At 41.2% G+C, this 72,089-nt stretch overlaps 1 protein-coding gene across 4 annotated transcripts; it reads right to left on the minus strand.

The window, feature by feature from the left end:
- Positions 1–5,297: 5,297 nt before the first annotated feature.
- Positions 5,298–47,056, minus strand: C7H12orf75 (chromosome 7 C12orf75 homolog). Of its 4 annotated transcripts, XM_057743493.1 has the most exons (7): positions 46,779–46,857; positions 35,581–35,793; positions 31,173–31,197; positions 10,706–10,741; positions 9,801–9,880; positions 8,800–8,837; positions 5,298–6,156 (listed from the first exon to the last, which is right to left on the minus strand). In XM_057743493.1, the coding sequence occupies exons 2-6, from the start codon at positions 35,681–35,683 to the stop codon at positions 8,833–8,835; spliced, it is 249 nt and encodes an 82-aa protein (XP_057599476.1). In that variant the 5' UTR covers positions 35,684–35,793; positions 46,779–46,857; the 3' UTR covers positions 5,298–6,156; positions 8,800–8,832. The 4 variants fall into 4 exon arrangements, with proteins under 4 accessions (XP_057599476.1, XP_057599478.1, XP_057599475.1 ...); XM_057743495.1 differs by lacking the exon at positions 35,581–35,793 and having other exon boundaries at positions 46,779–47,056; XM_057743492.1 differs by lacking the exons at positions 5,298–6,156; positions 8,800–8,837 and adding an exon at positions 9,616–9,691.
- Positions 47,057–72,089: the final 25,033 nt, after the last annotated feature.

A 72,089-nucleotide genomic window follows, 5' to 3' on the forward strand; every position in this document is an offset into this window, starting at 1 on the left:
ACCCAATCACTAAGCACCTGGTTATACACGGTGCTAGGATAGGCATGGCTCTGCCCTATGGAATGTTTCTGACCTTCCTAATGGAATGTTTTGTTTGGATGTACACTTCTGTTTCTTCATTTTCCTTGACTCTCTGTGTTGGTTTCTATGCATTAGATTAAACAGCCAGCCACCTCTCCCAGTCTGGAAGGAGTGTCTCGTATAAGCGATGAAACTTTTTGTTTAACAAACCTTTCTACAAATTGCATTGTGTCTGAAAACTGCAAGTCTTTTGTATTATGGATTAAATGGGAAAGGCCCGCCTTCACAAACTAGAATTGCAAGTATCAGTCATGCCTCCTACACAGAGAGACTCACAAACCAGAAGTTGGATGAGACCATAAGACGAAGCCTTCTCGTGGCCCCCAGGTGACAGGTGAATGGGGGGACCCAGCAGGTAAACCCCACAATTGCTTCCCTCCCCAGTGGCTTCCCACAGGTTTCAGGAGAAGCTGCAGCACAGCCCGTGAAGCTCCCCACGGCTCACCTCGCCCACCTCTCCCACCCCATGCCCACCCCCCACCCCCCCAGCCAGGATGAGCTCCCAGCAGTCCCAGGACATGCCCAGTGTCTTCAGGACTCTGCCTGTGGTTCTCCGCCCCAGCTTTTCTTCTCCTCGGGTCTGTAGTTGGCTACCTGGTGCTTCTCCTTATGGCTCTGCAGCAGACTGCTCTCAGGGGTCTTTCCTAAGCCATGAGTCTGACATGGGTGCCCCTGCACCGGGCTTCCAAAGTCATCATGGTCCCCTGGGCATTGCTCTGTGTTTATTGCAGGTTACCCAGTGTACCCTTACGATTCTAAAGAGCCCCGAGTGCAGGGGTTGGGTCTTCCAGCAGTGCCCTCGGTAACTAGTATCCATCTGGGGCATAGCAAGAACTCAACTGGTGATGGTCAATATGCAGCTAAAAATCAGAATGGGGTATCAGAACCCAATCTACAAAAAGCACATCATTTTGTACTGCTTGGATTTATCATGTGCATTAAATAAAAGTAATGTAAAGAAAATGTAAAATAAGTGTTAAGAAAATGTAAACTATCTTCCTGGGAATGAGTTCCTTACACAGCTTTTCACTCCTGAAATTCTTCACAACTTTGGGCATAGATACAGTACAACTACATAAGGCTCCTATTTGCAAAACAGAGCCTGTTTCCTCTTCCTCTTCAAGCTCTTCCCAGTTCAAAAGCCCAAAGAAATAATTTCCCAGTTGTGCTAACTTAGCCCCTTCTATCATTCTGTTCCCCTCCCCAGAGCCTACTCCAGATCACTTGTGAGAACTCATTTCATCAAGACAGCCGCTCTTCCATAAAACCCCGGAAGTTAGTGGTACTCGCCAAAACCAGATTCCTACATTCCAGAGATTGAAACGGTTCTTCCAAAACTAAATTCTAGCAGTCTCCTTTAACCAAGTCTAGGAATAAATACCTTCTAACTTACAAGATTTCTTAAGAAAACCTTTTCTAATCAAAACAAACAATTTTATTAATCAGAAATTCTCTGAAACTCATCTCTCCAGTATACATACATTTTGATAACAATCTTACAAAGAACCAGAATGTAGTTTGAAAAGCTATTAACTCTTAAATTTCAGGCATTTTAAAGGCTTCTCCAATCTCTCACTTTTCTTTTGAAAGCTCTTAATGTTAGTAATTAAGACATTCACTCAAGATCCTTGGAATACTTAATAAAAATTATAATCATTAGCCTTAAGACATAGGGAAGTGGGTGGTAAGTACTAGTAACAGGTAAGAACCACGAGGTTCTAAATTTAAATAATGTCTAGTTGAAGGAAAATGGTAAGACTTGTCATAATATGGAAAACACTATTCATTTATAATACAATTTGATGAAGTTTTAGGAACGTGTTTTAACTAACTTTTGAATTGGATTTTTATTCTGCTTGCTATTAAAAGTCAACCTAAGAAGAAAAAAAGGATGGGTTTTGTCAAGAACCAACAGGAAAAAACTACCAATGGGCAAAGCTTGAACAATTTGAGCAATGAAACAGTTATCACTATAGCACTGGATTATAACCTAAAGAAGATATTAATATCTGTGAGTCCATGTGGGTACAAATAAATGACTGAATAAGAAGTAAACAGATGACAGATATTCCTTAGAGAAGAATTCCAAGTCACACACGTGAAGGGACAAGGGAAGTAGAGAATCAGCATTGGAACACCAGAGTATACACTGCAGGCAAAGTCCAAGGATGGATGCTAAAATTAGTGGGCAAATCTTTAAGGAGGAACAGGACATGTGCAGAGTTTCAAAGTATCTCCCCCAAAAGACAATAATTACTGTGGTGCTTGGTTTTTCCCCTTTTCCTTTCACTTTACTTTTTTTAATTAAAGTATAATTGACCCATAACATTTTGTTAATTCCAGGTGTACAACACAGTGACTTGATATTTCTCTTTTTTTACCTTCAGATCTTTATTGGAGTATAATTGCTTTATAATGTTGTTAGCTTCTGCTGTACAACAAAGTGAGGCAGCTGTATTTACACATATATCCCCATATCCCCTCCCTCTTGAGCCTCCCTCTCACCCTCCCTGTCCCACCCCTCTAGGTCATCACCAAGCATCGAGCTGATCTCCCTGTGCTATGCAGCAGCTTCCCAGTAGCCTTCCATTTTACATTTGGTAGTGTATATATGTCAATGTTACTCTCTCACTTCTTCCCAGCTTTCCCTCCCCAGCTCACCCCGTGCCCTCAAGTCCGTTCTCTACATCTGCATCTTCATTCTTGCCCTGTCACTGGGTTCATCAGTACCAGTTTTTTTAGATTCCACATATATGCGTTAGCATACAGTATTTGTTTTTCTCTTTCTTACTTCACTCTGCATGACAGTCCATCTACCTCACTACAAATAATTCAATTTTGTTTCTTTTTACAGCTGAGTAATATTCCATTGTATATATGTGCCACATCTTTTTTATCCATTCATCTGTTGATAGACATTTAGGTTGCTTCCATATCCGAGCTATTGTAAATAATGCTGCAGTGAACATTGGGATACATGTACCTTTTTGAATTATGGTTTTCTCAGGGTATATGCCCAGTAGTGGGATTGCTGGGTCATATGGTAATTCTATTTTTAGTTTTTTAAGGAACCTCCATACGGTTCTCCACAGTGGCTGTACCAATTTACATTTACACCAACAGTGCAAGACGGTTCCCTTTTCTCCACACCCTCTCCAGCATTTATTGTTTCTAGATTTTTTGATGATGCTCATTCTGACCGGTGTGAGGTGATACCTCACTGTGGCTTTGATTTGCACTTCTCTAATGATTAGTGATGTTGAGCATCTTTTCATGTGTTTGTTGGCCATCTGTATGTCTTCTTTGCAATAATGAGTGACTTGATATCTCTATACATTTGGAAATGATCACCACATAAGTCCAGTTACCATCTGTCACCAAAGATGCTACATTATTACTGACTCTATTCCCCACACTGTACATTTCATCTCCAAGACTCATTTATTTTGTAGCTGGAAGTTTGTACCTCTTAATCTCCTTCAGCCATTTCACTCACCCACACCCCCCCGCCCCCACCGCTGGCAAACAGCTGTTTATATCTATGACTATGTTTCTGTTTTGCTAGGTTTGTTCATTTGGTTTTCAGATTCCACATAGAAGTGAAATCCTACAGTATTTGTCTTTCTTTGTCTGACTTATTTCACTTAGCACAATATCCTCTAAGTCCACCCATGTTGTCACAAATGGCAAGATTTTCATTCTTTTTTACGGCTGAATAATATTTCATTATATATAATATATAGGGCTTATATAAAAAAGCACATACACACACACACATACACAGGAATTTTTAACAAATTCCAAAAATTCCTTGATACTCTTTCCTCCTGGAGGTTGAGCTTAATTCCCCTCTCTTTTGAGTGTGGTCTAAAGTTATGACTCACTTAAAAGGAACAGAGGATGGAAACAGAAAGCAAGAAACCCACGGTGGAGAGCCCTGACAGATGCCCCTATCCAAGTGATCATGGCAAATATCACCAATAACAAGGTATGCTGAAATCATGAGATGTTACGATATGATGTGATGAGGGGGGCACTTCACCTCTGTGGTATTCTTCCCCCCAAATTTATAACCCCTGTCCGGAAGAAAACATCAGACAAATCCAGATGGAGGGAAATACTGTAAAATATCTACCATAGGCTTCAAAAGTCTCAAGTCATGAAAAACAAGGAAAGACAGAAAGTGCCAGGAAGCGGAGACTCAGGAGACAGGAGAGCTAAAAGCCACAGAACGCAGTGGAGTCTCGAGCTGGATCCCAGAACAGAAAAGGAGTGTTAATAGAAAAACTAATGGAATCCAAGGAGAGGCTGCGTTGTACCAATGTTTAATTTCTCAGTTTTGACAAATGTGCTATGTTTATATAAGATGTTAACATTAGGGGAAGCTGGTCAGACACAGAAAGACAGAGAAGGTCACACAGAGAAAGACAAATAACAGATGATATCCGCTTATATGTGGAATCTAAAAGAAGGGTACCAATGAACCTGCTTACAAAACACAAATAGAGTCACAGATGCACAAAACAAACTATGGTTACCATGGGGGAAGGAGAGAGAAGGTTAAGTTGGGAGATTGGGATTGACATATACACACTACTATATATAAAATAAGTAACTAATAAGAACCTACTGTATAGCATAGGGAACTCTACTCGATACTCTGTAATGACCTATAGGGGGAAAGAATCTAAAAAAGAGCAGATATATATGTATATGTATAACTGATTCACTTTGCTATACAGCAGAAACTAACACAACAACATTGTAAATCAACTATACTCCAATAAAAATTAATTTTTTAAAAAATGAAGAGTGTATAGGATCTCTATGTATCACCCTCATACTCCTCTGTAAATCTAAAGTTATTCCAAAATTAACAGTTTTCAAAAAGTTAATCTGTTACCTCTAATGGGATACACTGCTGATGTTTCACCTAAATTTCATTATGGATGTGTGGATATGGGACAGAGGAGTAGGTATCATAATCATTTCTCAGTGATTCTCATCTTCAGTTTTATTTTTCAAATTAGTTTGATGTCCCTATGATAATTGCATGGACCAAATATATAAGATAATGCTCTTGTGAAAATTTTTGGTTTTTCACAGTAATCTACTCCTACATTATTATTATTTTTATACTGATGAATTGTATCTATATATCACAATGTGTGACTTACTTGAAAGTGCTCTTCCGAAAAATAATGAAGAAATGCAGGTAAAGAGGGATAAAAATGTTTTAGTGGTTGAAATACACTGGGAAATGGAGTGATTTACATTGCAGTACTAAGCGGATACACACAATCACTATCAGATTAAGACCTTTCCAAATATCCAACCAACCATCAGTGACAAGTCCTTGAAAACAGTGTAGAGTTAACATGATGAGATGCTCTGATCACACACAGGAAGAATGGGAGACTCAATGGCTATGAAGTATTTGTAGTTACATAAGCCTTTGACGAAAGAAAATAGGAAATGAATTGAAAGGTACATATAGCATGCAAATCTCAGCAGTTTAAGTATTGCCACGTAATACCTGGTTCCCAATAAAGAAACGCCTCTGACATTTAAATAAAGCTAAAAATCAAATAGTAAAAAAGGGGAAGAGATAAGAGTAGGAATCAATTTAACCACGTTACAGCTAAAAATTAACATGAAGTAGAAATCGTGAAAGATAACAGACAAATATATTACTTTGGGTAATTCACTGATAGTGCCTTATTATTTTCAGGTATAAATAGATGAAGGATTTTGTTATACAAAAACTATCAAAAAAGTATCAGTGAAAAGACATGATCTTCATGAGCTGTGGGGATGGCCAGGGTGAGAACCCAGCTGGGGCACAGCAGCCAGCTGGGCGAGAACCCTTTGTAAGCTTGTCTTCCGCAGGTGGAGCACAGAAAGTTCCATACACATGTTTAACCAATTCCTTTCTAGCATCACAACACTCAATACGTACCCATGGTTTTAACTATAAACTAAGAATTTGGGGGTGTTTAGAGTTTCCTTGGAAATGTCTGTGCATGTTACAAAATCCCACGAAGCAGAAATTCCATCCAGATCTTGATGAGCAGGCTATGAAGGCAACAAACAAAAAAGGGGAAAGAGTTAGCAAGCGTGAAAAGGCACCACTTAGATAAAAGCATATCAGCGTTAAGCCTGCAAATTATTGACTGATTTTCCTTTCAGTAAAACACACGTTCAACATCCGTTCGATATTGATTTGAGATTGACTATGTGGCCAGCACAGTGTGAAGCACTGATGACACTTACATAAAGAGACAAAGTCAGGTGGAGAGAGAGACTTCTCAGCTTATAATTCAAATACAACAGGATGATACCTGAACGTAGCTACACGGCAACATCACAAAGATATGGACTGCTCAGCCACAAGCCCTCCCTCCCTTGTTAGGTCAGACCCTCCTGGGAGGGGCAAGCCATCCACTTTATCTGGAGCTCCCCCGGGGGATCTGATGCAGTGAGCCCATCCACTGGCACTTGAGAAGCAACACTGTACTGGCAGCACTCCGTACATCTAAATGCGCATAACTTTCACCCATGAGTCATCTATGGAAGAAACTACACATTTGTATCGTGATATAAGTAACTTTAAGAGATTCTGAAATCATTCCTTGATTTGCTTCAAAAAGTAACCAAGTCAACTCTGAACTTGGGTCACTGAGTGAGTTCAGTGGCTTTATTTCTAGAGAGGTTTTATATGTTAGGTCCAAAAAACAGTGTCTCCAATCTTTTCCATAAAATGTCTCTTCTCATCAGGGTTTCTGCCCAATAATTTAAGCCCAGATGCTACACATTCAGATGCCTCACAGAGAAGTACCACAATAGATGCTTAGCAATTGAGTAAATGGATAGCCTATCAACTTAGAAGGCTTTTCAGATAATTCAAAAGAGGCAAATTGATTGTTTAGCAATAGAGTTAAAGAATACAGAAAATTGAGAGGAGAGAACAATGGCAATAAAATATTTTTTATTTTTATATTGATAGCCTTAAGCAGTACCTAGCCATCTAATGTCATGCGGGCTGACTCACCAGCAGTGTTGCTCAACTGTTATCAGGAAATTTTAGACCCATATACAAAGCTGGACAATCAGCTTGTCTAACTCTGTCATGTAAAAACTGAAAGCGGGTGAGGCTGGGAGAAGGTAAGGGACTCATCTAAGGTCTCGTGTTAATAGCAGAGCTACTGAGTCTCCTCATCTCTATCTACAGAGCACTTCTTCCCACTATTCAGTTGCTTCTTGAAACATACTCATTTGCAGGAGGGTAAACACTAACATATGCTTACTTTCAACTAAATTATCTTTTCTATTTGAGGCAAATAGTAAAAACTGCTGCATCAGGGAAAACTGACAGGGAACTCAGAAATCTACATGAGAGTTAGAACTCTGTTAAAAACACTAGAAACAGAAAATCTCCAGCAAGTTCCTGAAGAGAAGCCCAACACCCTCCTGTGGTTATGGGCACTAGGGAATAAAGCTCCATAATGCTGTAGCCTTGCTGAGAGAGTATCTGATGGTCTTGATTGCCCAAGATTGTTGTATTTCTTGTCCAGAAGAAACCAGATACAGCTTCCGTGTCCCTTTTCCCCAGTAGGAAAGCTTATCTGTCTCCACCTGTGAGCTTATTCTGCAACCCATCCCATCCCAGACACCAGCACCTGTACTCGCCCTGAGCATGAAGTTGGTTCAATATCAAATCAGTCTTGCTTCTGATCTACCAATGGCTGGATTCCAGTTACAGAAAAGGATGCCGGTACGATGATGATGAAGTAGTAAGCAGAAGCTACCATTTACTTCATATTTAACCCTAACAAGAACCTTTCGAGATAAGCATCAGGGGAAGTGACTTGCTCAGCTAGTAAGTGAAAGAGTCTGAATTCTAATCCAAGGTTGTTTGACTCCCAAAAGAGAATGTGCTCTCTCAGGACACAGAGCATTCCTGATCACTGGATGTCCAAAAGAGGTGGGATGTCATTCAGCAAGACTGAGAGACAGTGGGGATCTAAGCATCGCATGCATTTTGGTCCAGGTAAACTGAAACTCTTTTTCTTTATGGAAATGCTGCTCACTATCTTTTACAGACTGGTACCCAGAGGGTAGTTAATCAATGAAAGCTATTTTTCTTCTGTCCTTTTTCTTGTTTGTCTTATCATTCTAACTCCAAGCTCTCCACCAGGTCCACAGTGCTTCATCTTTTAAACTTGGCCTACGATTTTACTATCCCTTCCTGTAAAACTGCATCTTTGTACACTGATGACTGCCTATCTCTAGTGGGGTTTTGGTACTGGTACATCTTCTCTCCGTATATCAACTACCCCTGGCTATTGCCAAACATTTAATATTGACCCTAATCTAATTCCCAGCCTCTCTAGTCTCTCCTTTTCTGTCATTTCCAAGGTCCTAGCCCCTCAGAGATCTTGGCAATGAAGAGTGAAACCCCAGTAAGTCGAAGCAAACAGCTTGTTCTTATTAAATGAATTAAGTTACATTTGAAAAAAAATGAAATGAGAAAAAAAGTAACTGCAAAGAAAATAGATCTAATCATTAAAGACACATACTGGGTTCCACAGATCTAACTGCAAGTGGAGACCCCTCCTAATCTCCAGTTCAAGACGTCTCAGAAAGAGAGAGCATTACTGTCTACAGCTAATTCATCAAGGCTAAATATATAGAATTATTTAGAAAAATATACAGTACCTCTCGATTATTGAGTCATGATATTATTTTCTTCTAATCTTAAAAAAGAGAAAATTAAGAAAAGTTAAATGTTCAGTTATAAAGAACATATTCTAGTTTCCTATAAAACTACAAATAGTTGTGACATATATGTACTTGCGAGTCTAAATCATCACGTAGAGAGAAAGCAATGAGGAACAAATAACCATAGTATGTTAAAAAGTAATGTAACAAAGGCTTGTGTACCAATTAAATTACATATCACATATGTAATTATATGTGTACATATTAATAGTTCTTTAAAACCATATATCAGACAACGGTACAGTGATTAGTAAATCAGCATTCTTTACCACGAGCCACACTTAGAAATTTACTGAAGCAGGAAGCTATCCACAAGGCTGCAGTCGTACCTATTATCAAAAGAACTGCATTAGCCCCGCAATTACTATTAAAACTCAGAAAAAGCAGCCTCTACTTCATTTCATTGTACAAAAGGCAGTTAATATTCTTCTAATCACCAGACTACGTATCAGTCAGTCACTTTTATAGTATAGGAATTTACCTTTATGTTCTACAAAAACCCCCATAAACTTACTGAAATATTTGCTTTCATTTTCACACTGATCATCACTGAAATTAACAAGAAATTTAAAATATCCATGGACCATAACCACAAAGAGAAGCTAAATTTTGCTCTGGAATTACTCTCATCATGTGGGCAGCAATTTCAAACAAACGATTACAATGAGCAGATGTGGTTTTTTTTTTTTCTTTAGGCTGCACCCTGTGGCATGTGAAATCTTAGTTCCCCGACCAGGGATCAAACCTGTCCACCCCTGCAATGGAAACGTAGAGTCTTAACCACTGGACCACCAGGGAAGTCCAGGATATGGTTCTTACACACGGTTCGCTGCAAGTCAGTAATATGTAGGGTGAGTCAGGCAAGCTGAAATATACATTTCATATGTTTTTCACAAAACAAAAAAATAAACTTGTAAATAGCACGTGGTTTTACTTACTTTTTTGCACAGTCTTTGTTTGATTGGACACCATATTGACAGCTTCAGATGGTAGACCAACATACACCCCTCCATAGTTTCTTGATGAAAAGAAGCAGACAGAGAAAAATCAGACCAAACTACATGGTTACTATACATTTGCAGAAAGTGATGAAAGCATGGGGCCCTTCAAACAATTACAGAATTATTAAAATATCTCATGACTTTTCAAAAGTAGCATTCAGAATATTACTGTCCTTGGAGAGAGAATTGTTTTTCTATGTTTTGTTTTGTTTTTAAAAAGAAGCTATATCTGAAAAAAAGAAAGCTGTGTAGTAGAATTTTTAGATATTTTACTTGCAATGAGAAAGAAGTTGGGGTTTTTAGAATTTAGTAGAGTAATAAATATCAGTAGTGCAACATATTACAGCTAATCAGTCAACATGTACCAAGAATTCAGAGTGGTCAATGTGGTATTAGGTGTTATGGACACACAAAAACACTTTACCTGTAGGTAGATAGAAAGTGAGGAGAAAGAGAGAGGTAAGGAGTAATGAGAGTGGAGTGTAGCTAATCAGAGGATGGAAGGTCGGAGAAGGCAGAGGGAAGGAAGAGATGTCATCCAATTTGAGAGAACAGCACATCCAAAGGCCACAAGATGGAAACTAGTACAGGCTGAGTGCACAGGACAAACCAAGCTTGTTTGGAAGAAGCAAAGATTATGGTACCTGGGCGAGATCTTTATCACATTGCATGCTCCTACCTGTATGCTCTGTGCCAAAAGTTCTCCTGTGGAACCTGTATTATTGGCAACGTGCTACAGTGGTCAATTAAACACGTGAATTAAATTAATTCACATTAAATTAAAACCCATGAGGTGTGGCCGAAATTATTTAAATTAAAGATAGCTTCAACATCAAACATACCTCCTCTTGTCATCTTCTGTTATTGATTCTTCTGTTCTAAAAGGTCAAAAACATTTGCTATGAGCCATTTTGTTACACAGTCAGAGATTTCATTTTGGCTCTGAGGAAAAGCGGACAGATGAGTTACAGCCAATTTTGTTTATTTCAAGTTCTTCCATCGAGTATTTCTGTAACATGGGATTCTGTCTCCACCTCAATCATTTCTACACTAAGAAACTCATAGTTTTTTACTTACTGAAAAGCACAGATCCATCAGATACCAAGTCCAATTGCTGAACAAAATGAAAACCTGAGGTAAACCATCATGGAAAAGAATATTAAAAAAAAGAATGTCCATATGTGTATAACTGAATCACTTTGCTGTACAGCAGAGATTGGTACAACACTGTAAATCAACTATACTTCAATAAAAAGATTTAATTTAATTTAAGAAAAAAGAAAATACTAATTTGAGGGAAAAAAATAAAAACAAAAACAAAAACACCTGAGGGCAGCCAAGACTGGAAAGAGCACATAAACTGGGTGTCAGGAAGCCTGGGTTCTTGTCTCGGCTGTGCCACTCGCTCCCTGTGTGACAGGCTGTGAGCAAGCTGCCTGCCTGTATCTCATCTGTAAAATACGGGGATCGACCAGATGACTCCCAAGGTCCCTTCTAGTCCTAACACATTATGAGTTTGTGTGTTTTATGCCAGTTCAGTAGCACAACTCTAGGTTTGAAAGATAGTGCAAAAAAGAGTTAAAGTCAATTTAACTTTCTTTTATCTAAAAAAACAGCCATTTTATACATGATCTACTGCAAAGAGAAGGCAAAAATATTCAAAATAAATTTCTAGAGGGACTCAGTACTTTAAAATGCACAGTCTCTTTCCTTGAGTAAAAGGAATCCGTATTCTACTAGAATTTCTCAGCATATTTTTAGGAGGATCAGGAAGCTTACCTTGAAGTTCTAGCTAGCATACATTTAGTAATTTTTCTGGAAAAAAAAACAAACCAAAAAACAGGATTCAAATGTATCTGGCTGAACGCAACATGTAATTCTAAGGGGCTTTGGTTAAGAAGAAAGCAGAGTGAAAACATCTAAACAGCCTCATTGAATCTTTTAATTGTAGGGATTGTCTTTTCATGGTTTCGTGCATTTAAAAGTTGTGAATGTATATGTACCTGAGATTTTGCTTCATTGTAACAGTCAGTAAATCTGAAGTCTATAGAGAAGAGAAGTGGAGATTTGGAAATTATCTCTTGAAGACTGTCCATGCATGCAGAAAATACTTCAATAGAGGGCAAAAACCACCCTGCAATCTAATTTGTCCATATTGAGCAGATAACCTAAATTCGCCAGATAATTATCAACTTCATTTATCTCTTGCTAAAGTTGGATCGTTTTTTAATTCAAAGGTGTCAAAGTCATACTGTATTAGAACTGTGTGTTATGCTTACTGAAGTGGTATAACACTTTTAGGTGCTGTTTACCACTTTTAATTAAAATGGATTTATAACCCGTTAGTACAGACACTAGTAAAACGATGGTGACACACTCATTCAAGAGTATCAGAACTGTTAACTCTGGTTCTGAAGGGCCAACATTATCATGAAATTGTGAAGCCGTAACTGGAAGATTTGGACATATGCAATGCCTCGTTTTTTTGCCACAGATATTCTTTTCAAATCCAATGACATATCTGTGTATTTTAAATCTTTCCCCTTTTGCCTAATTCGGCTTATGGATATATTCAACGTTTTAAAATACATTTAACTTCCCCAAATGTAAGAAAATTATCACTATTTATTATTTTTAATCTATTATCTCTAGTAAATTATTTAATGCCCTAAAACCCAACTTGTGTTCTCCATGGTAAAATTAATCAACAATCTTAACATATCTAACTTGCAGGAAAGGATAGTATGGCTGCAATATTTATTGGATAATAAATTAAGCTTCAGATATATTACTAACTCTTTAAAAATACCATTTGTAAAGACTTACCAGATGTCCATGGACTTACCAGATGTCCATTGTTTTAAACCTTCAAGTAAGTTATAATGCCTGCCTTTGTCTATATGCTTCCTTCCACAATTATTCTATGATACGAAGACTGGAGACTAAAGACTACATGGGTAAAACTAGCATCATCAATGAGTCCTTCCTATGTGTTAGGTACAATGCCAGACATTTCACATGCCTCAGTGCTATTCCTCCCAACAGTTTTGAGAGTTTAGACCTGAAGACACAGGTTCAGAGAGCCAGGTAATTAACAAATATGCAAGTCCAACAAGCAAGACCAACATTGAAACCCCATCCATCTGACACCAAAACCATGCTCCACATTCTAATTCACCACTCTGCCTCTCAGACAGATGTGTAAGTAAGAAACACTTCCAATGACAAACCAACATGTTGGTTTCCCCCAGAGTGGGTGCTGCCTCTGTACCACTCTTTCAAAAGCTTCGAGACTTGCCCTTGTCTCAAAACCTGCTCCTGTAACTGTGCCAGGCCCTTCGCTCATGCGATTCTACTATTTCCTCTAATCTTCACCATAATCCTGAAAGATGGGTATTAGCCACAATTGAAGACGAAAAACAGAGGCTCTGCAAGGTGGAGTAGCATGACCAAAGTTACACAGCCAGGTAATAGAGCCGGAATTCAAAACCAAGGTTGTGTGATTCCAGCTCCTGCTTCATAAACTGTGAGCCCACGCTAATTTGTATCAGAGAAACACTCCCAACTCCCAAGCTGGATCTCTCTGATTTTTATCATCCCATTTATAAGAAACAAGATGGCAGAAGAGTCTTAGTCAATATTTCAATAGCATTAGCCCTAAACCTCTATGCTGCCAGAGATAATCAATCTTTGTAGAACTTGTCAAATGGCTACATAACCCATTTTTATCCCAGCAGAAAACCTCTTCAGATCAGCAGTTACATTAGACTCTATTCACCTGGACAATCGGGTCCAAAGTGAGGTTAAATCAGAAAACGACAGTTGGTCTAAACCAAATCTCCTTGTGGACCGAGAGGTCCAAGCCACTCTGTTTAGCTGCCTGACAGCCAAGTGCTGCCCTGTCCTGTCCAGGAGGACAGCATCCTCCCAGCCAGGGTGACGTGGTCCCGCCCTGACTACAAGGCTGTAGCATTTGAAGAAGAAATGGTTCGTCGAGCAGCAATAAAGACCCCTGGTAAGAGGAAGCCCGGAGATGGTAAGCCACAGGTCCTGAAAAGCTGGCAAAGCCATGCCATGATCACTAGTCACTCCAGGTGGGCATCCCAAAAATATCCCTTCTGGTGTGGGGACCAACTTCTCCTGAAAGGGCATTTCCTGCCAATAAAAAGTGGACATTATTTCAGGGCAGTTCAAAACCAGGGTGATAAATTTATCTGACGGCTAAGCAACATAGCAAGAAACTTCAGTCTTTAGGATTCTAATCCCTGGGGAGAGTCTCAAGTTTTAAATAGTGGCCTGGCCGTCCAAACACCGGGGCTGCCCCACCTGTAGACCATTTTAAGGAATCGCTGTACTTGTTTCCCCTCACGAACCATATTTTGAAAGATTTTGCTATCAACTGGCCTTACTAACTCATTTGCTGATAATTTTCTTAGACATACTAGTGCCAAAGGGAGCCTCTGATGTGCATGGGAGTCTGTGTAATCTGAATCAAAAGCAAATAAATCTTACATTTTGCTAATGTAGAGCCTGTGCAGCCTCATGGTAGGCACATGCAGATTTCCGCTCAGTTTCTAAAGTAATGCAAATAGCCTGTGGTCCTTCTCCGACCCTGCCAACCCAGAGCACAGGGCTGGGAGTTGCACTTGGGCCAGAGTACTCCCCACCGCAGAGCCCTTGGATGAACCACTGTTTTTCATGAAGGACTTGATTATTTTTCTTTTCTGGTCACTCCAGCTTTCGTGGAAGGGCAGTGGCTATTGCGCAGCCTGCAGCTGTGATTGCTGCAAGATTTGTTCCCAAAACCAGGGAAAGAAGTGGGGAGGGAGCGCAGGACGGAAAGCCACAGGGACCCCGACTTGGCGAGAACTGCAGCCGCTGACAGTCTAGAGGGCCTTGGGTCATGGACAACATGGCCCTATTTTCTGCCAGTACTAAAGACAGAGAATGAGATGACTTCACCCCGGAGTCTTCCCTTAGAAAACAGAGACTGAAGATTGAATTAGTCCATGCTGGAAACGACAAAGGGAAAAGGCGGCTGATTCACAGTAGATGAGCTGGAAGAGTCCAGACCGCTCTGCTGCTTTTGACAACACTGCTAGGGAGTTAATTGGTCCAAATATCTCCACAAAGCCAGCCTATCTATACTCTTGCTCCCTTAGACAAGAAGCAAGGGGACAGACATCAACCAGGAGAAATCTCCCAGCGTGGCGATCCACTTCTAAATAATAGTTCTGAAGCAGTGCAGGAGTCAGCGCCCAGGTGCCTACGAGCAGAGGCACTGAAAATGGGAAATGCGAATGAAGGGATTCGGGGAAGAGAACACCCCTGAATCTACCATAAATTGGGAAGAAACCTTGAGAATAAGGCTTCTACCAAGAGAACCAAAACACAGGGTTAGAGGAGGCAAGGGACCAAGTACCACACATCAAATCGCCTAAAAACAGAACGTGGAAGGTAACTTTCACCCGTTTCCCTCCCCCTTGCCCGGCCCCGGCCCCCACTTCACCGCCACGGAGGCTGATGTGGATAAGGGGAAGGAAAACCAGCACAAATTACCAAGGGGTCAACAACTGGAAGCAACTACGTGGCCCGTCAAGACAAAACCTGCTTCTGCCCGGGAGGCTGTGCCGGACCCACCCTCCCCACACGCTGCAGTAGAGGGGCGAGGGCTCTGAGGAGCAGCCTCCTTTGCCATGTGGCTCCCTGTGAGGCTCTACCAAAGAGGATGCTCGAGAGACACAAACGCAAAAAAGAGGGGGAAGGCCTCCTCCTTCCAGCTCTGCATGCTGCGCCCGCCTGCAGCACCCCAGCAGCTGGTTCCAGCTTCCAAGACAGACCCTATGAACACAACTTCTCTGGTCACTACAGCTCAAGTAGGCGGGCAGTGGCTACTGTGTGGCCCCCAGCTATGGTCACTGCTGGATTACAGCATTCAGATTTTATGACACCATCCTGGTCGTGCCTCCACCCAGAAGTCTGGGTTCCGGCCCCAGAGAAGCCCTCCTCTTCTGGCTCCTAGATGCCAATAACCCCAGTCTCTTTCCTTTGTCACTCCTGTCCTGGGAGTGGTAGCCACTTCCTGCTGTAACTCTCCCTACTCTCTCAGTCTTCCCTTCTTACATCCTCAATCCTCCATGACCTGCTTAACCAATTACTAACAGTAAATCCTCTCTGCAAGCATAGTTAATGTGGTTTCCCTTACCCTGGCTGGACACTAACTGATACATTACTTGGTAGCAAGAACAGGGCTCATCTCCCACCTCCTAGATTAAATGGTCCTCACTACAGCATTTAAAGGACTTGTTATTTCCTGTTTATCAGGTCCAATCACTATAATGTCGTCCATGCATTGGACCAGTATGATGTGCTGTCAGACATCAATAACATCAACATGCTGCAGAATAGAGGATGCACGGCAAGGCTGTGATGGTATACTGTTGGCCTTGCTGGGTAAAAGCAAACTGTTTCCATCGACAATCGATTCAGAGATAAAGTATTTGCCAAAGGCTACATAACAGGGGCCAGGGGCTATGTTCATTGTTTTCTATAAAGGTACCACACCTTGAACAGCAGCTGAAATAGGAATCACCATTTCATTAAGTTTACAAGAATCCAAAGTCACTCTCTAAAATAAATCTGCCTTCCGCATGGGCCAGAGAGGCAAGTTAAGAGGAGACGTGAGAAGTGTCTTCATTTTTTCAAGTCTTTGGTGGGGGCACTAATTTCTGCAAGTCCACCAGGAATGCAATACCCCTTTTTGTATATTATTCTGGTATAGAAGGGAAATTCCATAGGCTTCTGCTTGACCCTTCCTACCAAGATAGCCCTTCCTTCACAGGTAAGAGAGCCAATGTGGAGATTCTTCCTGTTGCCACATACATCTACTCTGATTATGAACTCACGAACTGAGGAAATAATCAGAGCATGGCATCTGCAGACTACTGGACTCACTGCAGTTTTCAGGTTAAGCAAAATTTCATTTTTTACCTGATCAGTATAAGCCCACACATGGACTGATGGCCCGTAGTGGCATTTTGGGTCCTCAGGTATCAATAGCAACTCAGAGCCAGTGCCCAGAAATCTCTAAAAGGTTCAGGTACTTCCTTTTGTTCTGGACACAATTTCTCTAGCAAATGAACACAAATCCTTTGGGAAAGACATGAAAGAATATCTACCGTATATACATGTGGCCGTGTGTAAAATTCCCTCAAGGGAATGTGGCCGTGTTTAAAATTCCCTCAAGGGAACGTGGTCTTAGTCACTTTGAGCCTGAGTTGGGTCTGGAAACTGGGTTAAGAGGCTATGCCTTTCCACTGTGATGACTCAGTTCAGGTTTCTGGCTCACAGACTAGAAGTCTTCCTCTTATAAAATATACAGAGGGAGAAAATGAACCTTTAGATGGCCATCCTTCTCATTTATCCCTAGGGAGATTGTGATCAACGAGCTCTCATCAAATTTCCTTCCAGGATGAAACATTCTGTCTCTTCGTCCCTGCTGTCTGTTATGGTGAGTGTGCCCACCTTGTCGTGGGTGGTTCAGTTCTTGGCCTCTGCCTCTCTGGGATCCCATTATGCCCAAGGAAACAAAGAACACATCTCAAGGGCAGCATCTCCCAACCGTCGTAGCCACATTACAGAGGACAGTCACCTTGGATACTCCCTTCACTATGTGTTTCTCGGTTTGCTCAGTGCCTTGGGGAAGGGAGCCTCCTCTGCAGTGGGGAGCAGCTCACACTTGAGAAATTCACACCAGCATACCTGTCTCCTCAAGCCTTTGGATTCCTTCCTCTCCATCACACCAGGGAAGGTCGGACACACTTCTCCCCTGGTGAGACTGTAAGCTCTTCCAGTTAAGTTTCATCAACCAAGTGGACTAAACTGTTAAAAGTCCCAGCCATGCACCTAAATTAAATCTAGAATCTCTGTTAAATACAACAGTATCAATAAATTCACTCTCTGCATACACACCTTCCTCCTTTGTCTCACACCCTTAGAAGCCATTTCCACACATCTTCCCAAAGATTCTGGTAAAAGAAACTGCACAAGCCTCCAATTACGTTGCAGTATAAGCTCTTTCCTCCCGAGTCAGACTTTGTGCTTGTCCCGTGGGAGCACCCTGAGATCAGACTCTATTTCTGGGTCCAGTAGCAGTAAGGGGTGGTTGCAGTAGGTCCTGAGGAGGACAAGCACCTGCTACCAAGGCAACCACCCAGGCAAGGGGACCCGAGTCCATGCCTCTCAGCCAGCTGGTCTACCCCACTCTCAAAGGCCCTGCCAGGAAGACAGAAAGTTTCTGGCTGGCAAAGATGGGGAGACAAAGTCAGCTCCTCATCATTGGCTTCACCTCAATTCTAATTTAGGCCAGGCTAGTGCTCTTGAGAGAGACAATGGGAAACAGGAGAGGCTTTAACAGCTGCCTCTGATCTAACCAGGGACTAAACGGCCACAGACTACTCCCTGCAATGTGGAACTGAATCTAAAACAGGTAACAATAGAACTCCCATATGATCCAGTCATCCCACTCCTGGGCATATACCCAAAGAAAACCATAATCCCAAAAGAAACTTGTACCATGATGTTTATTGCAGCACTATTTACAATAGCCAGGACATGGAAGCAACCGAAATGCCCATCAACAAATGAATGGATACAGAAGATGTGGCATATATATACAATGGAATATTACTCAGCTATAAAAAGGGATGAGATGGAGCTATATGTAATGAGGTAGATAGAACTACAATCTGTCATACAGAGTGAAGTAAGTCAGAAAGAGAAGGACAAATATTGTATGCTAACTCACATATACGGAATCTAAAAATGGTACTGATGAACTCAGTGACAAGAACAAGGACGCAGATACAGAGAATGGACTGGAGAACTCGAGGTTTGGGAGGGGGCGGGGGGGGTGAAGGGGAAACTGAGATGAAGCGAGAGAGTAGCACAGACATATATATACTACCAACTGTAAAATAGATAGTCAGTGGGAAGTTGTTGTATAACAAAGGGAGTCCAACTCGAGGATGGAAGATGCCTTAGAGAACTGGGGCGGGGAGGGTGGGGGAGACTCGAGGGTGGAGGAGTTAAGGAAGGGAGGGAATACGGGGATATGTGTATAAAAACAGATGATTGAACTTGGTGTACCCCCCAAAAAATAATAAATAAAAAAAAATAGTATAAGAACCATAAAAATAAATAAATAAATAAATAAATAAATAAAACAGGTAACAGAGAAAGTCCTGCCACTTAACACAGTCTTAATGCCTTAATACCGTGGCAAATGCAACAAGATGAGAAAGTCACACCCCTCCCCACCCTCGTTGATTTCTGGCCTCCCCAACTAAGTGAAGAGGAAGGGGGAGGGTGGTGTAAAGAGGCAGCTAGGCTGGCTTTTTTTATTCAGCGGTGTAAGCAACCACCTATTTGAATAATTTTAAGTGGCTGGAAATGCCAAGATTTAAATATCGTTTAATTTCACCTGTTGGCTAAAGTTACAAATTCAATTCCTCTCTTATCGGTCAAGGGTGCCTCAGTGTCAATGAAGGGAGAGGCATGTGAGAGAGAGGGCCAGGGCCCCAAGGGAAGGGCTGGAACTGAGAGCTGGGGTTCGGGTATAAACAGGGTCCACTTTACAGTTGCGCCCAGGACACGTCTTAGAAGGAAGACTTACTTCTGGGGTCCAAAGAGTAAAGGAGCGAAGTAGTACTAAAGGACATAGATTAATTTTAGCAAGTAGTTTCCTCCAGTTTCCAATCCCCATGAGCCACCACTCTACAGAGTAAACGTGTGTGATAAACTTGGTTTTTTCCAGAGGGAGCCTGACCGAAAGCCTCTTGGTAAATTGCTTTGTCTGGTCTCAAGACAATGTCTTATTTCTGAGCACATACAGCATTTGAAAATTTGTGCAAAGTGATGTCATATTGGGAAAGAAAATGTAATAGTGTGATATTTTTTTTTTATCAGTTTTTTTTTTATTACTTTTTTGGGGGTACACCAAGTTCAATCATCTGTTTTTATACACATATCCCCGTATTCCCTCCCTTCCTTGACTCCCCCGGCCTCGAGTCCCCCCCACCCTCCCCGCCCCAGTCCTCTAAGGCATCTTCCATCCTCGAGTTGGACTCCCTTTGTTATACAACAACTTCCCACTGACTATCTATTTTACAGTTGGTAGTATATATATGTCTGTGCTACTCTCTCGCTTCATCTCAGTTTCCCCTTCACCCCCCCGCCCCCTCCCAAACCTCGAGTTCTCCAGTCCATTCTCTGTATCTGCGTCCTTGTTCTTGTCACTGAGTTCATCAGTACCATTTTTAGATTCCGTATATGTGAGTTAGCATACAATATTTGTCCTTCTCTTTCTGACTTACTTCACTCTGTATGACAGATTGTAGTTCTATCTACCTCATTACATATAGCTCCATCTCATCCCTTTTTATAGCTGAGTAATATTCCATTGTATATATATGCCACATCTTCTTTATCCATTCATTTGTTGATGGGCATTTCGGTTGCTTCCATGTCCTGGCTATTGTAAATAGTGCTGCAATAAACATCATGGTACAAGTTTCTTTTGGGATTATGGTTTTCTTTGGGTATATGCCCAGGAGTGGGATGACTGGATCATATGGGAGTTCTATTTGTAGTTTTTTAAGGAACCTCCAAATTGTTTTCCATAGTGGCTGTACCAACTTACAGTCCCACCAACAGTGCAGGAGAGTTCCCTTTTCTCCACACCCTCTCCAACATTTGTTATTTCCAGATTTTGTGATGATGGCCATTCTGATTGGTGTGAGGTGATACCTCATTGTGGCTTTGACTTGCATTTCTCTGATGATGAGTGATGTTGAGCATCTTTTCATGTGTTTGTTGGCCATCTGTATGTCTTCTTTGGAGAAATGTCTATTTAGGTCGTCTGCCCATTTGTGGATTGGGTTATTTGCTTTTTTGGTATTAAGCTTCATGAGCTGCTTGTATATTTTGGAGGTTAATCCTTTGTCCGTTGTTTCATAGGCAATTATTTTTTCCCATTCTGAGGGTTGCCTTTTAGTCTTGTTTATGGTTTCTTTCACTGTGCAAAAGCTTTTAAGTTTCATGAGGTCCCATGTGTTTATTCTTGATTTTATTTCCCTGATTCTAGGAGGTGTTGCTTTGATGGATGTCATAGACTGTTCTGCCTATGTTTTCCTCTAGGAGTTTTATAGTGTCTGGCCTTACATGTAGGTCTTTAATCCATTTGGAGTTTATTTTTGTGTATGGTGTTAGGAAGTGTTCTAATTTCATTCTTTTACATGTTGCTGTCCAATTTTCCCAGCACCACTTATTGAAGAGACTGTCTTTTTTCCATTGTATACTCATGCCTCCTTTGTCAAAGATAAGGTGCCCATATGTGTTTGGGCTTACTTCTGAGTTCTCTATTCCATTCCATTGATCTTCCTTTCTATTTTTGTGCCAGTACCATACTGTCTTGATCACTATGGCCTTGTAGTATAGTTTGAAGTCAGGAAGCCTGATTCCACCAACTCCATTTTTCCTTCTCAAGATTGCTTTGGCTATTCGGGGTCTTTTGCATTTCCATACAAATCGTAAGATTTCTTGCTCTAGTTCTGTGAAAAATGCCATTGGTAATTTGATAGGGATTGCATTGAATCTGTAAATTGCTTTGGATACTACAGTCATTTTCACGATGTTGATTCTTCCAATCCAGGAACATGGTATGTCCCTCCATCTGTTTGTGTCGTCTTGGATTTCTTTCATCAATGTCTTAAAGTTTTCTGCATACAGATCTTTTGCCTCCTTAGGCAGGTTTATTCCTAGGTATTTTATTCTTTTTGTTGCAATGGTGAATGGGAGAGTTTCCTTAATTTCTCTTTCTGCTCTTCCGTTGTTAGTGTATAGGAATGCAAGAGATTTCTGTGCATTGATGTTGTATCCTGCTACTTTACTAAATTCATTGATTAGTGCTAGCAGTTTTCTGGTAGAGTCTTTAGGATTTTCTATATATAATATCATGTCATCTGCAAAGAGTGACAATTTTACTTCTTTTCCAATTTGTATTCCTTTTATTTCTTTTTCTTCTCTGATTGCTGTGGCTAAAACTTAATAGTGTGATATTGTTTAATCAAAAGGTCACATCCCATCTTATGGAAAAAAAACTTTTAAACCACAAGAACATTTCCTAAGAACCATGGAATATATATTAACAATTTGGGGCCAGGTTTAAAAAATATATTGGGCATTTAATTACCACTGGGTCTCTATTTTTTAGCAAAGATTTAACTTCTTTTATCAAAGGACAGGTGTTAGAGGAGAAAGAATATGTCAAGGTTAAAGCTACTACCCACTGAGTCTCATGATAATCTCCTGCAGTAAGATCACATGCTCCCAGGCTCTGACTCAAATTTTCAGCCATTGCATCAATAAAAATGTTTGCAGAGTGAAGTGTGATTGAGGGTAGACCACAAGTCCATCATTTCCCCCTACTTCAGGGATTGCTGAAAAGCTAAATCCTCAGTTGACAGTTTAAAAATGACACAGCTTCGCAGAGTGGTATAGTGTTTAGTGATTTCTATCTTACCAAAGCTGCCCCAATTTGCGGCCATGTCAGAAAAAGAAAAAAGAAAAAAAAAAAGCAACCGTTGGTTTCAAAACTGCTTTCTTATCTCAGAGTTCCCACCAAATACTCCTAGTCTATTTCCTGTGAAATCGGCACGGTACTCTCCTCAACCTTCTCAGACTATATCTATACTGATCCGGATTCTCTAGGTCACTGCACACCCATCTGCTTCCTACTAGTTTTGCAGACCTTTTCCTAAATGAACCAGAGACACTGAATGTCTCTCTAACCGTAAAGCACTTACTTCTTTTAAGTCAAGTTTCCAGAAGCTGAGTCACTTCCAAACCAGCCCCATGTCCGTTCTTTGGGGCTGGCTGGCTTTCCTCTGCCTGTCCTTTCTTCATTAATGTATTCTGTGCGTAATACCTATTTAAAACTAAATATCCACATAGAACACCTAAACCTTTCAATCAGTTTATACCACTATGATTTCCATCTTATCAATAATGATCACAATGAAGAGAGACCCTATGCAACGTTACTACAGCACATATAAACCACTACTTTTTTCTTCCTCAGTAGCACACGGTCATCAAAGTATTTTTGTCACTGTATGTGCTTAGCTTCTGGGTTGTATAAAATAGCTGTCCCAAGTGACCTACAAAAAGGTTTCAAAGATAAAATAATGGAACCATGGCATGGATACATTATGTGCATTCTCCAGAACAAACACAGAGGAGAATAGGCAGGCAGGCGCCAGCCACGCTGCAGTTAATAGCTCCTCACGCGTGCTGGCTGCAGGTGCCTGAAAATTCAGAAAGTTCTCACTGCCCTAGCCTTCCAGAACGACATAGTTCTGTGGCAAGGAAATGATTTATTTTTCACTTATTCATCAACAAAAATGTTCTAAATATAGAGCTATTCTTATTAGTGATGATCTAAGAAGCAGAAAAACAGCCTGCGGTCTTTTTCTTTTTCCATATTTGCAGTGTCGCTAAAGTGCCAATCTTGATTCGTAAACAGTACAATTTCAATCTGGTAACCTCAGGAGATCACGCATGTAGCGCCAGTGATCTATTTTGAGTCACCACTCATGACTGTCCTTTGGAATAAAGCTTATTAATTAACAATGTTTACTTCCACCGACACGACAGTCCTCCAGATAAAGTGGAATCATTTAATTTTCTCTAGAATATATTTTTATGATGACTCCTACTTTTCAGGAAGGTTCCAATCGATTCTACCAAGCATTTAATTACATATGATTTTGAAAAGAATTAACATCTTATCATTGACTGTTGTAATCTCATTCATATCTTCACAATTTCAAAACTTCTTAGGACAGTTAGCTTTAAGTCTCTCTCCTTGGATGGACGCCTTTCTTTCAGAATGTATTACGGGAGAGCATGAGTAACATTCACTCTTTGTATGGGGTAATGGATGAAGAACTAGCTTGCAATTTCCCTACCCCTCTTTTGCTCTCCTTCTAAGAAGCACAGCAGTGTTGCATTATTTCAACATTGGCTGTAGAAGTATCCTTTGCTACAAGGTAGGCAGGAGGGTTCTCTTCTCCTTAAGAAACCTTGCTTTTCTCTCACCTATCACTTTTCTCAAAACCTTGGGAATAAGCAGCTTGTTTTCCCATGTCCCAGTGTCTCCAAACAGAAGACGGAACCAGAATGCTCCCAACCTCCCCAAAGAACTCTTTCAGATGCGGCCAATTTCATTTTCACTCCAAAACTCTCCTCTTTGGCATCAGAACCCCCCATAACAGCCCTGGATGCACTAAACATTTTGGCCCTGACTCAAAGGTTTTCTTCCTAACCAATGGACAATTTTAAATCTCATGAAAACCACCCAATCGGCCTCTTGCTTCACATTTTGCTGACTTCCTCTATGCCAGAAACTTTTATTGTTACTCTAATAACTTACTCCCATGGGTGCTCCATGGAGTAAGTTATTAGAGTTTAGTTCCTGCCACTATTTCACCTCTGATACGTTTGACATTCCCACTCCCTAGGGGGAAAAAGATCTTCCTTCTCTCTCCCCTCCCCCACAATTCCCAGGAAGCCTCCAGTCCATCCACCCTCCCAGCTCTCCCCATTCATCAGCCCCTCAGGGCTTCCCCTCCTCCTCTCTCTAGCATGTGCCTTGCAGTCAAGCATTTCAACAATACTCGCTGGTCACCACCAACCCCTCTCTGCCCCTGAATGAACCCACTCAATTGCTTCTCTGCCTGCTATTATTCCACTGGGTCCCACCAAGGAAAACTGAACCACGGATGGATGGACAACCAATGGGAATGTGGTTGGGGAAGGGGGCGGGGGCAGCAACACATAAGAGCAAGTATCATCCTAGGATACTGAACACACTGCACTAATAACCGTCACAGCCCTTAAGCCGTTACTTAACCTCTCTGTGTCCCATCTCATTTGTAAAATGAGAGAGCACTACTGTCTTCATCAGACTGTCGGGGGTACTGAAGTACAGAGTGAGATGTACTTAAAGTGCTGGAAATCACTCTATGGTATGCAGGTCTCAGTAAAGATGAGCTATTAAAACTGCGAATGATGATAATAGTGATGAAGGCGGTTACCCTGAACGGCTATATTATCCCAACTTTATAAATCAGAAGATGAACGACACGATATCATACAACTAGTACAAGATGGAGAGAAGTTTAAACGCAGGTCTCTCTGTTTCCAAAATGCATGCTTTTTCTTTTCTTTTTTAAAATTAATTAATATATTTATTTATTGTATTTAGTTATTTATTTATTGGCTGCATTGGGTCTTCACTGCCGCTCGCGGGCTTTCTCTAGTTGCAGCGAGCAGGGGCTACTCTTCGTTGTGGTGCGCGGGCTTCTCATTGCGGTGGCTTCTCTTGTTGCAGAGCACAGGCTCTAGGCATGTGGGCTTCAGTAGTTGTGGCACATGGGCTCAATAGTTGTGGCTCACGGGCTCTAGAGCACAGGCTCAGTAGTTGTGGCACACAGGCTCAGCTGCTCCGCGGCATGTGGGATCTTCCTGGACCAGGGCTCGAACCCGTGTACCCTTCATTGGCAGGTGGATTCTTAACCACTGCGCCACCAAGGAAGTCCCCAAAACGTATGCTTTTTCAATGCTATTTCCACCCCAGAAGATGGGTAGAATTTTTCAATGCTACCTCACTTCAGAAGACAGCCCTGCCTGCCATGTCACAGAGGAGAAACAAGGCTATCACATACTCTCAGGTCTGTAATTAGGAGAGGGCTCAGCTGACACAGGTGTACATAACATGAGAAATTTATACAGGATTCCAAGGAAACTCAAGATTAGAGACATATAATTTCATTTTTTTTAAAAAAGACAGAGCTTCAACGTGTTTTATGGTAACTCATTTCAAGATATTTTTCTCTATAGCGGTTACCTTCCATAATGATAAAAGTGCTTTGTCAAGAAAAGAAATCTTAATGAAATATCACTTTACAAGTTTTAAGGGAAAGAAGTATTTAAATTACCTTGTTTAAATTGAGTGGCTATGATTTTTTATTTTCAACAGCAAACATTAAATTTGGGTCAACTTGCTTGATACTATTTCTTATTCAAACCATATCTGTAAAATTCATATATATATATATATATGCATATATGTATATATTCTTTAAAATTAAATTAAAAGATTTTTTTTGAAATAACATGAAAGTTGACCTACATGGAGAACCTGCTTCGCTTCTACCTTTCTAGTTATAATTGCCTCCCATTTTGGTAACAGCATTCCAATTTTTCTTGGGTGTGGGAAACACCACTCTCCCACTGTTTAGTCATAGGGTTAGGTGAGGTTAATGACACTGATTGGCTGCAGCAGTGGGCATGTGACCCAGGCCTGGCCAATGAGAAGCCCACGTTCCCCAGGCCCACTGACTGATTCTGAGAGAGGCACCTGACCCGACGTCCTGGCCAGGGAGAGCCTAGCCCTAGGACTTCTGCTCAAACTACAGGGAAAGAGAAGCTCTTTTTCTACAGGTCAAGATAGAAACTGGCCATCTCCATCACCACAGGAGGAAAGTTCGCCTCAGAATGGAGCCAAAAACAGGAAAGCAGAGCTGAGAGAGCTTCTTCCTATCATTCGATCACCTAGATCTAGCTGTGACTAAGGCCAAACCCCTGGAGGTTTTCCGTTACACATGCCAATAAATTCCTTTATGTTTGTTTGTTTAGGCCAGCTTAAGCTGGGCTTCTGCCATTTCCAACCAAAAATATCCCAACACAACCTATTTGTGCCAAATAGCTAAGATAATTTGCTAAAATAAAACAAATGCATGGTTGATTTGCAGGTCTGTGAAAACAGCCAAATGCCATCACACTGAATTTCCATTTCTGTTTTGTTCTGCATGTTAGTGTACTATGATTTATTTTTGAAAAGAGACGGAGAGAAAAAAAGTCTCGCTCCCTGATACTCACGTGGGTCTGTCTTACGATGATTAAATTTCTGTATATCTTCACCCATGCTTTCCTCCTTATCTCAAGTTGCTAAGGTGAACCATCTGTGTTTTTAATCCTTCTTGCATGTTCTAGGATCTAAGTCCATTGATTATTCCCTCCCTCACACAGATAACCCCTCCCCAAAGCGCCCTCAGCTTTTCTTACTCTACTGGCTCCTACCCTTTCACCTATGGGTACACCTATATCTCCTCCGTAAAACATAAACAGAAAAAGAAAACCATACTTCAATACACAAATCACCCATATACATGATCAGGCAGAAATAATCACAAAGAAATGGAAGAAAATCATGTAAAATATTAATGATGATTGTCTCCAGTGGGAGGATAATAGCTGATTTTTTTTCTTTAAAAAATATGCTTTCCTATACTTTCCAAATTTCCTTAGTATTCCTTTTATAACAGAATTATATTTCTTGGGGCTTCCCTGACAGGCCAGTGGTTAAGATTCTGTGCTTCCACCACAGGGGGTAGAGGTTTCGATCCCTGGTCGGGGAACTAAGATCCCATAAGCTGCATGGCGCAGCCAAAAAAAAAAAAGAGAAAAAAGAAACACATTTCTTAAAATATACTTCCTCTTTGAGCTACCAACATTGTTCCATCCCTTACTGCCCAACGTTGTAAAACAAAAGGCCAAGCATCACTTCCTCACTCCTAGTTCACCTCCACTTTGACTCCACTGGTCCTCACATCACTCAGATGAAACCACAGTCCCCCAGTGTTCAGCATGGCCGTCACACCACATCCAATGGCTTCTCTTCTCCCTTCAGCCCATGTGACCTCTTTGGGTCATCCGCCATCCCTTCCCTTGGCTCGAGTTTGAAACCACAGGGTTATCTTCACCTTAGATTTTTCCTTCCCTTTACTTCCCCATTCAGTCACTCAGCAGGTCTTACCAATTATATTTCCAAGTGTGCCTTGAATGCATTACCTGTCTGCTGTCTGACCCTCTTGTGGCCACAACACCGGTACTCCTCTGTGCCTCCACCCCTCCCCCATGTCACAGATCTCACTGCCTCGGGAGTCAGCGCCCTAAAGCTCCAACACGGTCATGTAATTCCTCACCTTAAAATTCTGCACAGCTCTTGAATGCATGTAAAAATCAAGTACAATGACCGGCCTGGCACCAAAGGCCCTCCACAAGCCGGCTCCAGCCCATCAGCCTCCTCTTCCACCTCTGCCGACGCGGCACCACAGGCTCCAGGCAGACTGGCTGACTTCCCAGAAGAGCTGGGGCTCTCCTGTACCCATGGGCCACTTTTCGTGCTCTTTCCCCTGCCCTGCCATTCTTCTCCTTCCCACACAAACTCTTGCTCACCCTTCAAGACCCAGACTAGCATTAAATTTTGACTATTTTCATAGTTAGCACTTAAAATCATACTGTCCTTTGGTCCCTGATAGCCACTGACCTACTTTAGGGCAGAAAGACTACTTTATTTGTTATTAAATCCTGGCTTCTTGACTATAGAAAACAGGCAAATAGGAAAGTGGAGACGCAGTAAAAGTCTCCAACCTTCCCTAGAGAACTGATTTTTATTATATATTAAGGTAGTAATTATAACGTTTCTGACTTCTAAAAAACAATCGTATCCCCCCCCCCGCCCCCCCGGCCAAAGACTTTGATGTGGTGTGTGTATTATGGCGGGGGCCCTATTTGTTCTGAACTCAGCATCCACTATGTGAGTGTGGCCACTTCTTTTCATCTGGGATCAGTGTCTTCAGATTCAAAAAAAAAAAAAAAAAATTTTAAGCTTCATAATAAAAGTTTAAATTGTCTTAATTTCTTAGCTCCTTTCATGTCAGCCCCTAATTTCATGGCACCCCCCCCCCAATGTTATGATCAACATTTATAAATCTACAGCTTCTGATTTTTTTCTGAAAAGGGGGTTTGAATATACCATTTGTGCAAGGAAAAATAATGCTATAATATCTTTAACTTTTTCCAATTAAATTTACCGTATTTATTCTTAAAGCGTCATTTATTGAGTAAAATGGCATCTTTTTAGTTAACCTATGAAGTACACAGAGTCACAGAAAGTTTAAATCTAGAGAATTTAGGATTTTAAAAAGTAGTTAAATGGCATCTCATGTCCTGGAGTAGTTAATGCTGGCGAAATGTCCACAAAGGCATCACTAAATCTTCTTAGAAATTTCCATGCCTCTAAAAGAAAGAGGAAGTCGTGAAATCAATCTCTCCTTAAAGAGAAATAATGGAATTCATTCATTATACACTATGTCCACAGCATGATACTATTAACTAGAAGGGACTTCTCTCAGTTGCCAAGGGAGAAAAGACAAGGAGAGAGATAACTACAAAATAAGCCCAATGTGATGTATTATAAGAGAGGTCCATACTGCTATAAAAGTTCGTAAGAGGAAGACACCATATCCAGTAAAGAGACCCAGGAAGTTCCTTTTGTAAAGGATAAGATATAAGCTCAGAAGAATAGATAGAATTTTTACAGACAGAACTGGGGAAAATACGATCCCAGGCACAGGGAAGAGCAATGAAACAAGGAGCCGAGACAGGAAACAGGAGGTCAGTTTGAGCCGCTGAGAGTGGTCTCAGAGCAGGGCTCACCTCTGGGTCCTTGGCCTTGTTCACTCCCTGAATGCAGGGTTTCTTCCCCCTAAAGGGCCTTCCTATTCCCAAAGGATTCTGGGCTCAATCCTGTGGGCAGTGAAGACTAATCAAAAGTTTGGAGCAGAGGTCCTAAAAGGGCAGGGGATTAATCTGGCAACAACATATAGAAAGGGAAGGGAGAGACTGAAGGAGAGACTGAGATGCTGTAGTAACAGGAACAGGTAAGGATGCTGAACGCGTTGTTGCTACATGTCTTCGTAATAAACTCAACCACCACAACCAGGAGACTGAAGCATTCCATACTGCTTCCTTTGTACCTAAAGTCCCATATAAAAAGCTTGTTTATTTCCCCCAAAACTTTACAACCCTACTCCAATCTTCTCTGGATTCCTTTTCGTAATTAAAAAAAAAAGAACCCGCCTCTGCTTTTGACAAAAGTTTTCAAGTTCCACCACTCCTTTTGCCCCACAACTGTGCAAGCTTTCAAGAAAGCTGGAAACTCATATGTGTGTGCTGGTGGGAAGACCCAGCCAGGCACTCCTCTGTCCACTCACAGGCGCCCTCACCCCAGCCACACTCACAACAAAAACCAAAGCCCCTCACCCCTTCCTTCACTCAAACTGCATGGACCCGTTTGGGAGCCCACCCTGCTCTCCCCAGAAAGCCTCATTATGTGAGTAACGCATCTTTTCCTACCCTTCTCGTGCGTGTGTGGCACCATCTGTCTTGACATCCAAACCGACTGTGATCCCACAATCCATGGAGTGACCACAAACACGCTTTCTTCCGTTTTTGCTCTTGGGATTCTCCATCCCCACCTTCTCCCTCCCGCACCCCACTATCCAGCTCCCTAAATGACTAAATGACGCTTTATTTTTTTTCAGAACTTTTACTTCTTATCTTTTTTGAATTGAAGTATAGTTGATTTACAATGTTGTGTTAGTTTCTGATGTACAGCAAAGTGATTCAGATATATATATGTATACATGTGTGTATATATATATTCAGTTATATATATATTCTTTTTCATATTCTTTTCCACTATGGTTTGTTACAGAATATTGAATATGGCTCCCTGTGCCACACTCTTAAATAGTGAACTACTGCAATGTCCTTACTATACTTAGATTCGAGGTAGGAAGATGCAAAGAAGGGGCATGATGGAAACACTGGAAGGGTCGTGTGTGGTCTGAAGTTCAACTCAATATTGATTGCCTTGAATGGTCATATACATTCACGCAAATGTCTGATTATCAACTTTAAAATGATTCAGTGAGCATTTGGTAAATGCTCAGCTCCAGCCCCTCCCCACAGGCTAAACACTAAGACGTTGCACAGTCACAGCAGCGAGGTGCTTTTAATTCTCCCGTAATCGCTCGCTTGCAATTACAAGAAATCCCTACACAAGTTGGGATAGAAACACTATCCATTTCTTAAACATTTTCCTTTCTTAAAGTTCTGAGTTAAAATGCTAGGGCAACTGAAAGGCGAAAATGAAGTCACAAATAATCTCATTCTTCAAATAGCACTTTAGTTACAACCCAAATGATAATCTTCATTTGTGCTCAGTACAGAAAGTACTTCCATGTCTTTTCAGCCAGACCTGCATATCTAAAGGTCATAACCATGAAAACAGCATCTTCCTCAGAAAGAGTTTAGAAAATCATAATATTAAGTACTTACACATCTTTAGCTGCTCCTGCAGGGCCTAGAAAAAAAGAAAAAGATAGCTTTCCATCATCTTGATAGTACTGCTACAAAAATCTTAAGCCCAATACCCAACTAAATAATATTTTGGAAGAGATGAGTTGAAAATATGATTTTTTGAAAGACCACCTCAAAAAACAAAAGAGAGAGAGAGAGAAAGGAGAGCAGGAAAATCATAAAATCCAAATCTCAGCTTTAGAATTTATTCTGCCCATTTTTAACAATTCTTATCATTATAAGGTGTCGATTCTGAAAGGAATTTTACAGACCGCCCAATCTAATCTGCTCATTTTACAGATAAGGCACTTGACAGACTTGAGAAATATTTTCTTTTCTAAGCCACACACCTTCTCAGCTGGTACCTACATGGAATTTTTATAAGTCACACTATGTACCAATCACTAAGTAAAGCAAAGTCACACGACAAAATGGCGGTGATGTCCTAAATGAATTGGGACATCTCAAGGATGCCAGCCCAGCTCCAAAAGGAGTAACATACATTTCTAGCTCTGCTCCTATTTGCTAGTGAACCCTCTTCTTTCTGCTTCCCACTCACAAGCCAGAAAAAACCCATCTCTTTTGGACCCCAGTCCTGTCACTTATCACAGATTCTCTGCCCACAACACTATTCCACCTGCACCTGTTCCCCGTAACATCCTTACCTGAACAACACACAACTTCATTCCAACCTCACACGCTAAGTGGCATTAAATAGCCTTTACTCTCTTAAAACCTCACCTCCCTCTTGTGTCAAATGAGGAAAATAAGAATACCTTTCTCAAAGTTTATTGTGAAGTTCTTTAAAAGATGTATATCCCTATCAAAATACCAATGACACTTTTTCAAAGGAATAGAACAAATAATCCTAAAATTTCTATGGAACCACAATAGACCCTGAATCACCAAAGTAATCTTGAGGAAGAACAAATCTGGAGGCACCATGCTCCCTGATTTCAAACTATACAACAAAGCTACCGTAACCAAAGTAGGATGTTACTGGCAAAAAACAGACACACAGATCAATGGAAAAGAATAGAGCATCCAGATTCAAAGCAAAAAAAAAAAAACAATAGAGCATCCAGAAATAAACCCATGCATACATGATCAATTAATTTACGACAAATGAGGCAAGAATACACAATGGGGAAAGGACAGTCTCTTCAATAAATGGTGTTGGGAAAACTGGACAGTCATATGCAAAAGAATGAAACTAAACCACTATCTTACATCATACACAAAAATTAACTCAAAATGGGACTTCGTAGGTGGTGCAGTGGTTAAGAATCTGCCTGCCAATGCAGGGTACATGGGTTTGATCCCTGCTCCAAGAACATCCTACATGCTACAGAGCAACTAAGCCCGTGTGCCACAACTACTGAGCCTGAGCTCTAGAGCCTGTGAGCCACAACTATTGAGCCCGTGTTTTGCAACTACTGAAGCCCTCATGCCTAGAGCCCGTGCTCCACAACAAGAGAAGCCACAAAAATGAGGAGCCCACGCACCACAATGAAGAGTAGCCCCTGCTCACCACAACTAGAGAAAGCCCATGTGCAGCAACAAAGACCCAATGCAGCCAATTAATTAATTAATTAATTAATTTAAAAAATTTAACTCAAAATGGATTAAATTCTTAAATGTAAAACCTGATACCATAAAACTCCTAGAGGACAACATAGGTGGTAACTACTTGACATTAAGTCTTGGAAATTAATGTTTGGATCTGATTCCAAAAGCAAAGGCAATAAAAGCAAAAATAAATAGGTGGGACTATGTCAAATTTTAAAACTTCTGCACAGCAAAGGAAAACATCAACAAAATGAAATGACAACCTACTGAATGGGAGAAAATATTTCTAAATCACACATCTGATAAGGGGTTAATACTCTAAATATATAAAGAACTCATACAACTCAACAGCAAAAAGAGAGAGAGAGAGAGAGAAAAGCCAACCTGATTTTAAAATTGGCAAGTGATCCGAATAGACATTTTTCCAGAGATGACATACAGATGGCCAATAGGCACATGAGAAGATGCTCAACATCACTCATCATCAGAGAAATGCGAATCAGAACCACAAGATACCACCTCATACCTGTTAGAATGGCTATTATCAAAAAGACAACAAGTAACAAGTGTTGGCAAGTGATGTGGAGAAAAGGGGACACCGGTGCACACTGTTGGTGGGAATGTAAACTGGTGCAGCCTCTACAAAAAACAGTATGGAATTTCCTCAAAAAATTAAAAATAGAACTTGTATATGATCCAGCAATTCTAACCCTGGGTATGTATCCAAAGAAAACAAAAACACTAATTCAAAAAGACACATACACCCCTATGTTCATCGCAGCACTATTCACAACAGCCAAGATTAGAAACAACCTAAGTGTCCATCGATGGATGAATGGATAAAGAAGATGTGAGATATGTATAGATATATCTATATATAAGAGGGTAGAATAATAGACTAGAATTCTCCTAAGCCATTAAAAAAGAATGAAATCTTGGATGGGCCCTGAGAGGATTATGCTAAGCAAAAGAAGTCAGAGAAACCATGTGGTTCCACTTATATGTGGAATTTAAAAAACAAAACAAATGAAAACAAAACAAAACAAAAATCATAGATACAAAGAAAGGAATGGTGGTTACCAGAGGGTAGGTGGATTGGGCAATGAGCAAAACAAGTGGTAGGTGGTCAAGAGGTACAAACTTCCAGTCCTAAAATAAATAAGCCTTGGGTATGTCACATATAGCACAGTAACTACAGTCCATAATATTGCAGCGCATACTTGAAAGTTGCCAAGACAGTACATCCTAAAAGTTAACTACTTATGGTGACAGATGGTAACTAGACTTGCTGTAGTGATGATTTCACTGTGTATACAAATATGGAATCATTTCATTGTACACCTGAAACCAATATAATGTTACATGTCAACCTCACCTCAGTAAGAAAAAAATGTTTAACTTAAAAAATTGGGACTTCCTGGCAGTCCAGTGGTTAAGACTCTGTGCTTCCTTTGTAGGGGGCACGGATTTGATCTCTGGTTGGGGAACTAAGATCCCACATGCCACAGGGCACATCAAAAAACAAATATTTTTTTAAATTATAAAAAGATGTAAACAGCACAAAGTCTGGCACATAAAAATAGCTAAGCAGGGACTTCCCTGGTGGTCCAGTGGTAAGACTCCACGCTTCCACTGCAGGGGGCACAGGTTCCATCCCTGGTAGGGGAACTAAGATCCCGTATGCCATGTGGCCCGGCGGAAAAAGCAAAGTCATTAAGATGTATATGTTAAATGTGTGCAATTCTGTATGACAACTACATCTGAACAAAGCTTAAAAATCAAATCTGCATTAAAAACAGCTCACTAAGTTATTATTAGCAGTTACATTTTCCTTCACATCTCAATTTCCACATCTATGAAATGGGAATTAAAATAACTTCTGCACCAGTCACAGAGGTGTGAAAATAAAGGAAAATGTGCTACAAAATAAGGAAATAAGTCTGCAGGAAAGTTACTGCCAAAACTGTAAGAACTGTACCCCAGTGATACTAACCTAGGATCTATAATACTGCAAACTCAAAGCAGAGCAAAAGGGCAATCAAGACTATGTCTCAAATAAATTCTTTTAAGGCTTTAGCCAAACCTGAACTTTGTAACAAACTTGAGGCTTTATGCAGGGAAGAGTAACATTTCTGTTCCACAACTCTCATTAAAATTATAAAAATAAAAACTGCTTTGCAATCTGAGATCATAAAACCAAAAAAAAAAGTCCTAAAATTTTAAAAAATCTTACCATCATAACAGTGGAGTGTGTTGATAGGAAAAAAATCAAAGAAAGGATTAGTACTACCAAAAACCCATAAAAATGAGCATTTTATTTGAGTCAAAACAAGCATGAGAATCTGGAAGAAAGTCTAACAAGAAAATAAATATCCTCTTCTTCTTTTCATTTTCATGGAAAAGGACAGGGAATGGCTGGGGGGTTGCTGCGGTCAAGGGAGGGGAGAGCTGGAGGTGTTGGGAACTGATTCCGCGATGCCCTACAGAGAGAAGAAAGCGATCGTGATGTGAGGGCCTGGAGCGCTGGGCCTTTAGAGATGAAGGGCCATGGAGCACAACCCGTGGGGAGGGCAGAGCAGACAGAAGCTCCCCACGGCGTCTCAGGGAGTGGCAGCAGGGGGGTGGGGAAAGAACAGCATGGAATTGGAAGGCAGAAGACCCAAGTGAAATTCCTGCTCCAATATCTGTTTCGCAGTCATTAGATCACCCTGCTTCAGTTTCTAATACTAGACACTGAAACGGGGACAAAGGCAGCTGAGATGACAAAGCACAATAAACACGTGTGAAATTCGTTTCAAAACAGCCGTAACCTCAGTACCTGTTTTCATCAGCCACCAGGAACCCTGCATGCACTTCACCTTGACCGCACCAGGCTCCGGGCACCTCTCGGCCTCTTCCCTGCTGGGTTCACCATCTAACATCCCAGCAGGCCCAAGGCAGATGCCAGGTGTTACCTTCCAGAAGGAAGTCAGCACACGATTTCTTCTGTCCTCAAATGTCCCTCATTTAAAGGGCACCATCTATTTAATAACTGCAATAGTGAAGGAGGCCAAGAAGTCAGAAACACTATATCCAGTGTATACGTGTGATGGTAATGTGCACTCCATCTTTTTAAAAGGGAAGAAAATGTGCATCTTCTTAGAAGCAAGGTAACATGGGGTTAATGATAAGCTTATAACCAGGGCAGGTAGAACATGACTCCCCCACATAGAACTTCGCAGAGAAAAAGAAAAAAAAAAAAAGACTGTAATTTGTTGAAACCCTTAGCAAAACTATCAGAATATCTAGGTATATAAAACGTGAACTATCTCTTTGTTCTGAAGAGTATAAAATCATAAAATTATTACAAATAGAAGAAAAATTCTGATTACCCTCAGTGCAACATTTTAATCACACTTCACCTATATATTGATTATGATTAACTAGATGGAGAGATCTTCTCTAGATAATTTATGCAAAAGATGCTTTGACTAGAATTATTCAGATAGTGCAAAATCCCATGTGCTTGAAGTTGTGTTTATGGTTCACGTGATTCATCGTTTATTAAACAAGTATTTATAGTGGTGTAGCTACTTCTTTCCAGGCCCCTGGGAGAGAACATTTTTCCCTGTTAGTACCACTTCATTTCCTGCCAAAATGCCTCTTTACTGTTTAAACATTGCCGTGGTACCTTAATATAAGGGAGGAAAGGTAACAATGTTTCTTGTGGGATGAAAGCACCACAAAATATGTAGACCATTAGAATTTTCGTCCGTCAAGAGATCTATTTTCCAAAATTGTATTGCTGATAATTATAATTTTAAATATCTTCCTAAAACATAGAAGGGGCGGGGGATGGTCTGCGTTTGGAAAAGTGTCATACACAGTTCCAGGGACAAAAATTATAAATGGTTAGGTTACGTAAAGAAGAACATTTCCTTCTGAATGTAACTGTTTCTTTAACACTTAAAGATTGTTGGTTGTTCACTATATCACTTCATTGCACCATAACTGTGTATACCACTTTTTTCTTTTCTTTTTTCTTCTTTGGGTGCTCCATGCAGCATGCGGGATTCCCCGACCAGGGATCGAACCCATGCCCCCTGCAGTGGAAGCACGGAGTCTTAACCACTGGACTGTCAGGGAAGTCTACACCTTTCATCAATACTTTTGTCAAAAGATTTTAAAATTTTATTCATGAGTCCCCAAGTCAAAAGCCTCAATCACTTAAAAATGCACAGCAAATACAATTTATTCAAACACATAAAAAACTTAATCTGATATTGAGGACTTGTAGAAAGATATTTGATCTTTGCTCCCCATTTCTGGCACAGAGCTTCTAAAACGCTTGGAATTGACTGAGAGTTAAGGGTGATAGGAGCCTCTTTCATTCCAATGAGGTGACCCTTGACAAGACTCTAGACAGCTTCAGGATGGCAGCTGGTCACCAGAAAAGCCAAGGCTTGATTAGAAACTTGGAACTTTCAGCCCCACTCCCTGTCCTCCTGGGAAAAGAGAGGGGGCTGGAGATTGAGTTAATCGCCAATGGCCAATGATTTGATCAATCTTGCCTACGGAATGAAACCTCCGTAAAAACCCCTAAGAGGACAGGGTTCAGAGACCTTCTGAGTTATATACATCCATGTGCCAGGAGGGAGCATACCCCAACTCCATGGAGACAGAGACCCCTGTGCCTGGGACCCCTCACATGTCTTCTGTATCTCTCCATCTGGCTGTCCACTTGTGTCCTTTATAATAAACTGGTATGTTTAAACCAGCAAGGAAAGTGCCTTCCTGAACTCTGTGGACCATTCTAGCAAACTGTCAAATCTGAGGAGGGGGACTGTGGGAACCCCCAAATTTGCTGCCAAGTCAGAGCGCAATGCAAATAACCTGGGGACCTGATACTTGCTACTGGCACCTGAAGTGACAACATTTTGGGAGACTGAGCCCTCAAACCTGTGGTGACCGACAGTAACTCTGGGTAGAGACATCAGAATTGAACCAGATGGTAGGACAGCCCAGTTGATGTTGAAGAACTGGAGAAGTGGATGGCATCCAGAAGAAATAAACCTCTCAGACAGTCTTCATGTTTTATGAAAATTGGGTCCCCCTTATAAATAACTGAGGCTCTGAACACCCTTGAAATGCTTTATGAATCACACCAAGATTGAATTGTGCTGTATTTGCTTCAGCAAACAATTATTTACACTCCAGGTATAGTTTGTAAACTATATTTTCTAATTTTATCCCATTCCCAGAACAAGTGCAGAAAAGCCTTGTGTATTAGTTCTACAGGGCTGCTGTAACAAATTACCACAAGCTGGGTGGCTTAAATCAACAGAAATATGTGCTCTCAGAATACTGGAGGCCAGAAGTACAAAATCAAGGTGTCAGGAGGTCCCAACTCCCTACAGAGGCTCCAGGGAAGAATCTGTTTCAGGCCTCGTAGCATCTGGTGGCAGTGGGCCCTCCCTGGCATTCTTTGACTTGTGGCCACATAGTGCATTCTCTGTTCTACATCTATCCTCACACCACCTTCTCTCTGTATCTCTATCTTCTCCTTGTCTGTCTCTTATAAGGACACTTATCATTGGATTTAGGGCCTACCCAGACAATCTAGGATGGTGTCCTCATCTCAAAATCCTTCACTTAATTATATCTGCAAAGACCCTTTTTCCAAACAAGGTAACATTCACACGTTCCAGGGATTAGGATTGAACATATCTTTTTAAAGATCACCATTCAACCCACTACAACTTCTCACCCCTGGCCTCCTCCACCTCTGCAAAAACAGAAATTCCCTTTTGAAAACAAACACATGGAAAAATTAATATTGGGGGAGAATTAAATTTTATATGACATATCATACATTCTGCAAACAGACAAAAATTTTATTCCTAGTGCATGAGAAAGCCAGCTGCGAGATACTACATCAGTTCAGTGATATTAAGTAGATATTTATAACATCTTGGTTCCTATAGATAGATGTTTCTTTGCAATCTAATCAGTCTTGTAAGCTAAAAAGATTGAGCTGTACTCAATCTTTTGAGCTGGTATGTTTTCAATATTGTTCAGAGCCATACATTTATTGTTATGCATTTCCTTATGCATGCCAAATTCTAATATAAAGAAAATATTTATCTCTTTTAAAAGAATGGTCACATACACTTGTACATTTGAAAATATAGTTTATTAATGCCCTTTTCATCACTGTTCTCTATGCACTTCATACATTTATGTAACATACTAGAAATATTCACAAGTAAATGAATTGCTAAATTACACATTAAATCGTGTCTCTTTGTTCAGACTAAGTAGTGGTAATTTAAACACACATACCACAAAATAAAATTATGTATATGAAGAAGTTCTAAAAGGTACTAAAGATTTACAAATCATTCTTGCAGCATAAATGATCAGAAATGTAAATGATTGTGGCTCTTATGGGAAATAATAAAAATATGTAGAAACATTTTACTCTTTTATTTGTTTTATAAAAGAAAAAGGTCCCTCTGAGAACTGTATAAACATAACTACAGAAAAATAAACAGAGCTCCCTTTAATTCTGACAGCTTGCTATGTCTCCTCTGACCCATAATAGTTCTAAAACTATGTCATCGTCTCAACTTTGGCCCAGAGAAGGAGAACAATGGCTCTTTAGTTCATCTAAAGTAATGTTTATTTTTTAATAAGCCAAGAAGAGGACTTCCCTGGTGGCGCAGTGGTTAAGAATCCGCCTTCCAATGCAGGGAACACAGGTTCGGGCTCTGGTCCGGGACGATCTCACATGACACAGAGCAACTAAGCCCATGCGCCTCAACTACTGAGCCCACGCTCTAGAGCCTGTGAGCCACAACTATTGAGCCAATGTGCCACAACTACTGAAGCCCACATGCCCAGAGCCTGTGCTTCTCAACAAGAGAAGCCACCGCAACGAGAAGCCCGTGCACCACAACGAAGAGTAGCCCCTGCTCGCCGCAACTAGAGAAAGCCCGTGGGCAGCAACAAAGACACAACACAGCCAATACATAAATAAATATTTAAAATAATAATAAATTTTTTAAAAAAGGCAATAAGAGATACAGATTCATAAGTCATTTCTTCATTAATGGAGAAAAAAAATTCAGGTCAATGTGTCCTAGAAATATACATTTTTTTAAAGTATAGTTGACTTACAATATTATATCAATTTCAGGTATACAACATAGGATTCAATATTTTTATAGACTGTGCACCACACTTATTAAAATATTACTGACTATATTCCTTGTGCTGTACCTTACATCCCTGTGACTTACTTATTTTATAATTGATAGTTTGTACCTCTTAATCCCCTTCACCTATTTCTCCCATAACCCCCACCCCTACCCCCTGGCAACCACTAGCTTGTTTTCTATATCTGTGAGTCTGTTTCTGTTTTGTTAGAGGAGTCACTCATTTGTTTCATTTTTTTTAGATTCAACATGTAAGTGATAACATAGAGTATTTGTCTTTTTCTGACTTATTTCACGTAACATAATACCCTCTAGTCCCATCCATGTTATTGCAAATAAAATTATTTTAATGAACGTGGAAGCTCTTACAGAAAATCTCTTTGCTTACAGGTTGTCCTTGCTGAGCATCTACGCTTTCGGTAGGTAAAAATTCATAAATAAAGGTAGCCATGTAAGTACAGACATAAGGTAACACATCGACATTTAGCTGCTATAATTTAAGCTGTGTCTATATTGAGCCGTAAGTGGCTCATGGCAGGACTAATTCACTTGGGTCACCTTCACAAACCATTCACATGGTTGCAACATCGATTCTGGGGAGTTGGAACAAGTGAACCTTCTGAAGCTGTTGCATCAGTGGTAACAGAGCAGAGGTGTTCCCACACCCCTCATCGTTCACATCATGTCAAATGCAGTGCATCCAAGAACATGTGGATGGCCTTAGCTTCCTTTCAATCGCCCAGGCTTTAACAGTTTGGGGTTCATTTTTCCTTCTCCCTTCCCCGTCCTCCCTCACATGCAGCCCATCCTCAGCCTGGCTGGCTTCCAGGGGTCCCTGACATCAACAACGCATCACTCACTGGCAGCCCTCTCACTCCACTGACTCCTGATGACAGCCTTAACTTACGTCATTCTATATGCTTGCTCTTTCCTTCTATACCAGTCATGAATATCTTTCCCTATATTAATAATAAATAGCATATTGAGTACTTAAAAGAAGCACTGTTATAAGCACTTTACATCTATTAACTCATTTTATCTTGAGTAGCTTCTGTAACCACTCTCCCACTTTACAGCTGAGGAACCTAAGGTACAGACAGTCTATGCAAGTTGCCCAAGATCATGCAGCTGATAAATGACCAAAGCAGGATTCAAACTGGGGTCTTTTGGCTCCAGAGCCCCCTCTCAATTCTGAGGCCTTCTTGCCTCTCTGCCCTCCTCACCCTCATCCTAACCGTTCTTAGTTCCAACACCCTACAACCAACATGAACTACTAACCCCATCAGGCCAGACTTCTCACTGCCCTGAAATGTACTGAGCCCATTTCTGTCCCTATGTTTTCATACTGCTCTAGAAATGCCCTCCCTTCCGTTTTCTGCTTATCCAAATCCTACCTATTATTCAAAGTCAAATCAAGTCCCACCTCTTCCAAGCAGGCTTCCCTGATTGCTTAAGGTTTTATTTCATTCCCTCCAGTGCTACATCAGTCACAGGGTACCGATACAATTTAGGACTCAATTTTACACCTTCTCTGTTTCCCCAATATATTTATTCATTCAACAAAAAAAATTTTTAAGACCCTAAAAATTTCATTGAAAGTTTGGATAATGGTCTAGAGGCTGAGGGTCCAGCTGTAAACAAGATGTACGAGGTTTTCATGAGGCCTACCTTTGGGAAATGGGTACAAAAAAGGCAATAAATAAATTAACAAAATATCAGCTCTCCAGCAAAGAGTGTTTCAAACAGATAGAAAACAAGACTGAGTTCAGCATAGTTAAAGAGTAGAAAGACGGATGGTGGGCTGGGACCTAAGTGAGCTGGAGGGAAGTAGCACAAGATATTAATGACTTCTTTGATGATATCAGCAAAATTTTATATTATTCCCCCGCACCCCCACCATGGCCTGGACTAATGCTGAGCACAGCGGCAGAATTTCAATACTACAAAACCATTTACAGATATAGATTAAGGCCGGACCACACAGCTACAGCAAAAGAAGAGAACGCGATTATCTAATCGAGGATAAGCAGGTAACTAACCTAAGTAATTGGACCCAAAAGAATTATAGTAACTCCCTGGGTTCACTGATAAAACAGGATAAATAATTGTTAAATTCCTCCTCAGACTATTAGTATACAAATAACAGAAGAACCATTATAGAAACATTGTAGTAAGAAGCTAAGTTATGGCCAGATAGCTGCCAGTTACACATCTCTGGCAGAAAAACTACAACTCACCAATTCAATCAACTGTCATGAGCAGAAGACTTCTGAAATGACTCTGCGGCAGCAAATAGTTTCTACAGCCTGAAAGACAGCCTGCCCTGAAATAGGCTCTTGTAGATACCTGGAACCATCCAAACGTTGAAGGGATTTTCCGGTTCACATAAAATAGGATTTTCTGGTTTACGTTACAGACTCGCTCAACAGTCTACACATATGACTGCATACAGGAAACAACCGACCTGCTGTGGATCATCTGCTCAAATGCAGGGGTGCTCATGTCTCGGCCTAATTAGGGAATATATTCAAGGAAAAACAAGGGGATAGAGAATCTGATTGCTGAGTGAGAGAGTGGTGGGGACGGAAAGCAGAGAAAAACGCAGAGAAAGCAAAAGCGCCCTGCCTTACAGCAAATGCAACTCTTTAAAAATGGACTCTTTATAAGTCACAGAGAGAAAGACAAATACCATAGGATGTCACTTGCATGTGGAATCTAAAATGTGACACAAATGAATCTACTATGAAACAGAAACAGACTCACAGGCATAGAGAACAGATTTGTGGTTGCCAAGGAGGAGGCAGGGGGTGAGGGAGGGATGGAGTGGGCGTTTGGGGTTAGCAGATGCAAACTATTATATATAGGATGGATAAACAACAAGGTCCTACTGTACAGCACAAAGAGCTATATTCAATATTCTGAGATAAACCATAATGGAAAAGAATATAAAAAAACCAATGTGTGTGTGTGTATATATATATACATACACATACACACACACAAACACACACACACTGATATATGCATATACATATATATGTGTATATATATATATATACACATATATATATATATATATATCTGAATCACTTTGCTGTACAGCAGAAATTCACAAAACGTTGTAAATCAAGTATACTTCAATTTTAAAAAATGGACTCTTTAACCCAGATGTTTCACTACAGTTTAGGGTCTAGACTCTACACTATGCAGGAAATATGCACTGAATCTTCACTGAATGGAAAATACAAGAAGTCCTTGTATAATTCCAGGATGGGAAAAATCAAACCCCTACATTGAGAGAGTGACCTTACTAAAACATTAGAATGGGGAGAGTGCCTGTGTAATTGAAATGGTTGTCATGACCCCATCTACACTGACAGCACTGATAGCTTGACTCCTCCCCAAAGACTTCTCCAATTAAACTAGCATCTTATTCAGCATCTCCTGGCCATCTGGATGTAGTATATTCTACTACACTTTGGTTTGTAACTGTTCTCAAATGGTTAATCTTCCTACCTAGACAATCAACTTCTCGAGAGGGGGAAAGTCTGATTTCATTCTACAATACTGCCCCTACCCTTACCCTAAAATTTCCTAACAGAGTACAAAGCTTTGTACATGGAGGTGGACTGTGTACAAGCTTACAGTTAGAAATCTACTATAAAGGAAATCTAACCTGAATTATCTCAGGCCTGAATGACCTGATTCCTTCTGGCCGTGTGACCATTGTACTGCATTTTAGCTTCTCCACATGTTGGACATACAGAATCAAAGTTACTCAAGTACACTACTAACTATCAACTTGTCATATAAACCAATTTCACCAGACAAAAGCCAAGAAGAGCAGTTGTCTGGTTTTACCTGAACTACTTAAGGAGTTAAAACAGGGCTTACGATGGAGATTTCAGATTGAGGAGCATTATTATAAAGTACTAATGCATCCTTTGAAAGTAGACTTGCCATGTGCTCATAGAAAAATACTCAGGGAAAACCATTTCACATTCAACGTGTGTTATTGCACTCCTATATAATAAATAAAGTATAGAGTGCTACTCAGTAGCTCAAGAAAGGAAAATGAAATGTGCACAGTAACGCAGCCAGCACAGTGCCAATGTCAAGTCTGAACCTCACTCTCCAGACTCAAGTTCAGCACCTGCCCACCATCTTTCTCTGAAACTTTTGTCTGTTTGTTTCTGAAAAGTTTAAGCATGACTTTTGAACTTTAGGCCTCCTGGGACATTTTGGAAGTTGCGCATTGCCATTACCTGGAGGATGGGGACAATACTGGTTTAACGCATTTCATTTTACTTGGGTTCAGTGACACGTGTTTGCAGCTTGGGCAACAGCGTATTTGATACTGATGCCAAAGTTCACAACTGAAAGAAATGTAAGTGCCTGTGCACTGTGGTTTAGTTTTCTTAACCTCCCACCTCTCCTCCTGATGCACTTCCTTTCTGAAACGGAAGTCCTACCACCAGCTGATAGAACATTTCAAAATAACAATGAACAAATCCCAAATCTAGCCAGCTGGACTCACTAGCAGAGAAATGTTTGGGGGATGACTTCTCAGAGACAAGAGCAGAGCCATCAAAGAGGTGATGCAATAACTCCCGACTCAAATGTTTTCTTCTCCTTCGTGTTTTACAGTCTGCCCTCCCTCTCTTGCTCTCCTCTGAACATACAGTAATTTTCAGCAAAGAGAGAGCTTGAGGAGAGAACAGCACGCTCTTACAGGAGCTGTGCTTCACGAACAAAAGTGAGGCCACTCATCAAGAAGACATGCACTTGGAGTGGTTTTTTCAATATAACTGCATCTCCCTTTATATAATAAGGGATGTGCTCCTGGTTGGGGGGGGGGGGTCAACCAAATACTTGTAAAGAGAATCATATTTTCTCTATTTCTTACATTACCATTGCCGAGCTCTCTTACTCATCATTCTGGTTTAGCAATGGAACTCCTCCCTCTATCCCAAACCTGACAAGCAGTTCATTAATAAACAAAAGGTGAATGAAGTAAACTAGCTCCACTTTAAAGGATATCTGTTACAAATCCTATGACTTCCTTTTTTATGTAATGTGGATAATGGTTCTTAACATTTTTAAAAGTAGGGTGCACATGCAGTGGAAGGCAAAGGGCCACACTGCAAGCTAGATTGAGAGATATACACTTGACCCTTGAACAACTCGGGCACCAACCCTCCACAGAGTAGAAAATCTGAATACAACTTATGGTCAGTCCTCCATACCCGCAGTTCCACATCCTCAGATTCAAGTGACCGAAGAGCCTGCAGTACTATAGTATTTCTATTGAAAAAAATCCGTGTATAAGTGGACCCGCACAGTTCAACCTCGTGTTGTTCAAGAGTCAACTGTAATTCCTGGTGCAGGATGTGGCCTTGGCACTGTTCCAGGTTTCCATGCAGAGCTCTCTGGCCACTCTCAAGTGAGATCCTGTCCTTGCTCTAACGCACTAACTAAGCTAACTAACCTATGCCACTGTTACAAGAATTGAAAAGATTTGTTCCCCAGTGGCTCTCTGCCTGTCACAAGGTTGAATTTAATTCGAGATGGTAAAGGTTACTTGTAAGAGATAAACTTTTCAATGAATCATTATCTGGGTTCATTCACAGCTCTAGGACTAGAATCCCACATATTTTAGTGCCTTCTCTTAAAATATTCCCTACATGTGGTCACTGACAGCCAAAGAGGAATAACAAACTTGGCCAATTAAATGAGCAGATTTCCATATCCGATCTCACAAACGAAAAAGGCCTGAATTTTAAACTACATGTTCCAGGAGGTTTGGGTGAAGGGAAGCGACAGGCCCAAGGTCACAAAGTCATTGACACGGCATCAACGCCCACCTAGGAAATACTGCAGCATCAGAGCGCTGTTCCCGTTTGCTGGTTGGGATGGGATGTGGCATCTGATTGATCTCAATTGGATGAGATATGAGTTCTTTATCCAAAAGACACCAAAATAGGTCAGTAGATATTACTCAGAACAGATCCAGACTCTTAAATCAGTAGACATTAGCTGAGTCAAAGAGAACGGTTGAGTTTTGGAATAAGTCACTTGATACAAAGCCTGGTTGGGGGAATCTAGAAGACTTCCCCTGCCAATCAACAGAATTAAGTGGTGTAAAAAGAAGTTTCAATATTTATTTTTAACATGAAAAATATATGAACAGATCACTGCTAATATTAAAGCTCTGTCACACATACTCTAAAGCATCCTCAATACTGCAGCTTCTCTGAGAAATCCTACCAGCAGCCCAGCCGGTCTTAAGCATCAAGACACGCTCGGATGAATTATTAGAGCCTTGTCTGCAGTTCTTCCCAACCCACTAGCATCCCCCCAAATAAAGTCCTGAATCTCACTGCTGCACTTTTCCAGGTGCAGCCTCTGGGTTCCGCGGGGCTGGGGGCGAGGCCTGCGGGAGCGAGTGCGGGAGCCGAGGGAGCAGACGCTGGCCACGACTAGGAACCCTCTCTCCCAGGAGGGTGCCGGGTCTACCCGCTGCAGGGGAGCCCCGCCGCCAGGGCTCCCCGCGCTCCCTCCGCAGGATCGCCCTGAGGGTTCTCCTTGTCCAGGCGCGACCGCCCCCGCACAGCGAGGAAACGTCCTGCTTTTGGTCTTCCCAAAACCGGACGGTCGGCTCCTGTCGCGAAAATGGGGAAGGGCGGGGGGTCTACACGCCCTCCCTGCCCGGGGTCCCTGCACCCTTCCTTCTCGCCGCCTGTCTCCTGGCCTCTCCCGCAGAGCTCCCCATGGCCCCCGGGTCGCCGTCCCCGCGCCCCCGGCCGCCCGCCGCGCTCACCTTGGCCCGCACCCGCGCTGGTGGCGGTGGAGTTCCCGCAGCCCATCGCGCCGCCGGCCGGGGAAGCCGGGCTCGGAAGCTGGCACCGGCAGATCCTGGGGGCGGAGACGGAGGCGGAGGGCGGCGCGCCCCTAGCGGGAGGCCGGCGGGAAACACTCTGGGCCGGGGAGCGCGCGGGGACCGCCCCCTCCAGCGATCGGTGGGCACGAACCTGGGCGCGGCAGGCTTGGGCGGGCGGGGGCGGAAACCGCCGGGCAACCCTCGCCCCCGCGCCGCCCCGCCCTGCCCTGTTCTGCTCTGCCCTGGGACCCTGCCGGACCCACCCGTCACCTGGGCAACCGCGGCGCCGGCCAATCCACAGCCCCCTGCAGGCTCCCCGGCCGGGCATTGGTAGTCGTTAAGAGGGGGCGGGAGTTTAAAGTAGGTTTGGGGCGAGGGCGGGGCCGAGGGGCGTGGCCGGCGCGGGCATGAGGGTGAGGCTGGGAGGCAGAGGATGCCCACCTGCTTGCCCGCCTTCCACATCCTCTTTGCCTTTTCTTCTCTTTCTCCACTTCCCCTGGCTGCTCCAGGATGTGGGGAGGGAAGGAAGTGGCAGGGAACACCTGTTTTGAGCACTGGGGGCGCCCAAAACATGTTATAGACTGATGCCAACGCCGAAATCCGTCTCTGCTTTAACAGAAAGCCAATGCAACTCTGTTCGCCGTCCACCGTTGGCTAGTAGTGAACATAAAGTCTTCCCCATGTTGGTCGTATTAACCTACTCGGCTTTAAAATAAATATCTGCCACGATTTTGATAACCTGGACCTAGAACCTTTGGCTGGAGCCAGATGGGCAGGAGGCTGAGCAGCTGGAATCTGTCCCCTGTGGAAGGATACTCCAAGATAAAGATGATGGCAGGAGCACGGAGGAGCAAGGAGTCCTGCTTTGATAGAAGATGAGGAGACCATATATTTCTCATTCTTGAGGCCAAGGAGACCTCCCAACCTACACACAGGCAGAAAGGTTCCTCACAGGTCAGAGACAGGAAGGGGTGCTAGACCATAATATGCTCTGTCAACTTCCCAGAAATGCTTGCATTGGAATCCGTCTTGGCTAAAAGATGTGTGCAACGGTGTGCAACTCCTTCTCTGAACCCAACTGTGTGTGTCTATCCCCACATGCTTTTTTCCTCCTAATAAACACTTTACTTGTTTCACTGCTTTCCATCTCTTCGCTGAAATTCCTTTCTCCAAAGCAGATGCTCCAGGGCCTTTTCACTAGCCACTGGCCCTCGTGGTCTCGTGGCCAGGATGTGGTGCTCTCACTGCCACGGCCTGGCTTCAATCTCTGGCTGCAGAACTGAGCTCCTGCTTCAAGCCATCACAGGCCAAGACCACCGAGATCAACCTGAACTCTGATTTAATGACAGAATGGTGACTTTACGTGGCATCTTTCTACCTAATAGTTGGGCAAGTATTAGGAATCAACTGCCTGAGTTAAAATCCCTGCTCTGCCACTCAATAGCTGTGTGACTTCAGCAAAATTACTTAACCCACAACTTACCAGTTTTTTTACCTGGAGAACGGCAATAATAGCTCAGATAAATGCAAAGCACCTAACACAGTGCTTGACCCTAAATAAATGCCAGCTCTTCTTTTTCTTAAATCTATTAGAAGTGAGTGCTAATTCCCTGAAAGTAGGACTCTCTGATTTATCAAAATGTCCTCCTGGCTCATAGGACAGACTCAATAAATGTTGTGCGAGATGAATTCAAGCCAGGAATTAAATCTCCATTTTAAATCCATTTAATATTTACAGAGAATCTAGCCTGTGCCAAGTCCTTTGTTAAAATTAAGTTCCAGGGATACAAACATGTGGGAGACAAGCTAACCAGGCAGACAGATTATAAACAAATTAATTATGATATAACAGGGATGCTAACAGAGGAATACAGGGAACCCGGGAGATGCTGGGATACTGGTAAAAGAGCTTCCTAAAACCATACAGCTGTGTTTAGAGGAAACCTTGAACTAGAACCAAGGCCTTGGTGGATAGTTGAACATGATCTTGGTGAGAACTGGGTAGTCCTATCATTCAGAATACAGAAGATATACCATGCCTCACTTGAAAATTAGGTATACCTGGGCTCATGCTGAGATGGTAATTAACTCTGGGCAAACAGGGCATTTTTGAGTTGCTTGCCATCTAGAAGCACAGCTTCCCTACCGTGGCCTCCACCTTCTTGGTTCAGTGGCTACCTCCACACAAATACAGAATTGGTGAGGGAGAAAGGGGGGAATTATCAAACAGCCAAAAGAAACGCTTATTTCTTCACTGTATGACACTGGACTGCAGCCTGGAACACTTGTAAGAGAGAAAAACAGACCTTGACATCCAGGAAATGGTCTGACACTCACAGCTAGGTCTTCATGTCCTCTTGTTAAAGACAGTTGCACAGAACACCAGTATCAGAGATGGCCACTCAATAACTATGAAGAAGTAAGACCAAAAATAAGACCACTCAGTAATCTTGCCTGAATATGACAGAAACAAAGTCACTGGCAAACCACAAAAACACCACACAATCCTGACTAATACAAATAACTGCTACTTTTATCTTTGTTTTTATCAGTTATAATTTTAGCACCATTCCAGACTTCCTGCCTTGTAGGTGAGATTCATTAAGAATAGCCCACCCCCCCCCCCAAAAAAAAAGAATAGCCCATCACAGAGCTTCCTAGGTGGCGCAGTGGTTGAGAATCTGCCTGCCAATACAGGGGACACAGGTTCAATCCCTGCTCCAGGAAGATCCCACATGCCTCAGAGCAACTAAGCCCGTGCGCCACAACTACTGAGCCTGCGCTTTAGAGCCCGTGAGCCACAACTATTGAGCCCATGTGCTGCAACTACTGAAGCCCACGCACCTAGAGCCCGTGCTCCACAACAAGAGAAGCCACGGCAATGAGGAGCCCGCCCACCACAAGGAAGAGTAGCCCCCACTGGCTGCAACTAAAGAAAGCCCACGCACAGCAAAAAAGACCCAACACAGCCAATAAAATTAATTAATTAATTAATTGATTAAAGAAAAAACAAAAAGAATATCCCATCATAGAATTGTCCATGCTTCCTGACAACATCCAATCCAGAAAAGAAAAAAAAAAGTCCTGCTTCCTTACACCCCAACCAAAATCACCTACTTGAAGCCAAATCTTTTAAGTCCTTTTCTAACACTCTGTTACTGAGATGCCACATGGTTCGTCATAGTGTGCATTTCTCCTAAATATAGTTTATGCTGCCTCCCAAAACTTTTGGTATTTCCTATTTTCACCATTGTTCAGCTGTACTTTGTAACTTCCATTACATATTAGTCCATGAATCATTGAGAACATTTTTGTTTCCAAATGAGGTTTTTTAATGTATTAGTATTTTTACTACTGATTTTAATTTGTCTTGGAAAGAATTATCACTGTGAAAGTGATGGTTTGAAATATTTTGGGACTTCCCTTTTCATTCTCCATGTTTAATATTTGAACATGTTTCAAAACATTTTCATATGGCATGTGCTACTTATTCAGACATTTTTTAACAGACAGCACTGAATATATGTCTGTCATATCCCTCTGATTAAACTCTTAGTTCCTTGAGGACAGAGATGGTGTCTTACATTTTTTGTTTCCTTTACTGCACTATGAGAGCAGGTAAAATGTCTTTGTGTGAGTGTAAATGGACAGGGGTGAGGGAGAGAGAAAGAGAATTAATCATTGTAAAAACGTTCTTAGTCCAAATGCCATTATTAATCCTAGGACTGGTTTTTCCGGAGAACTTACATCATCGTTCTGAAAACAATAATAATGAATTTTTGAGCATTTACTGTGGGTCAGGCACAATGATAACTACTTTGCGTGAATTAGCTCATTTAATCCTCAAGAGGATTAAATTAAAACCCTAAGGAGTAGATTCTGTTGGGTGGTTCACAGACTTAATAGGCAAATTGGGAACCAGACATGGGACCCAGTCAGGAGGCAAGGAAGACTGAGCAATGCGGACCCTGCAGCCACGGTGCACGGTACCTGTCCACCAGTGGCACTCTACCTGCCACCAGTGGCACTATATTTGCTACTGCCCTTGTCCACCACGGCTGCCATCACAAAACCAACCCCATCCTCACTTAACCATGTGCCACTTGGTCAAAATTCAAAGCTCCAGGAAGGAAAATCAAATGCTGTGTAAGGTCAGAGAGAGAAAGAAGCTGTTTCCCTTCCGCTGAGAGAGGGATGGGGGAGCCCTGCCTTCCATCATGACTGAATCATTAGGTGATTTCCCCCAAACCTGAGAGAGGGTTCATTGTCTGAGTAATTTTAAAAGGTATTTATCTATTCTAATATGTATGGCATTTGATTTAAGAACATTGACTCCAATGCTCTCATTGGAGAGTGGGGAAACTGAGCAAAGAGGTCTATTCACCATTGCTCCATTAGATAGCAGAGCAAGACCTTGAGCCCATGGCTTCTCATTTCCTGCCCAATCTCCAGACTATACTGTCCTGCCCCTTTCATCCTTAAAGATACACTGGACCAATGGCAACCCTCTACTGCTCTCCTCCCTTGCAGATATTATTCTTCCTTTGGGAGACAAGAGATGGAGGGGTGTGGACCTTTGGGCTTCAAATAACCATCCGATTTGGGAAGTGGCTTTGGCTCTGAAAACCTAGAAAGTCTGCTGGGGCTCAGGGTTGCTGGCCGGTGCTTAGCAGGAGCCCCATCACTGGTGGGAGAGGACAGTCATGTCTTTCCCTCATGACTTGGCCACAGGTGCATCTCCCTGATGCTGAAGCTTGGCCTCAGTGGCTGCACGCCATCTGCCTCCCATCTTCCACAGTGTTCTGACCTCTCTGGTTCCCTGGTTCCCTCCCTTTCCCCCTAAGATTAGCCAAGAACCAACCCAAGCTTCCCAAATGAATTTTACCAGGAAACCAAGAGACAGCAGCACCCACACAGTAATTTTTTCAACATAGAGAAGGGCAAATTCACACATCTCATCCTAACTGGATCAGATAACCAAGTACCCAAAAATATTCTTCCCAGGCCAGGGGGCCATTTCCTTCCTGCTCTTACTCTGGTGCCCTCTCTGCTTGGCTGGAGTAGTTGAAACAGAAGTCCCCGTCTCTTCCACATTCTGAATGCAGCAGATGGCGTGCCCAGATGAAGACCACTTCCACGCTCTCGGCTGCCCATCAACCCTCACACTCTTTGGGTGAGATTTGACAAAAGTGAACCAGGAAAGCATTGGCTCATGAAACTGAAAAGTACACAAGCAAAGACAACTTCAGCTGTGCTTTGACAAGATTCCGAAAGTCATCAGGACACATCTTCACACCATTTCTCAGCTCAGTCCCATTCTCAGGTCCCACTCAATGGCCCCTGGCAGGATCAGACTCTCCACATCACGGTGGCCAAGACAGATGCATGAGATCCTCCTGTGTGCTTAAGTTCAAGGTCAAAGAGAAAGTCCACGCATCCTTTCTGGTAATTCCTGCTCAGCTCCCAATAGTCACCCTGACTGAGCCGTCTTTGCGTCACGTGCTCATCCATGAACCAGTCACTGAGAACCGGAGGGTGTGGCAATTTGATCCGCCAGGCTCGAGTCACCCCATGGTTCCGCCCAGACTACAGGGACTAAGACAGAGGGCAGGGAAGAGCAGACCTTAGTCAGGTACCAAGGTGGGCTCCCCTTCCCTTTTCATTCCTTGCGCTAAAGAGTGCCTTTTCAGGGGACTCCTCTGCTGGTCCAGTGGTTAAGACTCCACACTTCCAATGCAGGGGAAGTGGGTTCAATCCCTGGTTGGGAACTAAGATCCCACAGCACAGCCTGAAAAAGAAAAAAGAAAAAAAAAAAGGAGTGCCTTTTCAGAATGTAAATTCACTCAAATCACCCCTTCCCATCGTGGAATCTCCAATAGCTGCCCATCACTCTTATGATAAAAACAGAAGTCCTAGACTTGGCCTCCAAGACATGTCTTGGTCTGACCTCCATCTCACGCTCCTCCTTCTATGCTCTTCTCATCCCCTTCTTGGGGTTCTTATACTCTTCGTGTCCCTCCCACCACTACGCCTTTGCACTAGCTGTTCCCTTGGCCTGGAATGCTTTTTCTCTCCTCTTTGCCTAATTAATTCCTGCTAGGTCTTCAAACTTTACTCAAGTGTTACTTCTTCAGAGAAGCCTGGTGTCACCTCCCTGACAAGGTTAGGTTTCCCTATTATATGGCTTCTTGGTCCCCAAAGCACTTGTCTCAGCTGCAGCTTTAGGTTTCTGTGTGATTCTTAGTTTAACCTCTTGTGTCTCCTATGACGCTATCTGTTCCTTAGCACAGAGATCAGGCCTAGTTTGGCTTCATCATTGTTTCTCCAGCACTTCGCTCAGTGTTTAGACCAAAGTAGGGACTCGGGCATATATGTGAGCATCCATCCATGCCACTGTGCAGCTGACTGAGAGAAGGAGACAGTCAAAAAAGCATTGATGCCCCCAAATCACCAGTTGAGGTGGGTGCAATGAAGAGACTCAGCCTTGCAACAGGCTGAGATTAAATACGCAAGTGGAGGAGCTCCTTAGATGGTAATGGTGACGTTTAAGGTGACACCTGAGGATAGGAAGGAGCGAGGCTCTTAAAGCTTATTGGCTTTGTGTTTCAATTATCCATGAGCACCTCAGGACTCCAAGACTCGGGGCCTGGAACCAAGGAACATGTGGCACCCCAGGAGAGGAGAGAAAAATGTGCTGAGCTAATTTCCTGGGATTTCAGAGCAAGAAAGGATCCCAGGAAACAGGGTCCCAGTGTCCTGCCATTTAGCATCTGGGGGCACCCCATTTTAGAGCTCACACGGTAGATCCACTTCCTTTTCTCTAGGCTGATGTCTGATCACTTGGCCGTTTTTAAAGAAGAGGACTGGGGCAGAGGCCAAAAATAGGCATGTGAATTCAACCTCCTTGTAAAGTACCCATTTGCCTCCCCAAGCATCATTGCCAGCCCTCACAATTTGAAGTTATTACATTTTTTAATTGATGTACAATTCACGTAACATAAATAAAGTATTTTAAACTATACAGTTCCATGGCATTTAATCCTCACAATGTTGTGCAGCCAGCACCACTATCTAGGTCCAAACCATTTTCATCATCTCATAAGAAGACCCTGCACCTGTTAAGGGGTCGCTCCCCATCCCCCACCTTTATTCCAGCCCCTGGCAACCACTCATCTGCTTTCTGTCTCTGTGGATTTGCCTAGCCTGAGTATTTCATATAAATGGAGATGTTATTACAGTTTAAATTTGGGGTTATTCCATAGTATTTTTACAGTATCAAAGCTTGTATATTGCTTCGTGCGTCCATGAATTTACAGACTAAATAGGTCCAAGTGAGATCTAGAATAAAAGGTTGTATTTGGAATCAGTAGCTCTTTATAATAATGAGGAGAAACTGGGAAAATTTTGCAGTAGGCTAATGGCAAACCTGCTTCTTCGGGCCTAGTCAGCACCATGATGAAAGTTTACTGCACGTGTAAAATAAATAATGTCACGTCCTTTTCTCGGAAGCATGTCCTCATTTCCTACAGGGAACTGTGAGCATTTTCCTTGGGCAGCTAAACATTCAAGATGTGAAAGACATCAATTAGCCTGTGTAGAGTGGATGGGCTTGCCCTGTTGAATATAGAGAGAGCAAGCTAGAATTCAGACCAAGAGCAGGAAGTAATTTGCCTGAAATTTTTTTTGTTTATGAATTTTTTTTTTACATACTATTTTTGAAGATTTGAAACACGGTTGAATAATCTTCAATGGCTTAAAAAAACATGCAGTAAGACTCTTCCAATACTATATAGTCACTGACAAACAATGTTAAACTTGTAAATATCCTTTCACTTGAATTACATTTAAGATCACATATTTTAAATTATACGACACAAACCTTAGAGAAAAGTGGGAGTGACAGCTTAGATGCATATATATGAAGTTTTCATTGCCACAGACTGTCATTTTTATAAGTTCAATATTTAAAAGTGGATTTTAACAGTTATATATTTGTTTCTCTAAACAGGAAAATAAAAGGAAGCTTTGCTGAGACCAGCTCGGCGACTCGAGGTGAGTGACGGGTGCCGCAAGCTTGAAGAAGACACAGACACAGACTGAAGAGAAAGATGGGACCAGGGGACTCAAGACCTCTAGGATCAAGAGCCCTGCTGACTCATCCCAGGTTGCTTTTATTGAGTTCGTGGGCTAACATTCTCAGGTTACACTCATAAACAATCAAAGGCCTCACATGACTGGGGCAATGATCCTTGTTTGCCTCCTGGGTCGGAGCTGAGCAGGTGTGGATTTGAGCTGGGTGTGGAGAGCAAAACAGCCCTGGGGGCAGGAGACCTCTCTCAGATATTGGGGGTCTGTGCCCCACCCGTGTTGGCCCCTCTGCGACTGTGCCTGTCTTAGGTTGTTCCTCCCTTGAGGAATCTTACCCGTCTCTGGCTAACCAGTCATCCTCCAGGGCCAAACACGGTGATATAAGGAAGGCTCTATGCACCACCCCTGTTGGCCCCTCTGCGGCTGTGCCTGTCTTAGGTTGTTCCTCCTCTGAGGAATCTTACCCGTCTTTGGCTAACCAGCCATCCTTCAGGACCAAACAGGGTGATATTAGTCTCCACGCCCCGCACCCTCAGCTCCTCCACTGCTCAAAGCAGGACATTCTGAATCCCATCGCTCGGCCCACATACTTCAACATTTTCAAGGTTCCCGAATGTCTTCCCACAAAGCTTGATACTGAAATTCGCAAATCCACATTTCTCCTGAAAAGTCCTTTTCTTCCAAAGGAATTCCCCTCCCTCTGGATTATTTTTTTCAGACTACTTTAAATGAAACCAAATGAGCTGCATTGTCACCTCTTATGTTTGCCTTACAAATGTTTTTGAAAGCCAAAGCGATACAGTCTAACATGCTAAGGAAAGTTTTTTCTTTAGTTACAACATTATCATTTCCAAGTGTATTGGCAATCCATGAAGATCAGTCCACCCTTTATGCTAGACTATCAAAAATTTGGCTAACACAGCCAGACTGTCAATATCATGTCTAAATTTAGTTGCTAGTTGACCTATCAAAGAGCCCCGTTGCCATGACTAACTAAACAATATACATGAATGGTTAAGATTAAATTGCTTGGAAAAGAGGGAAGGAACTGGAAGGTGAAAGAAAGATATTTAATCATTAGCTAGAGCACACGAAAGTTGTACTCCTGTGTTTGGACACAAAGGGATTTCCAAAGAAAGTGATTTCTGAATTTAGGCTCCTTTAGTAAAGAAAATCTTTCAAGATTCAAGGAGACAATGAGGAAATCAGTTTCTGATTTTAAATTCATCAACAGATGACACACCCCACCCCACCCCACCCCCAAAAAAGATCTGTTAAACTACTAGATGTTTCCTAGCTTTAAGATCTTAAAATGTGATTTCAGATACAGTGTCTCAGGGTAGAAACTTCCTAGACTAAAACGACTCTGAGTCCCAATTTCTTACAGGCACTCAATCCACCCACTTTGAGTTTCTCTAGCCTCCCCCACAACTGGCTGCTTCCAACCCATCCATGAATCACACTTCTCCCTATCATGCTTTGTTTAATTCCACAGAAATTCAGTTTTCCAAATGTCCTCGTGACAATGCTGGTGAACACTCGTGTTATGTTTAAGATAAAACAGGGCAGGCGGCGGCGGCGGCGAAAAAAAAAAAAAAGATAAAACAGGGCAGGAAACTGAAGGTGTGGAACTTTGGAGCCAGATACATATGGGGTCAGTTCCCTGTCCTGACATTTATAACTGAACAACCTAAAACCCCCTAACCTCTTTACACCTACCATATGGACATAATCTAAACAATGGAAAGCACAGAGACTCTTAGAGCCAGATTGCCTGGGTCCAAATCCTAATTCACCACTGACTAGCAAGTTACCTCATCGCTCTCTGTCTCACCTTCCTCATGTGTAAAAAAGGGAAAATAATAGCATCGGAAGGCTGCCATGAGAATTAAATGAGTTAATATATGTAAATCACTCCAGTGTCTAGCACATGGTAAGAGCCACATAAGGGATTTCAGTAGTAGTAGTAGTAAAAATAGTAGTAGCAGTAGTGATAGTAGTAGTAGCAGTAGAAGAAGAAAAAGAAATGTTATTCTCACAGAGAATTAAGTGAGATCATAAAGTATCTCAGAAAGGGTAAACATTCAATCAATAGTACTTATTATGTATATCCAGCTTCAGAAAATATAAAGGCAGTGGTTGCTTATTCTCATTCATTTAACAGTAAATATTTTTACTGAGCAGTTATGAAATACTGCAGACAGTGCCGGGTGCTGACCACACAGGGATGCAAGGATAGAGGCCAGTCCTCACAGCCCTCAGGCTAGCAGGGAAAGGAATGTGTTTGGGTGTTTTGGGTGCTATGGTACATGTTTGTATAGGATTCCATGGCAGCCCAGATGGAGGGGATTAGAGAAGACTCTAAAGGAGGTGACACTTGAGCTGAACCTTTAAAAGGAATGGTCCAGCCAGATAGAGAAGACTTTTGTCTCTTCCAAAAGAGAAAGCAGCCACCCCCAACACTGCTGCCAAGGCATCTTTCTGTCCCAACACACTTGATCCTATCATTCCCCTCCTTTACATCCCATCTTGGCTCCACACCGCCTAGAAGACAAAGGCTAGTTCTCTAGTTGGCATTCAAAGCCTTTGTACCATCTGACTCTTCCTTCTTTGTAGCTCCATCTCCAGCTACTCCTCTTCATGAGCACTGTGTTCTGAGCACTCCAAACAGACTGTCACCACCACATTTTTTTGCTCACACAAGTGCCCCTGCCTGGCATGCTTTCCTCCCTCCCCTCCATCCTCCATCTGACACCTTTATACTCAATCCTCAAGACCCATCAAATGTTACCTTCTCAGCAAGTCTTCTCCTGTTTTCCCAGGAAGAAATCATTTCTCCTCCCTCTGTACCCTAAGCACATTCCTTACCACATTGTATCATTTGGTCTTATTTATCCACTCCCCCTAACACTAAAATACAAATTCCACAAGGTCAAGATCCTATTCAACTTTCCATTTTCGGAGCTTAGCCAAACACATGGCAAACTCTCAATATTCTTGAGCTATTACTTCTCTGGTGGATGCTGGACAAATATTCACTAAGTCATGGAGTCGGTCAAAGAGAACTTGTTTAAGAAGGAGCCATTCAACCAGATCAGAAATTATCCACAGCAATTTTGTACAGAAAAATCAAGCAGCAATTTCCAACTTTCTCACTCCTTAGGCTCTGTCTGGAGCACTTGCCTTTGAAATGTACATCCAATAAAAGAAAAGTCATATTGCTCGTTTAGAATGAAAAACGGATTCCATCTGACCTTTTCTAAGTATCTTCCTTGTACTTAATAAAATGATGCAGGACCAAGTGGGGAAAGTGGGGAGGGTTGGGGGGGAATAAACTGGGAGATTGGAATACCAAATTGTACACTCTAAATATATGCAGTTTATTGTATATTAACTGTATCTCAATAAAAGTTCATAAAAAGCAAATTAAAGATCAAATTAAATAAAATGATGCAGGAAAATTGTTTTCAATGAATTATGTATTAAAATAAACAACGCAAAAAAAAAAGAAAAGTCATTGGAAGAACAACACCTTTGGAGTCTCACGTCCCATGAAACCCAGTCCTGGAATCTGAGTTTCTCTTGCCATCCACTGAGCTCTCATAGTCTATTAGAGACTGTGACCTAAATTCCCCTTTGCAATAAATTGGAAGTAATGCCAACCTATTGGCACAGAATGAAATTCTTATCCTCCATAGCTGGCCAGGGAAGTACATGAGACCAATTCAGTCTCTGCCATTAGAAGCGGGGACTTGACCTTCAGATCCCCTCACTGAATGGTGCTGAGAAGTCTTCACCACCATCACTGGGAATGAACTACATCTTACAGGAGAAAGCCTATGGCAGCAAAAGTAGAATGTGGGCATGTAAAATCAGAAACACTTTTTCTCTCTCATTTGCCTTGTCATCAGGGCTGGTCTGCTGGACTAGTCACGTTATGAGGTCATGCATGTCAAAACTTGAGACGGGCATTAGCCACATGTGAAAGCTCCCCTATGTATTTTTTCTGCAAGTAGGTCACCCTCCACCTGTGCCGTAGACGCCACCCCCATGCTACCAAAAAAGACATCTCACTTTTACCGCTTTCCTCTTTCCCAAAGAGAGCATCCGTTTGTACCTCTTCTCTGGCTTTCAAAGTGAGAATTCATCCCCCAGTTGCAGAAATAAGTTCTACTGCTTGACTCTATCCCCTACGCTGCTCTTTCTACCTGTTCTCCCTTCCCCAGTTGATAGCACACCACCCGTCTTTCCAGATCTTCCTGTCTACCCACCATGAGCATTTGTTAAGTATCTTCTGGGACCTCTGGACTTCTTGCAAGGTGGTGAGACTAGTAAAACTTCTACTCTCCACAATACTGTTAGGCATTGCTTCTTGCCACTGAAGTCATCTTAATTGGTATACATGGCGACAGTAGTGGGATGCTCTAGTTTTTTTTTAATTGGAGTATAGTTGATTTACAATGTTGTGTTAGTTTCTGCTGTACATTGAAGTGAATCAGTTATACATATACATGTATCCATTCTTTTTTAGACTCTTTTCCCATATAGGTCGCTACAGAGTATTGAGTAGGGTTCTCTGTGCTATAGATCCCTGTAGATCTTTATTAGTTATCTATTCTATATATAGCAGTATGTATTTGTCAGTCTTAATCTCTCAATTTATCTCTCTGGTTTGCTCTAGTTTTCACCTACCCAGCACTTTTTCTCCCTTCTTATTACAGGAACCCGACTTTCAAACTCTCCATCTCCCATTCAGTGTGGTCCTGATGAGACTATGAGTCATGACAACTGACCAAGGAGAAGAATTGGTTCATGGTGGGCTGTGATCCAAGCTGGGCCAATCCAACTCTTCCCCAAGAATCTGAATCTTGAGCAGAGTGACACTAGCATGGAAAGTATAACGCTTGGGGCTAAGTCATCCTGATGGCAATGCCCCAAAGAGCCTGCTCGTGGAGTCTCCAGATCTTCCCTGGATACTTTTTCCCAAGGCCTGCTGTTACCTACAACAGTTAAGGCAATTCACCAGGACCCAAATTCAAGGTAAGTATGATTTCGATAGAAGGAAATACTCCTAACTTTAAAAAAAACATTTACGTAATTTTAACTACTTTGCAATTATTTATCCGTTTATCTGTGACAAATTCCTCCTTTGATTCTCTAAAGCTATGTGATTTCCTTTTAATATATTCCACTTTTTTTTAAAGTTAACCTGACTTGGTTTCTAACTATAACCAAAGGAATGTAACTTACATAGTGATGAATAAATACATACATTAATGAACCTAGAAGTACAAACTAAAATATGCAGCTCTTCCATAGTTAACATAGTTACAATATGCATTTTCATGCAGTTTGAATTCTTAAAGTGGTAATTCCAAAGTGGGATAGTCCCATGGCTGATAAAATCCAAATTGGAATCTCCGAGAATGTGTTTTGAAAGTGCTCAGCTTCTATTCCAATTGTTCCTGTATAAGTTTGGCAAAAATTTAAGCTTAAAAGATCTTTTGAGTTTTGTTTGATTTTTTTCTCATTTTAGAAACGGTTGTGGTTAAAATAAAGCTTGATCTTCAGAACTTGGGAACTCATCATGTCCAGCACTTGTCACAAGCTGGAAGATGTTCTGGTTGGAGGGGCAGGTCCTTTCCTCTAAAGCAAAGAATTTAATGGACCTAATATTCTCAGGTCGCCACCCCCACAGCATTCATAATCTTTCCTAAGGGATAAAATGGACTCCAACTTACATTACTTTAATTAGTGTTCTTAGCAGGTCTGAATTTGACCAATCAAGATTCATCCCGCAGAAAAACACATTCCACTGCTGGTGGATGACAAGCTGCTCATGCAGGGAGCCCCAGAGAAGCTCCTTGGCAGGCTTACTGACTTCTAGTTGTTTCCTAGAAGACTATTCAAAACCTCCACCCACGGCTTTGGATAGCATTTTTCAAAACTGAAGTCTTTATCCCTCGACAGGAAAAATTGGTTAAGGCAATTCACCAGGACCCAAATTCAAGGTAAAGATGGTTTTGATAGAAGAAAAATACTTTTAACTTTAATAAAAGGGGGAGGGGGAGGGCAGTATTTAATTTTAACTATTTTGCCACTATCCCTCTGTTTATCTATAACTATCAGTTGTTTGTTCCCGGCTCTGCCTAAAGACCTATAAGTACCTTGTTAGAATACTTCAGTCTGACACACTATGAGTAGAAATGTTGCCTTATTCTTATGATAAATTCCACCCATTATCTTCCATACTTGCCACCAGTTGCCAGGGAAACTTTTCTTTCTTGTGTGTATAGGGGAATGTTTTTGTCTTTAAAAAAAAAATCTCTTTGGAGGCAGTTGTATACTGCATTTCTCATTCTTATCAGGCAGTGGAAAAGAAAACATAGTTTCTAATCCTGATGTGACAAAATTTCAGCCAAACATGGACATGATATATCTTAAAACATGTTTTGCCACATGAGCTGACAGTAGTTTCTAAATGCTAGTTCATGGATTAGCTTACATCAGAAATAATGGGGGAGCCTCTCTGAAAAGCACAAATTCCCCGGCCTTCTAAGATTCAATGAATCGGAATCATTTTAATGGAGAATATACCCCATTTTGAAAGACAAGTGGCGCTATATATGTTACATTTAAAAGGTGTCCAGGAGACAGTGGCCTGGAAAAGCAAATTACAGAATAGTGGATATAGAATAGTCACATTGGTGGGGGAAAAAAAGAGATATAAATATGCATATAGTTGTATTAAGTACCAACGTTTTTGAAAGGCAATACTCAATAATATATGAACAGTGGGATTACTCTAGTAAGTACAAAATGGAGGAGAGGGGATGTACTTTCCACTTTTTACTCTTCTGCATTTTTTTTTACTCTTCTACATAGTACTTTTGTAAGTGAAAGTAATTAATCAACAGTGGAAAATACATTAAACGCTTCCCAGGGCATTCTAATCATCAACCAGTTTTAGGGACCATTGCACCAGGAAAATGAGCTAAAAGTCCATTAGTATAATTTCTCAAAGGAATTGCACTTTCTCTCAGGATGCAAGTTCTTCTAATTATCCCATAAGTACCAGGTCTCAAAGCAATGTCGACACTTGCTAGCCCTATGTACACAGAAAGTAATAAAGGAGAATATGTGCTGGGGGAATAAACAAACAACTTACACTGAAATTTGGAGGTGGAAACATTATGGCCTATTGAGGAAGAAAAGCCTTAAAACTACATTTACAGGGATGGAGACTGGGAAAGTAAATTCTTATCCACCATCTTATACTCCCCATACGTAAAACTGCTTTGTTTCTCTTCCTTTAATGAAAAGATCCATAAATCAAGCTAAATTTTAAATGCTTTAGCTCCCCCTGAAAAGTTTGATTTTCAACATCCAACATATTGAGTGCTTATTAAGAACTGAAATCATTTATCATTTTGATAGGTCCTAATAAAATAGACTGAGTCAACCCCAAACAGAATATTCTTTAGTATTCCTCAATGGTAAAATTCCACTGCCACTAGCAGAAGAACAACAGTCTTCTCCTTTTTAGATTATAGCTTTGAGACATTAGCTTTAACACTTTTTGGCTTTCCTTTTTCCTCCTCCATGCTGGACTCTTGGCTTAACACTCGGCCATTAGCCATTTAGAGATCAAAACAACTTTACAATCTTGAAGAAGAAATCTCAGGACAGAAATTCCTGCAGGTAGGAATTTAGAAAGGTACAAATGATTCTCAACTCAGACCCTTGTAAAATCTCATAAACAAAAGCCTCAATTAAAAGAAAGTTGGGAGGCCAGAAGGCAGAGCTCTCACACCCCACAGGCTTAGAGCCCAGCAGGCAGTAGAAAGACTTTCTCTTCTTGCCTGGAAAGAGCTCAGCCAATGAAAAGCTGCTATACTTCAAACTTTCAATTCCTCCAATAGACTCTTTGTTTACTCTCACCCTCCCAACTTCCTTTTCCCCTCTTTAAAAGAGCTCTCCTCTTCTTGCTATGTGGGGACTTGCATATGGCTTGCCATGGCTGTGGGTCTGGATTGCAATTCTTTGGTGATTCCCCCACCAAAAAACATTTTCGCTGGAGAAGTAACTGGCAGTCTATTTGTTTTAGGTCAACACCCTCCATCAGAACAACAGGTGGTACCAGTTCAACATTCAGATTCCCAGCGACCATACCTAGACTTTTGATTCAGTAAATTGTGTACTGGGTGCAGAAATCTGATTTTTAGCCAGTCCCCAGGCAATTTTGATGCTCCTCATATGGGAACCACTGGAGACAAGTTGGAGCCACCATACCAGTTCTACACAGCCTCCCCCTAGGCGTGAGACAAACTGATGAGTTTAAGCTACCAAATGGAGGTTTCTATTATTTGTGGAATCAAATAAAATGTAATTCTTAGCAAGCCAACGTGGCACCCTGTGATATAGTGAAAAAAAAAGTGTATCTATTTGGTCATTCACATAACAAATATATTTCTCATATATTTGGTCTTCCTCCATGGTTTCTAACTCACAGCTCCCCAAACCCTTGGAGCTTCCTAAGAGCTGAAAGTGATAAAGGTGTCCTTTGTTATGTGAAAGAGGTGACTTTTGGAAAGCACCTAAGGCTGGTTGCCATTGGAGCCAACCATGTGATTAGAGAGTTCGAATTGTCAGTCCTACCCTCCAACTTCCAGGGAGAGGAAAGGGGAGGGGCTCAAGGTTGAATCAATTACAAATGACCAATGATTTAATCAACCATGCCTATGTAATGAAACCTTCATAAAAACCCAAAGAATGGGGTTTGGAGAGCTTCCAGGTTGGAGGTGCTGGGAGAGGGGCGTGCCTGGAAAGGACATGGAACTTCGATGCATATCTTATGCTATAGATCTCATCCATCTGGCTGCTCCTGAATTATATCCTTTTATAATAAACCAGTGATATAGTAATTAACATGTTTTTCTCAGTGCTGTGAGCCACTCTAGCAAGTTAATCAAACCTGAAGTGGGAGTCATGGGAACCTCGGATTTATAGCCAATCAGTCAGACGTCCAGGTAACAACCTTGACTGGGGAGGGGATTTGGGCAGTCTTGTAGGACTGAACCCTTAACCTGATCTGATGCTGTCTCTAGGTAGACAGTGTCAGAACTGAGTTGCATTGTAGGATACCAGCTGGTGTCTGGAGAATGCCTTGATGCTATGAGGGAAATCCCCCACCTGCACATTGGAAATTGAGTCTCAGAACCCAATTTGCTCCCTCACCCTCATTTAAGTGTCATGCCTGCTGATCATTAGTTTCTCTAAAAAGCTCCCTTTTCTTTCTTTTTCCACTCTGTTTCCAAAGACTTTTCACATTTCACACATTTAACTTTGGGAAGCATCTCTCTCTAGTCCAAGAAGTTTGTCCTGCCTTTTTGCCATTAGTATTTTAAAAATGTGTATACGAGATGCCTACTTACAGACTGTTTTATTATAAAACAAATTATAACCTAATCCACCAAAAATTGAAAAGAGGGTTTACAGAGAGCTTCAAAATAGTTAAGCTTTTAGCAGCTATTAATTCATCAGCCCATTCATTCATTAAGCTCATTCATTCATACACTTATTGCATCGCTATTACATGCAGAGTGATGTGCTAAGCACTGAAGGATATTCAGAGAGAATAAAATCCACCTTCTTCCCTGGAGTTTGAGGGTAAAAGTTACACAAGCCTGAAACAGTCATATAATAATGCAAAGACATTTTGCTAAAAAGTTATTATTATTTAGAGAGAATGGATTAAAGACCTAAATGTAAGACCATATACTTTAAGACTCCTAGAGGAAACAGAACACTCTTTGACACAAATCGCAGCAGTATTTTTTTGGATCCATCACCTAGAGTAATGGAAATAAAAACAAAAATAAACAAATGGGACCTAATTAAACTTAAAAGCTTTTGCACAGCAAATGAAACCACAAACAAACCAAAAAGACAACCTGCAGACTGGAAGAAAATATTGCAAATGATGCTACCAAGTGATTAATTTCCAAAATACACAGACAGCTCATACAGGTTAATATCAAGAAAGCAAACAACCCAATCAAAAAATGGGCAGAAGACCTAAATAGACGTTTCTCCGAAGAAGACATATAGATGGCCAGCAGGCATATGCAAAGATGCTCAATATTGCTAATTATTAGAGAAATGCAAATCGAAACTACAATGAGGTATCACCTCACACCAATCAGAATGGACATCATTAAAATGTCTACAAGTAATAAATGCTGGAGACGGTATGAAGAAAAGAGAACCCTCCTACACTGTTGGTGGGAATGTAAAGTGGTACAACCACTATGGAGAATAGTATGGAAGTTCCTTAAAAAGACTAAAAAATAGAGTTACTATATGATCCTGTAATCCCACTCCTGGGCATATATCTGGAGAAAACTCTGATTCAGAAAGATACATGCACCTCAATGTTCATAGCAGCACTGTTTTCACAATAGCCAAGACATAGAAGCAACCTAAATGTCCATTGACAGAGAAGTGGATAAAGAAGTTGTAGTCCACATATATAATGGAATATTACTTAGCCATAAAAAAGAATGAAATAATGCCATTTGCAGCAACATGGATGGACCTGGAAATCATCATATTAAGTGAAGTAAGTCAGACAGAGAAAGGCAAATATCACATGATATCATTTACATGTGGAATCTAAGAAAGATACAAATGAACTTATTTACAAAACAGAAATAGACTCAGAGACATAGAAAACAAACTTATGGTTACCTAAGAGGATAATTAGGTGTTTGGGATTAATATATACACACTCTTATATATAAAAATAGGTAAACAATAAGGACCTACTGTATAGCACAGGGAACTATACTCAATATTTTTAATAACCTCTAATGGAAAAGCATCTGAAAGAGAATACATATATGTGAATATATATATGAGAAGATATATATTTATATTTATATATATAATACACACATAGAAAACAATCACTTTGCTATACACCTGAAAGTAACACAACATTGTAAATTAACTATACTTTGATTTAAAAAAAATCATTTTTAAAAGGGAAAGAAAAAAATTAAAAGTAAAGAGAATAGAAATTACACTAGCAGGGACAATTTTCTAGGCAATTTTTTTCTAAATAAAAATGTTTGCTTTAGCAAATCAAGTTTTTCAGATAATTTTTTTTCAAGGGCAAATAGTCTATTTTGGAACAAGAAGGGTTATTTATAAAAAAAAGAGAAAGAGTCAGAAAGTATTTGCAGAAGAAAGCAAATGTTTCCATGTCCACCCCTCGGTTCCAAATGTCTATTATTTTTCTCAAGGGACCCATTAAGCCCTAAAGTAGATATGAAGCTGGATTTCAAATCATTCCTGCAAGTTAGAATTCCAAAGTGGTGATGGATATAACCTCCTTATCTTACCCTGTTTGTCTATGGACTGTGTACCCTCACCAACAAGACTGTGATTGCATTGGATGCAAAGGCTGGTACTTCCCCCACCAAGTCCCCACAGTGTAAGTTCAGTGTCTCCTCCAGTCTGGAGCGGGAGAAAACCTTTCGAATTAAATTACCGAAAGACAATGTATGTGAAAGCACGTTAAAGGCAGAGAAATTAATATAGAAATAAAGCTCTGCAATTGTTATCAGATAAAAATGGAAATAGAAACCAAGAAAAAACTTTTCATGCTTTGTTTCACTATACACTCATGTATTCCCCTCAACGTGTCATGCAAACCACACCTAGAAGCTGCAGGTTGAGAGTAACGGAAATGTGAAGTAATCAAGGATCCAAGAACTCTACTTTGCAAAATGTCACTTTCCTTGAGCAGTAGAACGCATGTGGTCTTTTGTTAAATAAATATATTTTTAAAAGGCTGTATCAAATGCATCATTTATCAGCTATACTCCCATCATGAAATAATTTGACTTGTCCCTGGGGGAAAAAAACAAATTAAAATGTCAACTTTAGAACTGAAATTGACAGCTTCACAAATTTCTTCCTTTCTTCCACAAATGCCAATAATAAATACCCTGAGTGCAGGAAGGAAAGGGTGTTGTATAGATTTGTTGAAGATATCCCCTGGACTTCCAAGAACATCCTAATGTCAAATATTTTGTACCATGTCTCGTCCATATCCCTGGACTGGTCAAACTAATCATCTTTGTAATGAACATCTATTGTTTTTTCTACTTAGGTCTCTTGCTTTGCAAGAACTGCTCCTACCCCCGCTCCAGGCAGGTGGCCTTGTAGGTGGCTTCCCACTAGAATAATAGGGATAGGCACATGACCCCTAAAAACATCAAAGATTATTATGTCCTCGATTAATTGACCTCTATATTATTATGAAATTACCTTTAATCTTCTTTACCCCTGGTAATATAATCTTTGCTCAGAAATCTACTTGGTAGGGTATCCATAACAATAAACTGATACAAAGTTTTGCACATCAGAGCTTATCTGACTTAATCATTTCAGGATTTTGAGGGAGACTTATGTTTAGAAGCAAAGTCTAGATTTTTTCCTTCCATATCTTAAAACTGTGGTCAATATCAAAAGGCATTTTCATGAAAAATGGCCCTGGGTATTTTCATGGGTTCTCATTTTCCCTCACTGAGAAGTGAAAGGCTTAAATTTTTCAGATGATTGTAATTTCTCAGGGCCTGACCATACATGGTCATTAAATATTTGAAAGGCTTTTTATCCGGATCTTGGCTATATTCCAATGGCGAATTATTTTCTACTTCTTGAAATCTTAAAAAATCCCTTTTTTTTCTAAATTGTGGTAAAATACACATAAAATGTACCATCTTGACCATTTTTAAATGTACAGTCGAGTAGTGTTAAGTGTATTCCCATTGTTGTCCAATCAATCTGTAGAACTTTGTCATCTTGGAAAACTCCATCAAACCCATCAAACAGCAACTCTCTATTTTCCCCTCTCAGATCCTGGCAACACCACTCTACTTTCTGTCTCTATGAGTTTACCTGCCCTTTACTTTTCAAACCACATTTTACCTCATTGATATCAAAATATTAAATTTTTTGTAAAAACTCAGACAATTTGGAAATATACAAAAGTAGAAAACTGTTCCCATTCCCCATCCCACAGCCCAGAGATACTGACTATGAACAGTTCTGTGTAGACGAAGCTGTGCTTTTATTCCAGGCGTCATTCAGGAAGGGATGAGGGGAAGCTTGAATTACATCCCCTTCTGAGAGATACTCTGATCACTGTGCCTCTAAATTTCGTGGTCCTCCCACTGATCTTCATTCACTGTAGTTCCATGCTCATTTTGTGCTGTTCACAGATCATAATTCATGGAATCCAAGCCCCCCTCCCCCAACCATTGGTAATTGCCATGTCTACAACCCACTCCCCTTGCTAGGACCAGGAAGTGCATGTAAACACGGAGCTTCCATTTACGACCTTATCAGTTACTTCCCTTCTCAAAACTAACTCAGAAAAAGTAGCAGGATTTACTAAATTGGAAGGTAGAAGATTTAAAATAGCTGATGATAAATAAAATGCTTTATTTAAAATAAACCGTCTACTAAATACTGCTTATCCCACTGACCAAAAGAGAAATATCCCACGTAAACCCTTCACATCCATGGATTCACCCTGTTCCTAATCTTGTTCCTTGACCATAAGTGTGCCATCATTTCTAAGATGCCTCCTTTTTCTAGCCTCCACCAAAAGACATCTTCCCCCTTTTTTTTGGAGATCACATCCCCTACTGGCCAGGTTGTTCTCACCCATGTTTCCTCACCTGCTCCAGTACTACATGCCCTAGTCTAAGCTGTTTAGTCTGAAATGACTCTCCAGGGGCTCCAATAGGATGGTCCCCAGGCTTCCCATTCCAGGTTTGCCCAAGCTTGTGTGTTACAAATATGTTTCAATATTCTTCCAAAGCTCCAGTTGGATCAGACACCCATATAGAAGCACGTGGTAACACAACCCCCACCTCATGTCTTGCTGTTACCAACATCTGCATTTTGGGACTGGTTAATATAACATTAGCTGCTGGAACAAACACTCTCAAATCTCAGTAGCTTGACACACGAAGGCTATTAAGAATGTTCTTGGTTGGTAGGTTACATTCCACACGGTCATTCAGAAACCAGACCCCTTTTACCTGTGTCCCTGCCACCCCGCATGTCTTCAAAATCCTCCAGCGAGAATCCTTTGGAGTTTTCTACATTCAGTTAGCAGACATGGGAAAAGACACAATACATTGCCAATAAAGACAATACAAATGGCCCTTAGACATATAAAAACATGCTCAACCTTATTTAAAATAGGAAAAATATAAAAATCACATCCACACTGGGATATACTTTTCCCTCTATCAGATTAGCAAACTTTCTTAGTGAGGGTTTGAGGAAAGAGAAATTTCCTACCACAAAGCTGGGGAGAATGTAAATTGATAAACCTTCTTGAAGACTAATCTGGCAATATCAAAATTACGTATCCACATAGCTTTTTAATCCCTTACCTTATTTCTAAGTATTCTTCCTACAGATATACTCACACATGTGCAAATAACATATGTATTGAATTATTCATTATAGAATCGTTGCTAATTGTAAAAGATTGAGAACAACCTGAAAGCATGTCAGAGAAATCTGATTAAACTGATTTTCCTTGTAGTAATACCCTACAGTCTTTTAAAAAGAATGAAGTGCTTTATGTATTGATATGAGACAATATCCAAGTTATACTGTTAAATGTAGAAAAGCAAGATGCTAAACAGAATGTATAATATGCTGTTATGCTAAGATAATATATTATTACAATATAATAATGCTATTAGAATATGCTGTTATATGAAAATAGGATGGATAAAAACAAATGAATGGAATAAGGTCCATATCTAAGTTGGTAGTACTAGATCAATGATATTAATGTCATTTTCCTCGGTTTTGAGCGTATGCTATGCTTATGCTAGATGTTTGGGGGGAAGCTGGGTAAAGTGTACACAGGAACTCCACCATTTTTGCAGCTTCTTGTGAGTCATAAAGTAGTTCAAAATGTAAAGTTATTGTTAAGAAGATATTGATACACACACACATACAAATATATGTTTATGAGTGAATGCACAAAACATCTGGAGGGAGGGATACACAAACAACCGAAAACACGGATTGACTCTGAGAAGGGGAATTAAGTGACTGGGGAACAGGGGAAGATACTCCTCTGTACTGTATAAATTTTTGTTCTTCGTGACTTTAAAATCTCATTTAAAAAAATACAGCTTTTCAAATAAGATTTTTAGCAGTGAAGGTACATGATGATAATGAGGGAAGAGAAGTTAAAAAAAACCACAAATGAAGAGCAGGTTTCAACCCTGGATTTCTCAGAATGTGATCACCAGCAGTGAGAAAAGTGCTTCTTCCCCTAGAGTTCAGGAAAGAAACACCCACCTTCTCTAGTATTTGCTTTGCTCTTTCTTTTAGCTTTATTTGCTGAAACGAGCATTTTTATAAGAACTGAGTAAAAAGGAGTACCTAGAAGCAGATAAATGTTAGAGAAATTAGCAGTCAATCATCAGCAAGATCTGAAAATAGATTTTTCTCCTTTCTAGGATACTGAGAATTGTTTAATTTTTTTCCTCTAGATTTTGTTACATTAGTTCAGGGAAAGCATTGATGATTGTTTTGAAATTGTTTTCTAGCTTTTTAAGCATAATAGATGCATTTTCATCTCCTTTGTTATATAGACTAGTATGTTTGGAAAGCAAGAAATCAGTAGTATTTGGAAGTAGGAGCTACTTTTGAAATTGACAGAGTAATCTCAAGAATTATTGGGGGAGTAATAAAAGTATTTTTTACATTAAAATTATCATAGAGACTAATTGTTCTGGCTGAACTTCTAAAAATCAACTTTCATTTCATTTCTTAGCCACCTTTAATAGATTATTTAGAGTAAATAATCCTGGATCATTTCCCATAACTGAGTCGATAAATTGAGGCTAATTCATTCCAACAATTGAAAGCAGCATATGCTGGTTGCTATTTTGTAAAGAAAATTAAAAGAAAGCAGCTGGCAGTAGAGAGTATTTCTTAATAAATAAATAATGACTTCTCAAGGGGCCAGAAGTGGCACAGCATAGTAGATTTGAGCGTTAACGTTTGCCTTTTTACATTTTAAAGATACACGCAATCTAAAATCCACGAGTGAATTATTGGACACTTCCATGGGTTTCTGGTGAAATTAATCGTTGTAAGTTAATGACCAAGTGCCTTCACCCGTCTGAAAGCAAGGGTTTCTTTGGTTTACAGAAATCCCCAAGAGCCCTGAGCAGATGTCCCCCAATCTCCCAGCCTTTATTACTGGCACCTCCATCCACCCAGCTGATATCAGTCCTGGCTCTGCCTGCTGTTTACTCACTGCTAACATTAATTTCTTCAAGTCTCTACTGTCTCATTTGTAATATGAGATGCACAATATCTGCCTAATAGAATTGTAGGGTTTAAGTGAAATAACGTGCATGAAGCACTCCATGTACAGTTAATGCTGAGAAAGCAGCCTTTGACATCTGGGCGCTGGTGTATTGTTCCCAGACAGGCCGTGTTGTTCTCCTGCTGGACATAGACCGTCTCACAGGACACTGACATCAGACAAGGCCACTCTAAGACCATGATAAAGCAAGACAAAGGAAGGTTGTGTGCAGCCCACGAAATACCAAACATCCTCCTGTATCTGCTAAAAGTCAGTGACTGCTGTGTCCTCACCAATTACTGCACAGCTTCATCCCCCACTCTGGTCTGCCTTCCCTAGAGATAAGATTTCTTGAAATGCCCAGTCATGGGATCGTCCCTGCTTCCTGATAGCACCCAATCGGGAGCGGGCTCTTGCTTTATCAGACCCTCCCCAAGATTACCCAACCAACACACAAATCCTATCATAGGTTCTTTCTAACACCCCTTACCAAGATGCCCCCTGGCTGTTCCCCGCTGCCGTGAGCAGCCTGTTCAACCACAGGTGTGTTCCTGATGGACTGAACAAGCTCCTTTGGCTAAAGGACATTGACAGTGACAATAGCGATACTTTGGGGAGTCAGTTTCTCTACCTTTTGTGATGTTGGAACATGCTCACAAAATGTAAATCTTGTGTTTCTCGTTGGTGTTAAATTGGAAAATCCAAGATCGTCCTAGCTCTATGATTGTAAAGTCTGT

The sequence above is a fragment of the Hippopotamus amphibius genome, chromosome 7 (assembly GCF_030028045.1).
Source record: "Hippopotamus amphibius kiboko isolate mHipAmp2 chromosome 7, mHipAmp2.hap2, whole genome shotgun sequence".
NCBI lineage: Eukaryota > Metazoa > Chordata > Mammalia > Artiodactyla > Hippopotamidae > Hippopotamus > Hippopotamus amphibius.

Bases quoted from the DNA above. Each gene is read 5' to 3' on its own strand.
- C7H12orf75 (XM_057743492.1), bottom strand. From the start codon at position 35,683: ATGTTAGATGGTGAACCCAGCAGGGAAGAGGCCGAGAGGTGCCCGGAG. The intron at 31,198-35,580 runs GTACTGAGGTTA...CTTTTTTTCTAG, and splicing joins CTGGTGGCTGATGAAAACAG to GCCCTGCAGGAGCAGCTAAA. The intron at 10,742-31,172 runs GTAAGTACTTAA...TTGACCTTTTAG, and splicing joins GCAGGAGCAGCTAAAGATGT to AACAGAAGAATCAATAACAG.